We start from the raw sequence: 72,089 nt of genomic DNA on the forward strand, positions 1-72,089 counted from the left end.
AAAATACATTATCATTGGAGTGGATTTCAGAGATTAGCATATCTATGACTCACTTCCCACACTGATCAAAGGAAATGATTCAACAGAGCACTGGAATAAAAGTAGAAAAGATGGCTTTGACAACTAAATCAAGACAACACTACAAGAAACTATGAATGTAAGAAATACCTTCACATTGTTATGGGGAGCAAAGAAACCACACAAAGTTCACACTGTGGTTCCTTTTCTATGAAATTCCAGAAAGCCCAAGACTAATCTAGAATGACTAAAAGATCACCGGTGGATATTTTGAATCAAAGACAGATGGGGGTGAGGATCCAGAAAAAGACTGGAAAGAAGCACATGGATTTGTCCTCTGAACATGCATTGATTGAAAATGAATGCATGCTCTTGTAAGATACGTGTGATTATTTTGCCAAATATTGTCAAAAGCAGACTTCATTAGGGAATTATTGCAAATTGTGTCAAATTACTAAATTAAATTAATTACAGGTTGTATTAAATATTTGAAATTTCCTCAAATTAAGGTAACAATAATTTCTATATTTAATTTTATTTCATCCACTGCCTATCACTACTAGAATTCACTAACAAATATAAGTAATTAGATACAAGATCATCTAAAAGTACAATTCATCATGCTTACAAATAACTTGTCAATCATTATAATTCAGGAGAGGAAGGAGATGTTCCAACAAATCTCAGTTCCTTTATATATGTGACACTTCTTGTCACAACACCCTTGAATTTCATTTTCTTTTTTTCATTTTTAAAATTTTATTGTTAAGATGTTGCACAGAGGGGTTATAGTTACATGAGGAAGGCAATGAATACATTCCTTGTCCATCACTGTTACCCTTTCCCTTCCTTGTTGCTGTCCCATTATCCCTTCCCTCCCCCACCTCCCACACTCCTATCCTCTTCCCTCCCCCTCTCCACCCAAAATTTTTTTTATATTACATTAAAGTAAGTTGTTTTTATTTTTTTATTTTTATTGTGAACATACTGTACAGAGGGGTTACAATTAAATGGGCAAGATAATGAGTACATTTCTTATCAAGCATTGCAGCCTCCTCCTTTGTTTACCCTTCACATCCCTTCCCAGCCTCCCCCCCCACTCAATCCTCCCCCCCCACCAAAGTTGTAAAGTTCATTTTCGACATGACAACTTGTACTTCTCATTGTTGCAACTGGTGTACCTGTATCCTTAAACAACTTGTTTTTCCCCTTCTCCTCCACAAATTAATGAAAGCAGGGGTTATACTGTGGGGGAGGGACATACAAAGCAACAAAGAAATAATCTTATAAATGCGTTAGAAACACATGCATGAAAGAAAAAAAATTTAAATACATATCTAAGGGTTCATTTTCCTAACAACACATTATCTGACCTTTTCTGCTTGACTCATACATATACTAGATATTGCAAATAAGGGAAAACATGGGACCTATGTTTCTTTGGGCCTGGCTTACTTCACTTAATATAATTTTTCCAAGTCTTTCCATTTCTTAACAAATGGGGAAATGTCATTCTTTCTGATGGAGGCATAGAATTCCATTGTGTATATATACCACATTTTCTTGATCCATTCATCTACTGAGGGGCATCTGGGTTGGTTCCATATCTTAGCTATGGTAAATAATGCTGCAATAAACATAGTTGTGCTGGTAGCTTTAGTGTGGTCTTGTTTGTAAACATTTGGGTAAATGCCCAAAAGTTCACCACCCAAAATTGTAAAGATCAGTTCCAACATACTGTCCTGTGGGTATCTTTGTAGCAATGAGCCATGCTGTGTCTTTGTTTCAGTGTTTGGTTATTTCCCTTCCTCTCCCCCGATTAGACATATGTATATACAAGATGCAGGGTATCAAAATTAAGTACAGTGCAAAGAGGGGATATGCCATAGGGAAAAGAACATACAAAAGAAACAACAACAAAATAAATAAAATCACATTTAAAACAATAACAATAAACACAGACTTCCTGAATCCATATCTTGGGGTTCATTTCACTTAGCATCATTTTATATGGTCATTTGTACATGATTTTTGAGCTTTTCAGTTCACCTGATAAGACTATCCAATATGTAAACTAATTATTGCAAATAAGGGAAACTATGGGACCTAAATTTCTTTGGAACTGGGTAACTTCACTTAATATGATTTTTTCCAAGTCTTTCCATTTCCTAACAAATGGGGTGATGTTGTTCTTTCTAATGGAAGCATAGAATTCCATTGTATATATGTAACACATTTTCTTGATCCACTCATCTACTTTCATCTTTTGAAGTCATCATAAGTGATTCTTCCTCTTCCAAGAGTACGCTGAATATTAAAATTACTCGGATATTTGCTTGATGTCAAACACAAACATAATTATCTCGGATAAAAATGGCCGGGCCTGGTGGCTCATGCCTGTGATTCTAGCTACTAAGAAGGCTGAGATCTGAGGATCACCATTCAAAACCAGCCCAGGCAAAAGAGTCCATGAGACTCTTATCTCCAATAAACTACCAGAAAACTGGAAGTGGTGCTGTGCTCAAGTGGTAGAGTGCTAGCCTTGAGCTGAAGAGCTGAGTGACAGCACCCAGGCCCAGAGTTTAAGCCCCACAACCGACAAAAAAAAAAAAAAAAAAAGAAAGAAAGAAAGAAAAGAAAACTTTAAAAACCTGAAAGAGGAAATTAAAGCAGAACTAAGGAAGTGGGAAAACCTCCCATCCGGTATGCCAATAATGACATGAGCACAGACGAAATCAGGAAAGCAACACCTTTTGTAATAGCTCCACAAAAAATAAAATACCTAGGAGTTAACTAAAGAAACGATGAAAACTTTAAAAATCTGAAAAAGGAAATTAAAGCAGGATTAAGGAAGTGGAACAACCTCCCATGATCCTGGATTGGAAGGATTAACATCATAAAAATGGCAATATTGCCTAAGGCTATATAAAATTCAATGTGTTTCCTATCAATATCCCAACCTCATTCTTCAATGAAATAGAAGAAGCAACCCAAAAATTCATATGGAACAATAAAAGACCCTGAATAGCAAAAACAATCCTTAGCAGAAAGAACAGAGCTGGAGAAATATCAATACCAAACTTCAAACTCTACTACAAAGCCATAGTAATCAAAATAGCTTGGTACTGGCACAAGAACAGACCTCAGGACCAATGGATTAGAACTGAGGACCCAGAAATGAAACCACAGACCTATAGCCACCTAATCTTTGATAAGGGAGCCAAAAAAAATAGGATGGAAGAAAAACAGCTTCTTCATTAAATGGTACTGGCAAAACTGGTTAAACTCCTGTAGAAAGCTAGCGTTACATCATTATATATCACCCTGCACCAGAATCAACTCCAAATTGATCGAAGACCTCAGAGTAAAAACAGACACCTGAAAATATTACAGGAAGGAATAGGAGAAATTCTAGGACTTGCAGGCACAGGCCAAAGTTTTCTTAATAAAGACCCAGAAAAACAACAAATCAAAGAAAGGTTAGACAAATGGGATTGCATGAAACAGCAGAGCTTCTGCATGGCAAAGGCTATAGCTAGAAAGATCAACAGAAAAGCCACAGATTGGGAGATCTTCACTAGCCATACAACAACAGACAAGGGTCTCATATCTAAAATACACTTAGAACTCAAGAAATTAAAAGCTTCCAAAACAACTGCCCTACTAATAAGTGGGTTAAAGACTTAAAAAGAGACTTCTCTGAAGAAGAAATAAGAATGGCCAATAGACACATGAAGAAATGCTCAACTTCTCTGGCCATAAAAGAAATGCAAATCAAAATAACTAGTAAATGTCTAGGACAAGTAGAGAAGGTCAAAAGCTATGTACATATGATCATATAAGATGATGTTAAGTGAAATGAACCCCAAGATAGGGACACAAGTGCTTTTTTCTTTCTTGCTATTGTTTTTAATGTACTTATAATGTACTGTGCAATTTTGTGTTTCTTTTGTATGTTCTTCCCCCACAGTATAAACCACTGCATTTGATTTTGGTGCCCTGCATCTTGTATATACATTTTTGTAATTTGAGGAGGGGAAGGGAAATAACAAAATTCTGAAATAAGGATACAAGTTGACCCATTATAACAATGAGATGTACAAAACACTATGTTGAAAACAAACTTTACAATTTCAAGGGGTAGGGTGGAGGGAGGAGTTGGAGAGGTGGGGAAAGAAGGGATGGTAGGGGAAAAACAAAGGAGGAGGTAACAAAGCTCAATAGGAAATGTACTCATTACCTTACTCATGTAACTGTAACCCCTCTGTACAGTATTTTACAATAAAATAAAAATGAAAAATAAAATAAAAATAAAAACAACATTGAGATTCCACCTCACCCCGCTTAGAATGACAATAATCAAGAAATCTAATAATAACAGATGCTGGAAGGGATGTGGCAAAAGGGATCCCCACTGCATTGTTGGTGGGAGTATGAAGGCAGTATGGATGTTCCTCAAAAGACTCCACATAGAGCTCCCCTATGACCCAGCAATCCCACTTCTGGGCATTTTCCTGAACAATCACAAATAAGGTCATAGTAAAGCTACCAGCACAACTATGTTTATCGCAGCATTATTCACAATAACTAAGATATGGAATCAACCCAGATGCCCCTAAGTAGATGAATGGGTCAAGAAAATGTGATATATATACATATATATATATGTATGTACGTATATATGTATATATATATATATATATATATATATATAGAGAGAGAGAGAGAGAGAGAGAGAGAGAGAGAGAATTCCATTGTATACATATATACAATGGAATTCTCTACTTCTATCAGAAAGAATGACACTGCCCCATTTGGAAGGAAATGGAAAGACTTGGAAAAAATCATATTAAATGAAATAAGCCAGACCCTAAGAAACATAGGTTCTATGGTTTTCCTTATTTGCAATAATTAGTATACCTCTAGGATAAAATTAGCAGATGAGCAGAATAGCTCAAAAGGTATGTACATATGAGCATATCAGGAGATGCTAAGTGAAATGAACTCCAAGGCATGACATAAGAGTTTTTGCATTGTTGTTGCTGTTTTTAATGTATTATGCGATTTTTCATTTCTTTTGTATGTTCTTCCCCCTATGGTATATCCCCTGTTGTCACTGTATTTGAGTTTGGTGGAATATTATTCCTGGTGGAATAATACTAGGTGGAAAACCTGGTATCGTGTATACATTTAACTGAATTAGGGAAGGGAAGGAGAAGAACAGAATGTTGAGACAAAGAACCAATGCAAGAGCGATATATACAAGACAATATGTCGGAAATGATCTGCGCAACTCCTTACTTATGTAAGTAACTGTAACCCCTCTGTGCATCACTTTGACAATTAAAAAAATAAAATGAAATAAAAAATTACCATATCCCATGTTAATCTCTGACAATCTCAGCAATGCAGAATACTAATGGCAAATACAAAATTCCTAGCAACATGAACAGGTATTAACATAATTAAACAAGTATGTCTAAAATGGCTCACTTTGAGAGAATTTTCTACATAAATCTAGCACTTGTGCGAAGAGAGATTCCTCAATAAACATAGACTTTAATATTTTCATTTGCAGAAGGCAATTTTACCACAGAGAATAGAAAGATCTACTCAAGAAGAAGAATATAAAGTGTGTCAGTAAACTTTACATGACTTAAATACTGAGGAAAAAATAACATAGACATGAACTAATAAAACTGACAAGTACATTCCATTGTCACTTTCAAGCTCCAGCAGCATGTTGTTTCTGTCCAAATTTAGCCATGTTTTGAAAAGAACAAAACCTTTGAAGCACATGCTTGAAAGTGTCTTTCACCTGTTGGTTCCTCAGAGTGTAGATGAAAGTGTTCAGTAAAGGAGCCACAGATGTGTAAAGAACCACCACAGCCTTATTGAAAATCACCCTTTCCTTTGCTGAGGGCTTTATATACATAAAGATACAACTCTCCAGCTAGGTGTTGGTAGCCCACACCTGTAATTCTAGCTACTCAGGAGGCTGAGATCTGAGAATTATGGTTCAAAGCCAGCCCGGGCAGGAAAGTCCATGAGAATCTTATCTCCAATAGACCACTCAGAAAACCAGAAGTGGTGCAGTGGCTCAAATGGTAGAGCACTAGCCTTTAGCTGAAGAGCTGAGGGACAGCATTCAGGCCCAGAGTTCAAGCCCCATGACCGACAAAAAAAAAAAAAAAAAGATACAACTCCCCTAAGTAATGGAGACAACAGCCAAGTGTGAGGAACAGGTGAAAAGTCTTTTGTTCATTGTTGGACAGAAGAGAATTTTGCAGCAGGTTTGATAATGTATCTGTAGGAGAGAACCACAAAAAGCAGTGTGATGACAAGCATCAACAAAGCTAAGACAATACCCAACATTTCTGTGTATCTGTGCAAGAGATCTGCAGGACAGAAGAGGTGTCACAGAAGAAGAGGTCAATGGTTCTGGATGCACAGAAATCCAGCTGGAGTCCTAAGAGCAAAAGAGGAAGGATAATTAAGAATCCAGTTAGCCAGGAGCTGAAAACCAGCTGGTGGCACTCATTGCTATTCATAATGACTGGGTAATGCAGGGGTTTGCAGATGGCCGCTTAGCACTCATAGGACATGGCGGCCAGGAGGTAAAACTCAGTGAGGCCTAATAGGAAAAAAAGAAGAGTTGAGTTGCACAACCAATGTAGGAGATTGTTTTTGTATCTAGTGAGAGTGCTGGTCAAGAAGCAGGGGATGCTAACTGTGGTGAACGCAATTTCTAAGAAGGAGAAACTTTGAAGGAAGAAGTACATGGGAGTCTTGAGGTGGGGGTCCAGCAGTGTTAGCAGGATGATGACAAAGTTCCCCATCAGGCTCAGGATGAAATTGACCAAGAGAAACAGGAAAACCACAATCAGTAGCTGGGGGTCATTTGTCAGTCTCAGCAAGATGAACACAGTCTCCTTTGATTTGTTTTTTATTTTTCTCTTGTTTTAACAAAACTACAGAAAATTAAAAATAGTATCACGAGTAAGAAAAGACTTTCCTTCCCTTTAAGTCATGCAAACTATCCTGTCTAGAAGTCTATTGATGTCCAATATTTGCACAAATCAGAGTTCAGCATAGCAAACATATGTCCTGTTTCATCAGTATGTTTACACAAATGCAGAGATTTTTTTCACTTGTTCAGAATTGAACCAATCTTGCCACATTATAAGAGGCATATTGTTCATATGAAATGTAGGCCTTCAATTTGTTTAGTGGTAATCTCTGACCCACCTTTCAATTCTTTTCAACAGCTTAATTTTTTCTTATTTCATGAATTGAGCTGATATTTCAATTGTCACAGGCACATAATGGTTATAGGAAATGATTATGGTCCTAGCAAATGCAAAATATAGAAAATTAGGGATACTTGTGACAATACCAAAAACTTCACAGAAAGAAAAACATTTTTTAAATAAGTACGTGAGGTGACTAAGTGAGTGTCCCCTTCCATGACTTCCTTAGAAAACCATGGAGAAGCAAGAAGATAATCCAAATTTTTGTGGGAGTCTCTTTAGTCAGACTTTCTCTGATAAACACTGTCCCTCTTCTATGTTTTTTCCTAACCATACTATTGTCATCTGTCATGTCTGAAAGAAACATGCCACTATGGGAAAGTAATAGGAAAATATAATGTTTAAGGTACAGTTAGAAAAATGAAGTTTGGGGTGTTTGTGCAATGCTCATGCATATTTTATAGATAATTGCATTAATAAGACATGTACTTTGTGTTTCTAGTAACTTGGTTTTATTTTAAAGTTTTAGTTTATTTGTTCTAACAAAATTGTAATCCCTAAAGAGAAGTATTTAAACCTTTTTATGAATAATAGAAAAACCATAATACTTAAAAATGAATTTTAGAAAAAATACACAAGTTAAGAATCATATTGGATTCCACTTACCATTATAGTGTGTAAAAGAGAACCAAATTTATCCATGAATAACAGTTAGGCATTTAAAACACACATATAAAGCCAGGCACCAGTGTCTCAGACCTGTAATCCTTTCTACTCAGGAAGCTGAAATCTGAAGATCATAGTTCAAAGCCAAAAGAATCAATAAGACTTTTGTCTCCAATCAACTACCAAATGACAGAAGTGGAGGTCTAGTAGCTCAAGTGGTAGAGTGCTAACCTTGAGAAAATAAGCTCAGGGACAGCACCTAAGCCCTGGGATTAAACCCCAAGATTGTCAAATACAAAAGAAAGCAAAACAAAGAAACAAACAAACAAATAAACCCACTACATATGGAGAAAATATTAATAATCATTGAATCAAAGCTTAACAAGACTGATTCTTAATTGCTTTTATTTTATGAATAACCATATTGTTTTTCAGACTTTTTCATGTAACAGAAAATAGTTGATTTGCTTTTCTTGTGAAAGTTCTTAATACTTCATCTCTGATGACATTTATCCCTGGTACCATTTCCTTTCCCTAAAGAAGTTTGATTATAAACAATTTGAAAGGTTGATACAATGAGCAAAAGTAACATTTTTCTCTGAGTTATAGTTTTTCAATCAGATTGTCGTGACATGAAATGCAAATGAATTTGTCTCTGTCTAGAGACAAATGTTTATGTAGGTTTTATATGTGTTTAAACAATGAGAACACAAATGAGAAATGATCATAGTAGTAAATAAAACAATATGTATTTTTTAACCTATGAAAATTAGTTTGAGAAAAATGAAGAATTAAAACTGTTGGAGATAATTTTATTAAAAAAATAAGTGAATACATATTAAGGGGAAAACATTCAAGACAATAAGCCTCTATGTCTACCATATATAATTTTGCTCATTTTCTAAAAGTGCATTATAAAGAACATGGGAGATTGGAGATCAACTTGATCTGAAGAAAAAAATGTATAGAGTATAGCATAAATTTCAAACTCTCAATAAGTGGTAGGAATACAGTTCCATTAATTGTGGGCAGTACATTTAGGCCTATAAGAATATTGGTATTAAATGTCAGGCAAGCAAGCAATCAAATATCAACACCAATTGAGAAATACATATAGAGAAATATATATACAACAGTCACTACTCCCAAGGTTTACAAAGACAGTGTGAAAAAAAGTGTGAAGACTTGTAAAAATGTTTTGAATTCACAGCATTTTGTCATACTTGAGAGAATATTTGCAGAAGTCATGGCTTTAAAACGGCAGTGTTTTATAAAAATTCTCATGCAATGGGTCTGGGAGGTGGCTCAGTGGTAGAGCGCTTGCCTTGCATGCCAGAGGCCCTGGGTTCAATTCCTCAGTACCACATAAGCAAAAAGAAAGAAGCCGGAAGTGGCGCTGTGGCTCAAGTGGTAGAGCGCTAGCCTTGAGCTGAAGAGCTGAGGGACAGCGCCCAGACCCAGAGTTTAGGCCCCACGACCGAACCCCCCCCAAAAAAATTCTCATGCAAGTTATAAAACAAATTCCAAAGTACAGAACATTTCCCCTAAAGCTAATTATTGATTGCTCCAAGGAAACTTCCATGCTAGATGTTTTAATTATCACAATAAAACAATTAAGTCGATTTTTAAATGGAAGAGGTATAAGATTTCTAGGTACCCATGGCTCATATCTGTAATCCTACCTACTCAGGAGACTGAGATCTAAGGCTCATAGCTCAAAGCCAGCCCAAGCAGGAAAGTCCATGAGACTCTTATCTCCAATTAACCACCAAAAAGCTGTAAATGAAGCTGTCAAGTGGAATATGTTGAGCAAAAAAGCTCAAGGATAGTGCCCAGTGAAGTCAAACTCTAGAACCAGCACAAAAAAAGTGTAAGATTATATGTTTAGTATGAGGATATTAATATATTTCCAATATCTGAAGCAATGTCTCTTTGAAAAGAGTACATGCAAAGATAAACTTCCAAAGAACAAAAGACAGAATAGTAATTCAAAAAGTAAGATGTCTTCCTAATGTTACCTATAGGAATTTACAAGAGATATCTGAATATTTAAATTTTTATATTTTTTATTTTTATTTTTTTGGTTTGCTGATGCTGGGGCTCGAACTCTGGGCTTGGGCACTGTCTCTGGGCTCCTTTTTGCTCAAGGTTAACGCTCTATTATTTGAATCACAGCACTACTTCTGGCTTTTCCTATGATTAATTGGAGATAAGAATCTCCGGCCGGGCGCTGGTGGCTCACGCCTGTAATCCTAGCTACTCAGGAGGCTGAGATCTGAGGATCGCGGTTCAAAGCCAGCCCGGGCAGGAGAGACCGTGAGACTCCTATCTCCAATAAACCACCAGAAAACCGGAAGTGGTGCTGTAGCTCAAGTGGTAGAGCGCTCGCCTTGAGCTGAAGAGCTGAGGGACAGCACCCAGGCCCAGAGTTCAAGCCCCATGACCGACAAAAAAAAAAAAAAAAGAATCTCACAGACTTTCCTGCCCAGCCTGGCTTCAAACTGTAATCCTCAAATCTCAGCCTCCTGAGTAGCTAGAATTACAGGCATAAGCCACTGGCACCTGGCTTGAGTATTTGAATCTTTAGTTGGGCTCTATAAAGAGAGGAGACAGTACACTCATTAGGTAGAGCAGCCCAAGACAAAGGATTGTAACAGCTCAAATATGATTTTGTTTCAAATCTCTAATATTTAAAATTCTCTTAACCTCCGCATCTCTGCTAAAATAAAAAAAACAGTGTTTCAGTGCCTAGAATTCTATAGCACACATCATTGTAAAAACAACAAATTATAAAATGTTTTAATTTACAAAAATCAGCACCAACATTGACTTAACTGCATTTAAATTAGTATTTAAATTAGAATTTCCTCATGTAAAACTATTGATTTGTCTCATTTTATGGATCACATATAGTATGTATTTCTACAACACACCCTATAAGAGAAAACAGCACTAATCACAACAGGAGATTATCTGAGCATGGACAAATGAATGAAAGTTCTTTTCTTAACTATGATAAACATTAGAAAATGAAAAGGCTTCTCAGTTAAAATCATATTTTAATGATTTTTAAATCATTCTTTTTTTTCTTCGTATTATTATCGTTAAGTAGATTTTATCTTCATCTAATCTCTCAGTAGTATATGTCAGAAATTAAAAATCATTACCCTTCAATAGTTTACACACTGTCATTAATAAGTTGCATTGAGAGATTTGGGAAAATCCTCTATTGTTCAACACTTCACTCATCATCCCTGTAAAGAGAGAGCTCTAGTGATCCAGTCTTCTCCATCTGAATACTTTGTTCTAACCTAAAATACATGAGTGACTTCAATATTGGCATAGATATTATTATGGACCAATTTACTTCATGTCTTTTCAGTAACCTATCAAATTATCTCTATTGTGCACTTTATTGCGATGCATTTCATCATGAACTCTAGCAAATGTGACAGAGCAAAATATGAAAATATTTACTTACTCTTGACACAGGAAAGGATGTAAGCTTCTGTGTACTAGAGTAAATTATTTAATCAAAACAAAGAATTCTCTGGGTAACTAAATACTAGAATATCATATTGTCATTGATTTCCAATTCACCAGTGAGTAAAAGTATTACATACATACTTCACAACACAGATTCATAAAACATAATTGTTGTAATGTTGAGGGGAACCATGTTATATTATTAGGACAAAATTCTCAACTTAGAATTGCTGAATCGGGAGGAGTATGGGAAGGGATGGAAAGGGGAAACAACAAGGAGGCAACAATGCTTGATAAGAAATGTACTCCTTATCTTGCCCATGTAATTGTAACTCCTCTGTACAGTATTCTCACAATTAAAAAAAAAAAGAAAAAAAAAGAATTGCTGAATCAAAAGTAAACAGTAGAGTTTTGGTTAGCTATTGTTAAACTGTACTTTCCATGCATGTTAGTGATTAGCATCAACAAAATATTAGGTTCTTATTGCTCAACATTCTAGCAATAAAATAAGTTTTCTTCATGTATTCAAAATCTAAGTAGATATGGCTAAGAAATAAATATTCTGATTATTTTACATTAACTTTTTAATGTTTTAACACAATTGATTTCACTATGACTTTTTTGTACATGCATATATCCAGCCTATTAAATTAGTGTATGTTTTTATATTTTTTCTTTTTTGTATTATTTATTGTTTTTATATTTTTTATTGTAAAGATACTGTACAGAGGGGTTGCAGTTACCTGAGTAAAGTAATGAATACATTTCCTATCAAGCATTGTTACTCCGCCTTTATTTTTCCCCTAACATTCCTTCCCTCCACACCTCCTAACTCCTCCCACCCCCCAAGTTGTACAGTTCATTTTTAACATAGTGTTTGTACATCTCATTGTTACAATGGGTCAACCTGTATCCTTATTTCAGCATTTTGCTATTTCCCTTCCCCTCCCCAAATTAAAAAAATGTATATACAAGATGCAGAGCACCAGAATCAAATACAGTGACAACAGGGGTTATACTATGGGGGAAGAACATATAAAAGAAAAAAAAATCACATAGTAATTATAAGTACATTAAAAACAACAGTGTCCATATCTTAGGGTTCCTTTCGCTTAACATCCTCTTATATGGTCATATGTACATAGCTTTTGAACTTTTCTGCTTGTCCTAAACATATACTAGTTACTGCTTATAAGGGAAATGATGTGACCTATGTTTCTTTGGGCCTGGCTTACTTCACGTAATATAATTTTTTTTCCAAGTCTTTCCATTTCCTAACAAATGGGGTGGCATCATTCTTTCTGATAGAGGCATAGATTTCCACTGTATGTATGTATGTATGTATGTATGTATGTATGTATGTATGTATGTATGTATGTACACATATATGTATACACACATGTATACACACATACACACACACACATATATACTTTTTTTTTCTTGATCCATTAATCAACTGAGGGGCATCTGGGTTGGTTCCATATCCTAACTATGGTGAATAATGTTGCAATAAGCACAGTTGTGCCCGTAGCTTTACTATGGTCTTATTTGCGATCTTTGGGTAAATGCCCAAAAGTGGGATTGCTGGGTCATAGGGGAGCTCTATATGGAGTCTTTTGAGGAACTTCTATACTGCTTTCCAGAGTGGTTGAACAAGTTTACACTCCCACCAACAATGCTGTAGGGTTCCCCTTTGACAACATGCCCTCCAGCATCTGTTGTTAGTAGATTTCTTGATGATAGCCATTCTAACTGGGGTGAGGTAGAATCTCAATGTTGTTGTAGATTTGCATTTCTTTTTTTTTTTTTTTTTTTTTTTTTGCCAGTTGTGGGGCCTGAACTCTGGGCCTGGGCGCTGTCGCTCAGCTCTTCAGCTCAAGGCTAGTGCTCTACCACTTGAGCCACAGCGCCACTTCCAGCTTTTTCTGCTATGTGGTGCTGAGGAATCGAACCCAGGGCCTCATGCATGCAAGGCAAACACTTTACCACTGAGCCACCTTCTCAGCCCGATTTGCATTTCTTTTATGGTTAGTGAAGTTGAGCATTTCTTCATATGTCTATTGGACATTCTTATTTCCTCTTAAGAGAAGACTCTTTTAAGTCTTTAACCCACTTTTTAATCGGTGGCTGTTTCTTTGAGGATTTGTTGTTGGGGGATTTAATTTTTTGAGTTCTAAATATATTTAAGATATGAGGCCCTTGTCTGCTGTTGTCTGGCTAGTGAAGATCTTCTTTCAATCCATAGGCTTTCTTTTTTTTTTTTAATTGTGAAAATACCGTACACAGGGGTTACAATTACATGGGCAAGGTAATGAGTACATTTCTTATCAAGCATTGTTGCCTCCTACTTTGTTTCCCCTTCCCATCTCTTCCCATCCCCTCCCTCCATGTCCCCCAACCCCCACCTGACCAAAGTTGTAAAGTTCATTTTTTGACATAATATCTTGTACATCTCATTGTTGCAATGGGTCCACCTGTATCCCTATTTAAACAATTTGTTTTTTTCCTTCCACAAATTATGCTAACATCAAATACAGTGAAAGCAGTGGTTATACTGTGGGGGAGGGACATACAAAGCAACAAAGAAATCATCTTAAAAATATGTTAGAAACAATCGCAAGAAAGAAAAAAAAACATTTGGCCCAAGAAAGAAAAAAACATTTGAATCCTTATCTTGGGGTTCATTTCCCTAACAACAACTTATCTGACCATTTCTGCTTGTCTCACACATATACTAGTTATTGCAAATAAGGGAAACCATGGGACCTATGTTTCTTTGGGCCTGGCTTACTTCACTTAATATAATTTTTTCCAAGTCTTTCCATTTCCTAACAAATGGGGCAATGTCATTCTTTCTGATGGAGGCATAGAATGGAAGAAAGACAGCCTCTTCAGTAAATGGTGCTGGCAAATTTGGTTAATCACTTAGAAAACTAAAGCTAGATACTTATATATCACCCTGCAAAGATCTCCCACAGATCTCCCACAGATTGGGAGAAGATCTTCACTAGCCATACAATGGACAAGGGTCTCATCTCATATCTAAAATATACTTGGAACTCAAAAAATTAAATCTCCCAACAACAAATCTTCAAAGAAACAACTGCCCAATAAATAAGTGGGCTAAAGACTTAAAGAGAAACTTCTGTGAAGAGGAAAGAAGGATGGCCAATAGACACATGAAGAAATGCTCAACCTCCCTAGCCATAAAAGAAATGCAAATGAAAACAACATTGAGATACCACCTCATCCCAGTTAGAATGGCTATACTCAAGAACTCTAATAACAACAGATACTGGAGGGGATCTGGCCAGAAGGGAACCTTACTGCATTGTTTGTGGGAGTGTAAACTTGTTCAACCACTCTGGAAAGAAGTATGGAGGTTCCTCAAAAGACTAAACATAGATTTCCCTATGCCTCAGCAATCCTACCCCTGGGCATTCATCGACATGACCACAAACTAGCCCGCACTAAAGCCATCAGCACAATCATATTCACTACAGCATTTTTTTTTTACCATAGGTAAGATATAGAACCAACCCAGATGCCCCTCAGTAGATGAATGGATCAAGAAAATGTGGTATATATACACAATGGAATCCATGGGCTTTCTATTGATCTTGCTAGCTATGTCGTTTGTCATGCAGAAACTCTGCAGTTTTATGACATCCCATTTGTCTAACCTTTCTTTTATTTGTTGTGTTTCTGGGTCTTTGTTAAGAAAATTTTGGCCTGGGACAAGGAGACCTAGGGTTTCTCCTATTCCATTCTGTAATGTATTCAGGGTGTCTGCTTTGACTTCGAGGTCTTTGATCCACTTGGAGTTCATTCTGGTGCAGGGTGATATATAAGGAACTAGCTTTAGTTTTCTACATGTGTTTAACCAATTTTTCCAGCACCATTTACTGAAGAGGCTGTCTTTCTTCCATTCTATTTTTTTAGTTCCCTTATCAAAGATTAGGTGGCTATATGTCTATGAGTTCTTTTCTGGGTCCTCAGTTCTGATCCATTGGTCCTGAGGTCTGTTCTTGTGCCAGTACCAAGCTGTTTTGATTACTATGGCTTTGTAGTAGAGTTTGAAATTTGGTATTGATATTCCTCCAGCACTGTTCTTTCTGCTAAGGATTGTGTTTGTTATTCAGGATCTTTTATTGTTCCATATGAATTTTTGGGTTGCCTTTTCTATTTCATTGAAGAATGAGGTTGAGATATTGATAGGAAACACATTGAGTTTGTATATAGCCTTAGGCAATATTGCCATTTTTATGATGTTAATCCTTCCAATCCAGGAGCATGGGAGGTTTTTCCACTTCCTTAATTCTTCTTTAATTTCCTTTTTCAGGTTTTTAAAGTTTTCATCATAGAGGCCCTTCACTTCTTTAGTTAACTCCTAGGTATTTTATTTTTTTGTGGCACTATTATAAAAGGAGTTGCTTTCCTGATGTCAGGTACACTCTTCTTGTTATTGGCATACAAGAAAGCCATTTATTACTGAGGGTTAATTTTATACCTTGCTACTTTGCCAAAGTTTCAAATCAGCTTGAGTAACTTGGGAGTGAAATCCATGGGGTTCTTTAAATACAAGATCATGTCATCTGCAAAGAGGGAGATTTTTAGTTCATTGCTCTCTATGTGGATCCTCTTTATGTTTGCACCTTTTCCTATTGCTCTAGCTAGGCATTCTAATACTAAATTGAAGAGAAATGGAGAGTGGGCATCCTTGTCTTGTTTCTGAATTTAGAGGAAATAGCTTTAGCTTTTCACCATAAGTATAATGCTGGTTGTAGGTTTGTCACACACAGCCTTTATTATATTGAGGAATGTTCCATGGATTCCTAGTTTTTCCAGAGCTTTCAATTAGTGTGTATTAATAATACAGAATAATAAGTTTGTGACATTTTCATACATGCATATAGCATACTTTGATCTTCTTTATTATTCCCTCATCTCTTTCCTTGATCCTCTTCTTCCTTTTTTTTTGTTTTGTTAGCAATATTTGAGTTGGATTTCAGGGTCTTGTGCCTACTAGCTAGGGACTCTACCACTTGAGCCACATCTTTTTGTTTTAATTGCTTCTCAAGTACAGTTTCATGGCTTTTGTCTAGACCTGCCTAAGATTATGATCCTCTTATATATGGCCTTCATGAAAGCTGAGATCACAGACATATGCCTCCATATCTGGCTCATGGATTGAGAAAAGGCCACACTTACTTTTATGAAGTAAGCCTTCAACTGTGATTCTCCTGATATGCTCCTTCTGAATAGCTGGGATTATACCCAGCCCCAGCTTCCTCTTCAAGTCATCTATTATGTTTTCTATAATAATAATCCATATACTGTGTCTAAAAAATCCTGTGATCTTTCTCTTTTAAACTCTGGCTTATTTCACTCAGGTGGCCAATCTCCAATTCCAACAAAATTACTGCCAGAAATGGTATTTATTTATTCTTTATGGGTGACTAATAACTCATTTTGTGTGTGTGTGTGTGTGTGTGTGTGTGTGTGTGTGTGTGTGAAGTTGTATGTATTGGCAGGCACCTAGGCTGATGCCATAACTCAGCTATTATGAATAGTGCCATGATAAATATGAGTATTCAAGTTTCTCTGTACGATGCTGACTTTGTTCCCATGGTGTATGAATGGTGTACCTGGATTCTGTTACTCAGTTTTTGTTGTGTGTGTGAAAATACTTTTTTCCATAGAGGCTGCACAGATTTACATTCTCAGCAACAGCATATAAGTATTTGTATTGTTCATCAACACATGCTTGTCAGCATTTATCATGTTTTGTATCTTAATAATTGCCATTTAGGCTGGAATAGATGAAATCTTAAATATAGTTAAAATTTGCATTTCCCTCATGCAACAAATGTTGAATATTTCCATTTATTGGCCACTTGGGTTTCTTTATTAAAATTATTAAAAGATGTCCATTCAGTCATTTGTCATTTTATTGATTCAGTTGCTGGTTAATGTGGTGTTAATTTTTTTAATCTTATGCCTTTTGTGGATATTAATTCTCTGTCAAAAACAATGACTGACAAACATTCCCTCCTGCTCTGTAGGGTCTCTCCACCCTGGTTATTGTTTCTTTTGCTGTGCAGAAGCCTCTTATAATTAGTTGTTTGACAATTAATTGTTATTTAATCTATACAACAAATGATACATGTCACTAAACTCTCCATGAAACATGCCTTGGGTTATGTTCAAATTAGTATAAGTGCCATTTTTCTCTAATGCATAATTTTATTTGTAAAAGTATACATTCAGATGTCAAATTACTCACAGTAAATGAATGATGGAAACACAGATGCAAAGATCCTTAACAAAACTCTAGCTAACAGAATCCAGAAACACATAAAAAAATCATACACTACAACCAGGTAGGCTTCATTCCAGAGATGCAGGGATGGTTTAACATATGTAAGTCAATAAATGTAATCCAACACATCAACAGAGCCAAGGTCAAGAATCACATGATTATCGCCACAGATGCAGAAAAGGCCTTTGATAAAATTCAACATTCATTCATGCTAAAAGCTCTGGAGAAAATAGGAATAGAAGAAACATTTCTTAAAACAGAAAAGCCATTTATGACAGACCAATAGCCAATATTATATTTAATGAGGAAAACCTACAACCAATTCTCCTAAAATCAGGAACAAGTCAAGGATGCCCACTGTCTCCACTCCTCTTCAATATAGTCCTGGAACCCTTAGCCAGGACAATAAGGTAAGAAAAACACACTAAAGGGATCTGCATAGGGAAAGAAGAAGTTAAACTATCCCTTTTTGCAGATGACATGATACTATACCTTCACAATCCCAAAAACTCCATCCCCAAACTCTTAGATATCATAAATCACTTTGGCAAAGTAGCAGGATGCAAAATCAACCCACAAAAATCAGTCACCTTCCTGTACACTGACAATGTACAAGCAGAGAGGGAAATAAAGGAAGCAACCCCATTCACAATAACCTCTCAAAAACTAAAATATTTAGGAATTAACCTAACCAAATATGTAAAAGAACTATTTAATAAAAACTATAAAAAGTTAAAAAAAAAAGAAATTACAGAAGACACTAGGAAATGGAAAGACCTCCTATGCTTTTGGATAGGCAGACTTAATATAGTAAAAATGGCAATACTGTCAAAATTAATATACAAATTCAATGCAATTCCTATTAAAATCCCAATGATGTACATCTCTGAAATACAGAAAATAGTCCAAAAATTCATATGGAACAACAAAAGACCTAGAATAGCCAAAACAATTCTAGGGAATAAAGACAACATGGGAGGGCTATCCATGCCGAACTTCAACTCTACTATAGAGCCATAATAACAAAGACAGCATGGTACTGGCACAAAAACAGACCCAAAGACCAATGGAATAGAATAGAAGATCCAGAAATAAATCCACATGCCTACAATCAGCTGATATTTGACAAAGGAACCAAAGACATACAATGGAAGAAACACAGCCTCTTCAACCACTGGTGCTGGAAAAACCGGGTGGCCACATACAGAAGATTAAAAGTGGACCCCAGCCAATCACCATGCACCAACATCAACTTAAAATGGATTAAAGACCTTAACATTAAACTTGAATCTATGAAACTACTGCAGGACAGCGTAGGAGAGACACTTGAACTTATAGGCACAGGAAGGAACTTCCTGAACAGAGTCCCAGGGCCACAACAAATTGGAGAGAGACTCGACAAATGGGACTACCTTAAAATAAAAAGCTTCTGCCCAGCTAAAGCTATAGCAACCGAGCTAGAAAGACAACCAACTAATTGGGAAAAAATATTTACCAGCAATATATCAGACAAGGAGTTAATATCCAGTATATACAGGGAACTCAAGAAACTAATCCCTCCCAAATCCAACAAACCAATCACTAAATGGGCAAGGGAACTAAAGAGGGACTTCTCAGATGAAGAGATAAAAATAGCAAAGAAACACATGAGGAAATGTTCACCATCCCTAGTTGTGAAGGAAATGCAAATAAAGACAACCCTGAGATACCACCTTACCCCAGTCAGAATGTCCCACATCCTCGTCAGCCAATAACAAATGCTGGAGGGGATGCAGAGAAAAAGGAACTCTATTACACTGCTGGTGGGAATGTACACTTATACAACCACTTTGGAAAGCAGCCTGGAGGGTCCTCAGAGAGCTAAATATTGACCTCCTTTATGACCCAGTCATACCACTTCTAGACATCTATCCTGAACAACAGAACCAGTATACAAGGACACATGCATCTCCATGTTTATTGCAGCACCGTTCACAATAGCCAGGATATGGAAACAACCCAGATGTCCCACCACAGATGAATGGATCCAAAAATTGTGGTATCTATACACAATGGAATATTGTGCACCCATTAGAAAGGACAAAATAATGGCATTTGAGGGAAATGGATGGAGCTAGATCATTTTGAGTGAGGTAAGCCAAGAGTAAAGAGACAAATGGTACATGGTCTCCCTGATAAGTAGATGTTAAATCCAAAATGTTAGGTGATACAACAAAATGAACAGGACTTAAGAAACAAAAGACTTCCACTCAACTGGTTGAATCACTACAAAGAACCCCATGCTGCTGATCACATGTATGGTATATATGTGTACACCAGAGGGGAACCAGGAAGACCACACAGAACTAGAGGAAATCAGGGAAAAACATACAACAGCTTGACCCATCAGCTGCACTGGACATTGACCAAAATAAACTAAGCAACTCAATGGCAGCGATGGGAGGGAGGGAACAAGTGGGAAAGAGGGAACAGCTGATGCTATGCAAAACAAAAGAAATGCACATATCACCCAATGTGGAAGAAATAACGGTATCACAAAGCTCATAGAACTCATAAATGTTATAGACCATGATAAAAAATAAATAAATAAATGTGCTAAAGACTTAAAGAGAGACTTATCTGAAGAAGAAATAAGAATGGCCAATAGACACATGAAGAAATGCTCAACATCTCTGGCCATAAAAGGAATGCAAATCAAAACAACATTGAGATTCCACTTCACCCCAGTTAGAATGGCTATCATCAAGAAATCTAGTAACAACAGATGCTGGAGTGGATGTGGCCAAAAGGGAATCCTACTGCATTGTTCAACCACTTTGGAAAATAGTATGGAGGTTCCTCAAAAGACTCCACATAGAAGTCCCCTATGACCCAGCAATTCCATTTTTAGGCATTTACCCAAATGATCACAAACATGACTATACTAAAGCTACCAGTACAACTATGCTTATTGCAGCATTATTTACCATAGCTAAAATATGGAACCAACCCAGATGTCCCTCAGTAGATGAGTGGATCAAGAATGGATCAAGAAAATGTGGTATATTTTCCATATACAATGGAATTCTATGCTTCCATCAGAAAGAATGGCACCACCCTATTTGTTAGGAAATGGAAAGACTTGGAAATTTTATATTAAGTGAAGTAAGCCAGGCCCAAAGAAACATAGGTCCCATCATTTTCCTTATTTTCAATAACTAGTATATGTCTAGGACAAGCAGAAAAGGTCAAAAGCTATGTGCATAGGGCCATATATGATGATAATAAGTGAAATGAACCCCAAGATAGAGACACAAGTGGTTTTTTTTCCTTGCTATTGTTTTTAACATATTTAAAATGTACCGTATGATTTTTTTTGTTTCTCTTGTATGTTCTTTCCCCATGTATAAACCCTATTTTCACTGTATTTGATGTCAGTGTCCTGCATCTTGTATATACATTTTCTAATTTGGGGAGGGGAAGGGAAATAACAAAATGCTGATATAAGGATACAGGTTGACCTATTGTAACAATGAGATGTACAAGACACTATGTTGAAAACAATCTTTACAACATGGGGGGAGGAGGGCGTAGTTGGGGAGGTGGGGAGGGAAGACATGGTAGTGGAAAAATAAAGGAGGAGCTAACAATACTCGATAGGAAATGTACCCATTACCTTACTAGTGTAACTGTAACCCCTCTGTACAGTATTTTTACAATAAAAACCATATTGTAAAAAAAGAATTACAGTCTCTAACTACTTATTCTTTCTTGAAGAAAAATGTAGATTACCTTTGTTCTTTAATAGTAAAGAATGTTTTTACTCCAAGCTGGCCTTTGAGATTCTTGTGGGAAAAGGAACTAATTGACTATTTTTATAATCAACTATTTAAAAAACACAACAATGTTAATTAAAAGTATAGTTATGGTATTATAATTAAGTAGTGTATCTATAGGGAGCCTTGAAGTATTAATGTTGAAATAGAGTCTAATATTCTACAGAGATATTGCTGTAGTGGGATTCAGATGTTGTTTAAAATTTCAGACTTCTCAGAGTATCTGGGGAGCTGGAAAGGGTGCTCTTTCCCATGAGAGAAGACAGAAAAGAATATTGATCCATCCAATGCCTATAACCTTCCATTCATGACTATCAAAATTTGACACATAATACTTGTTTGAAGGGAGTCTAACATACTTATTTCTTATACTTCTTACACAACATAATATATGAATGTATGTTCATATTGGTATAATATACTATTATATGTTAGTATCTGGCCAGAAAACAATGGCATACTGAATTCTTAAAAAGTAACCAAAAAATAGAAATATGATCTTTTCTTTAAAACAATAAAGAAAGAAATCTACATTTTTATACACATGTACTCTAAAATCATCAAAATGAGTAAAAATGGATTAAAAATTTTGGCCTAGAAGAGACCAGAGAAAGATTTTCTGTAGAAATTGACATCCATAATTGATTAAGATCTCCATCATGCCATAATTGGTAAGGGATTTTCTCTATAGAAGATTAATTGCATCATGGAAAATATAATTTAATAAGAAGTTAACAAGAAAAAAAATTTCCTTTTCATGTAGTAATGTTCTCTCTTCACATGGGCTTTAAACACAGTAAAGAAAATTGAAAATACAGGTGGGATTCTATTAGGGATGGACCTCAAGAATTTTAGAGAAAATAGCTATGTTAGGTCATGAACAATTGTGAAACTGATAGAAAGATACAGGAACAGTACAACAGTAGTTGACCATATTCCATGTGGAACATGATCAAAATTTCTATTATACATGCAAATTTTATCCCAGAAGAAGAGAAGAAATCATAGTGCAAAACAATACAGTATTCAAAGTGTTTATAAATCTAATATAAGTCTAATATAAATCCAGGCACTGGTAGCTCATTCCTGTAATCTTAGCTACTCAGGAGGCTAGCTAAGATCTGAAGATCAAGGTTTGAAACCAGCCAGGACAGAAATGTCCATGAGATTCTTATCTTCATTCAACCACCAAAAGGCCAGAAATGAAGCTATGGCTCAAGTCATAGAGTGCTAGCCTTTAGCAAAATAAAAGTTCAGGGGTAGTACTCAGGCTCTGAGTTCAAACCCCAGGACCTGAACAACAGCAAAAAAAAAAAAAAAAGGTCATGAGACTATGTCTCAACTAATGGCTGGACATATTGAAATGCAGCTACAGAGGAAGCACAATGGTTAGCACAGTTGCAAGTACCTGTAATCCTCATCAGCACAGGGAAGTACAAGGAGGAGGGTCACAATTAAGGACAGCCTGGCATATGAGACCATACCATGAAAATAAGCAATGTATGTTGAAAGTGTAGCCAGAGTTGTAGAGCACTTGTCTAGTAAGCACAACATGATAAATTCAATCTCCAGTACATCCAAAAACAAAAGCAAAATAAGTCAATTTGTTTCTCTTTCCATTAGGTAAATGTACTTATAACAAATCCAGTTAAACACAAATACAATTTTCAGAACAAAAACAATTCAAATTCATAATCCACAACAAATGTCAAATGATTAAACAAGTCAATGGCTTTTAGTTATGGGTTCCAATGTAACAGACCAAAAACTGTCCACAGGGACTAATTAGACATAGTTAAACATAATATAGAGGGGCTCCAGTGGTCTCACACCTGTAATTCTAGCTACTCAGAAGGCTGAGATCTGAAGATCAAGATTCAAGGAAAGTCTATGAGACTCTTGTCTCCAATTAACTACTAAAAGGAAAAAACTAGGGCTGGGAAGGAGGCTCAGTAGTAGAGCGCTTGCCTTGAATGCATGAGGCCCTGGGTTCAATTCCTCAGCCCCACATAAGCAAAAAAGAAAAAAGCCAGAAGTAGTGCTGTGGCTCAAGTGGTAGAGCGCTAGCCTTGAGCTGAAGAGCTGAGGGACAGCACCCAAGCCCAGAGTTCAGGCCCCACAACCGGACCCAAAAAAAAAGGAAAAAACTAGACCCAGAGCTGTGACTTAAGTTGTATAATGCTACTTTTAGCACAAATGCTCAAGGACAGGTCCTGAGTTCAAGCCCCAGGACTTGTATTTTAAAAAGAAGAAGAGGAGGAGGAGGGGGAGGGGGGGAGGGGGAGGAGGGGGAGGAGGAGGGGGGGAGGAGGAGGAGGAGGAGGAGGAGGAGGAGGAGGAGGAGGAGGAGGAGGAGAAGGAGACAACGACAACATAATCTTTGCTTAAGTGCTTTCTAATGGGAATAAAATAATAAATCAGATATTTATTCAGATACCAACAATTAGGCTTATGCTTATAGTATAGTCTCTCAATTTTTGTATGTTGTTTTATTGTAAAATGCTGTATGTACAGAGTGTTACAGTTACATGAGCAAGGTAATGAACATTGTTGCCTCCTCCTTTGTTTTCCTCCTCCCACCTTCACATCTACCCCTCCCCCCCCCCCACCGAAGTTGTAAAGTTTGTTTTCAACATAGAGTCTGTACATCTCATTGCTACAATGGGTCAACCGGTATCCTTAGTTAAGCATTTTGTTTTTTCCCTTCCCCTCCCCTAATTAGAGGAGTATATATACAAGATGCAGGGCACCGACATCAAATACAGTGAAAACAGATGTTATACCATGGGGGAGGAACATACAAAGCAAAAAAAAAAAAAATGACGTGGTGCATTATAAATACGTTAGAAACAATAGCAAGAAAGAAAAAAGATATTTGTGTCCCTATCTTGGGGTTCGTTTTGCTTAACATCATGTACATATGACCATATAAGATGATGTCTCTCAATTTTTACTGTCTCTTAATTGTGTACCTGTCTAGTAACTAGACTTTACCTAAAATAATTACCCATTATTTTTAAATTATTTAATAAAGCACTTGAATGGCATATGTCATGTCCCTGTGGATCTTTTTCTCTTGCTATTTTCTGCTTTTTTTTAACCTATTTCTACAGATGATTATTTTGTCAGAAATTTGTTTCAAATTAAGATAAAATAATAAATGTTTTTAAAACACAGAACTATTATTTCCTTACTGTTGAAATTATGTAGTTTTTACATTTAAAGTGTTCAAAATCATTTCTGAAATATACCTAATTAAAAATATTCAGCGTTGTGTTGAAGCCTCATTATGAACACCTCTAGAGAGACATTTTAATTCTGCCTTCCTGAAAAAATCCCCTGTGCCTGTTTTAAGAAGTGTTTAAGAAAAAAACCAGATAAAACTAGTATGTCACTTTGTGGAAAGAATATTTTAAAAATCAAATTTCCCTAACAGGAAGCTTCATAATGTAAGTTTTATATACATTTTAACTACAATCTCCCTTCCTTTCACAAGTTACTGTAGGCTAAGTAAAATATATTTAGTGAGTGTTCCTACTATCATGAGAACTTTCTTCTTTTAATGGTATTTTGGGGGGAAAGAAATAGAAGGATCCAAGTATGTAGTCTTAAATCAGATTGAAAGCCATTTCCTGTCTATTTTTAAATATGGTTTGTCTCCACAAATTTCATTCATATGTAATGCTCATTTACTTCCATAGCTATTGACAACTGAGTCTTGCTCAACGTTTTCTCCCTTTCCTTCTGTCAACTAAGAGCTTTGCTCATTGCTACTCTCCATTACACTGTAAGTATTGCTTCAAAAATCTGACAAGGAGCCCATCTTTTTAAGTGCGTCTTTGTTTTCCTCTCTCTCCTTGTATCTCATTTTCTTTCTTTCTTCTTTCTTATTCCTTCATTCTTTCCTTTCTTGCTTTCCCTCCCTCCCTCTGCCGCTGTCCCCACTTTCCTCCTATCTTTTTGCTTTTTTCCTCTTTCTTTCTTGTCTTACCCACATTACCAAAAAAAAAAAAAAAAAAAACAAGAAAACCAGGATCTCAAATTCTGAATTCCTGTGTTATATAACCAGTTATAAGTTGTCCATTTAGCTACTGGCCTGCTTCACTACCATAACTTTTGACTTATACTCCTAAATAATAAGTACATTTTTTCCCAATGAAAATGTTTGTAATTCTGAGTTTCTGGTTTTCAAATTTAATGTGAATCTACAGCTTAGAGCTACCTATAGAGATTTTGTCTGCATATTTCCTTCCATTCCTTTTCCCTTGACTTTACCAAAACCCTTTCAAAGAGCTTTTGATACAGATTTCTCATCATAAATTGCAGAACTTCTTAGATGCCCTGCGTAGGTCTGCTTGTAACACCTTCTATCATACCTGAGAGTCGCCAGCCTACCTACCAGTGGCTCCATGCTCACACTACATTTCATCTCATGTATATGGCCAGAACCATCTTGCCCAATTCTACCTGGAAATGAGAGGTACACACATATGGAGAAGCACACATGCTCCAAAATTAAAGCATAAAGCATTGACAATGTGATCAGTCCAACTGCTATGCTGTGAGATTATATAATTGTAAGTATATTTTTATTTCTTATCTTATTTTCCCATTTTATACTCTCTGTATGTGTATATATGTCACTTAATTTGGATAGAAGAGTCTTGTAAATAAAGTGATAAGTTGTCCTTTATTTTTAATATACTTAAAAATGTTTCACTCTCAGAAAATAAGAACATGCAGTCATTGCGCGTGTTTTTGATTGTTTGTTTTTTGTTTTTTGTTGTTGTTTTGTTTTTTGGGGTTTTTTGGTCAGTGGCGGAGTCTGAACTCTGGGCCTGGGCGCTGTCCCTCAGCTCTTCAGCTCAAGGCTAGCACTCTACCACTTGAGCCATAGCACCACTTCCAGCCTTCTCTGCTTATATGCTGCTAAGAATCCAACGCAGGGCCTCATGCATGCAAGGCCAGCACTCTACCACTGAACCACCTTCCCAGCCCAACACTAGTATTTTTAAAATAAAATCAACATTTTTAAGCACTACTATCTAGTTTATGTGTGTGTGTGTGTGTTTATTGTAAAAATACTGTACAAAGGGGTTATAGTTACATGAGTAAGGTAATGAATACATTTCCTATTGAGCACTTTTTCCTCCTCCTTTGTTTTTCCCCTATCATCCCTTCCCTCCCCACCTCCTCAATTCCTCCCTCCCCCACCCAAGTTGTAAAGTTTGTTTTCAACACAGCGTCTTGTTCATCTCATTGTTACAATAGGCTAATTTTTATTCGCATAAAATGTTTTTAATTTTAAGCATTGCTGATTCAATTTCTTTAAACATTACTCTTTTTGTTGTTTTATTTTGTTTTGTTGTGGTGATTTGCCTATCCTGTGGCTTGAACTCAGGGCTGGCACACCGTCTTGAGACATATTGTGCTGAAGGCTAGAGTTTTATGACCTAAGCCAGACTGCCACTTCTAGCTTTTTCTGAGTAGTTTATTGGAGATAAGTCTCACGAGCTTTTCTGCCTTGGCTTCCTTCGAACCACATGAGCCATCAGCACCCAGCTCTATCTAGTCTTTATTCACATAAAAAGAAGGTTTTTTAGTCTGCTGCTAATGGCTCACATATATAATTCTACTCAGGAGGCTGAGATCTGAGGATCACAGTTCAAAGCCAGATTGTCCAAGAAAGTTTGTGAGACTCTTACCTCCAATAAAACAACAACAAAAGCCAAGAGTGGAGCTGTGACTCAAATGATAGAGTGCAAGCCTTGAGTGAAAAGCACAGTGACAGTACCCAGGCCCTAGTTCAAGCCCCAGGATCAGCACACAAAGAGTTTTTTAATAAAAGTAAAATGTATTTGGTAGATATATTTTTGTGTACTGATGCATTTAGTAGTCTCATCAAATGATGATTTAAGTAGCTAGTTATATCAGGCCAATAACAGACATTTTGTAGGGAGTATGTATTTTCAAAGCTCAGTATAACTTGGTCACTGATTTATTGTTTCATTATAGGCCTTGCATGTTACCTAACCTAGTAGATATGTGGGTGGGGGGTGGAGAAGTTACCCTGTTTTCTCTAAATTGTCTCCTCTTTTCATTTTCAGAGCTGACTGAAATCAACACCAAAAAAATGAAAAATCAAACATCTGTGAAAGAATTCATTCTTCTGGGATTAACAGATGACCCCATACTAAATATTTTGCTTTTTCTATTTCTCTTTCTCGCTTATATGCTGAGTATTACTGGAAATCTGACCATTATAACCCTCACACTTATAGACTCACGCCTCAAAACACCCATGTATTTCTTCCTTAGGAACTTCTCCTTCCTAGAGATCTCATTCACAACAGTTTGTATTCCTAGATTCCTAGTCAGCATTGTCACTGGGGATTTGACCATTTCCTATAACTCTTGTATGACTCAGGTGTTCTTCTTTATTCTCCTTGGCTCAACAGAATTCTTCCTTTTGACAGCCATGTCCTATGATCGTTACGTAGCCATCTGTAAGCCCTTGCACTATACAACAATAATGAGCAGCAAGGTCTGCATCCAGCTTGTAATTAGCTCCTGGCTTGCTGGGTTTCTCATTATTTTTCCACCAGTCATCATGGGACTTCAGTTGGATTTCTGTGACTCCAACATCATTGACCACTTCACCTGTGACTCTTCTCCTATGCTGCTCATTGCCTGCACAGATACAACCGTCCTGGAACTCCTGGCATTCTTCCTGGCAGTATTCACCCTCATGATGACCTTAATACTAGTGGTCCTTTCCTATGCGTTCATCCTCAGGACAATTCTGAGAATCCCTTCTGCTGAGCAGAGGAAAAAGGCCTTTTCCACTTGTTCCTCACACATGATCGTCGTCTCCATTTCTTATGGAAGCTGTATTTTCATGTATGTCAAAACGTCAGCAAAGGAAGGAGTGGCTTTGAGCAAGGGCATCGCAGTGCTCAATACCTCTGTTGCCCCAATGCTAAATCCTTTCATTTACTCCCTGAGGAACCAGCAGGTAAAGCAATCCTTTAGGTACTTGGTCAAAAAAGTGCTTGCCAAATAAATTTGAATGGTAAAGAAATGCATTGCCTCATCTTTAAATGGAGCATTTTATATAATACAATATTAGCAATGTATCCTTTATATAATGCACTATTAGCAATGTGTCTTCTACCTGCAGTAGATGCTTTTACTAAAAAATGCCTTTCACTAAAAAATAACAATAATAAAAAGCTCCTCACTTGAACTCATAAATTAGCTAAAAGCAGGAGAAAAGCTTAGCATATCTGTAATCACTTTATATCTGTCCTCGACCTAACTTTACAGCCACCTTGGAATCCAGGAAGGACCAGACTACTGCTCGAAAGTCAGGGTTTCTGGAGCAGATCTGTTGCAAGAGTGAGGTGGCCTTTGAAGTTCTTTCCAAGCTGTTAGGTTTCATGAGGCCTGATAATATAAGATCTCTGGTTACCAGAATCAACACACCCAGACCCACAAATGCTCCCTGTGGTTCAAAGGACCAGGTCCTATTGTCACTTGGATAGTCATGGTAGAGTGTGGATCAAATGGTCTACCATTGCCATGATTCTCCATTTGAAGCCTGGAATACATTATGCTACTGATTTTCTTGGAATTAAACTTTAAATCATACAACCAGCTATCTTTTCCAAATCTTCAAGCACTATCCATTCATGTTAAGACATCAGTTAAGATTTGCTAAGTTGTTCAACACAGCATGCATGTCCTGCCCCCAAAGAATTTCAGCTCTACCCAGAAAATGATTTCCTCCTCTTTATTTGCACTATGGAACCTCTGATTGGGATTTATTTTAGGCCATGATTCAACTCTGGAAAACATCTTTAAAATGTTAAGTATCTGCCCATTGGAACTCTAACAATTTCATTACCTAAAATTCCTGTTTTACTGTTATACACAACTAATAATATTGATGTTAGTCAGAACTAACAAATTCATATTTATCCATGTTGAAGCCAATCTGAGAAAATGGGAATCAAGGCAAAGACTCTGAATACAAAAAAATAACAATGTAAACAACTAGCAAAAAGCTATTGTATATGTGTAGAGTGTCTAGAACCCAGACAAAGTTCTGGTAAGCATAACTAATGAGTATTCATGTTCTAAATGTTCTGTTTGTACCATAAGATAAAACACAAACCCAGAAGCAGAAACAGGACAATGACCTTTAAGTCATCAAGTTAGTCATGAGTAATGTTTAAGTGACCAGAATACTTTGTCTGTCTTATTTAGCTATGTACATCATAGAACATACTGCCTGCTCAATAAATATGGAGACTGAGATTGGTTCAGGAGTGGCAAGGTCTTTTTGGGCCTGTTCCTTCTCAGATCTCTTAACTTCATTTCGTCTTGAGTAATAATTTTTCCATCAGCACCATATCTACTGGACAGATATGGCAAATGAATATATAAATGGGAATCCCTGAATTCTGAGGCCGTTAGTCAACGTATTATCTAATTATTACTTCATTCTTTCACACACCAAGTTAAATTTAACCTTGGTCTTTGTAAAATACTGGAAATGGTGGGGTAGAAAATAAACATGGATGTTGTTTTATCAGTGTATATATGCTATGGTACTTTGGACAAATAAAATATATATCTGTATATTGATCACTCATCTACAAAAGAGGATCTTAATAGATTAGTCTTCTACTAGGAAGATTGTTTGATATAGTGTAAAATTTACATAGATCTTTTCTATAAAAAGAAGGTAGAGGAGAAAAAAGTAAAATTTATATCATCGTTATTGTTGCTGCTATTGTTATTGTTAGGAAACAACTCCTGAAATAATTTTTTAATCTTAATGAAATTAACCTGATTTTTTGCTTATATGATTGACCACACTTAAGTCAAATTGAAATTGAAATTTTTATAGTATGTTATTGGTTCGTTAAGAAAAGAATGACAAGAGGTTTTTCTTTGTTGTTTTTATTATACTATGTGATTTTTTTTGTTTCTTTTGTATGTTCTTCCCCCTATGGTATATCCCCTATTGTCACTGTATTTGAATTTGGTACCCTTGTATTGCATATACATTTATCATGAATTAGGGAAGAGAAGGGGAACAACAGAATGGTGAGACAAAGGACAAGGGGGAAACCAATGCAACAGCGATATTCACAAGACAATATGTTGGAAATGATCTGTAAAACTTGTGGGGGGAGGGAAAGTAGGAGAAAAATGAGGGAAGGGTAACAAGTTTGACAAGAAATGTTCTTATTACCTTACTAATATAACTATAACCCCTCTGTACATCACCTTCACAATAATACAAAACTATTTCACACCAAAAAATAAATAAATAAAAAAAGACATTATATTTGTATAATATCTGCTCACACCTATAGCCCTAGTTACTCAGGCAGCTGAGATCTTGAAGGATCGTGGCTCAAACCCATCCAACCAAGCCGGGTGCCGGCTCATGCCTGTAATTCTAGCTACTCAGGAGGCTAAGATCTGAGGATCACAGTTCAAAGCCAGCCCGGGCAGGAAAGACAGTGAGACTATTATCTCCAGCAAACCACTATAAACCCAGAAGTGGCACTGTAGCTCAAGTGGTAGAGCTCTCACCTTGAGCTGAATTGCTGAGGGACAGCGCCCAGGCCCAGAGTTCAAGCCCCATGACTGACAAAAAAAAAAAAAAAATCCAGCCAGGAAGACAAATCCAAGAGACTATTATCTCCAATTAACCAGCAAAGCATTGGAGGTATGGATCAAGTTGTAAAACAATGACTAGATAAACAAAGTGTGCAGAGCTTGCTGGCTGCCAATGGCTTGCACCTGTAATTTTAGCTATTCATAGGGTTGAGATCTAAGGGTTCTGGTGCAAAGCCAGCCTGGACAGAGAAGTCCATGAAACCCTTATCTCTAGTCAACCACACAAAAATCCAGTAATAAAGGTAACACTCATAAAGGTAGAGCACTAGCCTTCAGCAAAAAGGACAGGGCCCAGTCACTAAGTTCAAACACAGGACCCTTATTTTATATATGTATATAGAATATATATTGACATATGAATGAGTCCCAAAACTCAAAGCATAATAATTAAATAAATACCTTCTGTGAAAACTATTTCAAGTTATCAGGGTTACTATTTTAACAACTCTACTCCATCAGAAATATGTGTCCCTCATCTTTTCGTATCATACTCCTCCTACTTATCCAAGAAAGAAGAGCCAGGAGAAGAGCTGGGAGATGCTGGAGCATTTGGAGAGGATGATCCTCCCCAGCAAAGTAATATAGTTGGTTACAAGAAATCACTACTATATATAATCAACTAACAGCTACAGTCAACTAAACTTGGATAAGGCCAACACATGTTGGCCTTATCATGGGGACAGCAAAGTCTCTTCAACAAATGGTGCTTGGGAAACTGGATCTCAATAGGCAAAAGAGATATGAAATAGATTAAAGACTTAAACTTAAGACCTGAAAGTCTTTTAAGAAAGCACATGGAAAATAATATCCTTCATATCAATCTTGAGAATGATGTTTTTTATACCAAAAAAAAACAGGTTATGCCTGCTTTCACTATATTTGATGTCAGTATAACTGGTGGAGGAGATGGGGAAAAACCAGTTGTTTAAGGATACAGGTGGACCTGTTGCAACAATGAGAAGTACAAGTTGTCATGTCCAAAACGAGCTTTACAATGTCGGTGCGGGGGGGGGGGGAGGGGGAAAGGGGGGAAGGAGAAGGATTGGGATTGGGGGGGAGGGGGGAGGCTGGGAAGGGATGTGAAGGGTAAACAAAGGAGGAGGCTGCAATGCTTGGTAAGAAATGTACGCATTATCCTGCCCATGTAATTGTAACCCCTCTGTACAGTATGTTCACAAATAAAATTAAATTAAATTAAAAAAAACAGGTTATGAAAACAAAAATAGTCTGGCATTAGAAGCTCATGCCTGTAATTGTAGCTACTCAAGAAAGAGATTGAAATCTGAAGATCACAATTAGAAGCCAGCCTGAGCAGCAGACAATCCATGAGACTCAACTCCAAATAATCACCAAAAAGCCAGAAGTGGAACTGTGGTTCAAGAGCTCAGGGACAGCACCCAGGCCCTGAGTTCAAGCCCCAGGACCAGCACAATAAATAGATAGATAGATAGATAGATAGATAGATAGATAGATAGATAGATAGATAGATAGATAGATAGATAGATAGATGAGTTAATAAATGGGACCATGTAAACTGAAAAGTTTCTGCACAGTTAACAAATTAATCAACAGAATGGAAAGATAATATACAGAATATGAGAAAAATACATGAGTTAACATCTAATGTGTGTGTGTGAGTGTGTGTGTGTGTGTGTGTGTGTGTGTGTGTGTGTGTAAGAAACTGTTGCAATTCAATAGAAAATTAATCACCTTTTAAATAGGCAAAGGACTGTAGAGACATTTTTCAAAACAAGACGTACAAATGTCCAAAAACATATAGGATATTTCTCAATATCATCAACATCATCATGGAAATGCAATTTAAAAGCACAGTGGTTATCACTTCATATCACCTAGAATGAATGAAGAAATAGCAAGTGTGGGCGAGATTTGGGGGTGGTGGGAGAGAACTTACTGAAGCTTTGGGTTCTAATGAGAAATTAGGTGATTGATTTTTTGAGGATTCTTTGAAACTCCTCTCTCTGACACTTTCAAGAGTCTCTTTTTGGCTTTAACTTTCCGAATTTTATGTGTTTGTCATTTGTCTCCTGAGGTCCTCTCTGAGTTCTGCTTGGAGTTTGTTTATCTCTGAGGTTTATCTTGAACTAAAGTACCATGTTTTCAGCCCCTATGTCTTCAAATATAATTTCTCTCCCATTCATTCTTAGCTCTATGTATGAGAGCCACACAAAGCTCATGTTGATCTGCTTGGAAACCCTAAGAAATGTAAAGGTGAAATTTACTTGAAGCTTGAATGAGGATGCACTGATGAAAGCAAAGGTACTTCCACTGTGAAAGTGTATCTCAGACATTTACACTGATTTCAACATTGTTTCATGGGTGATTTTTTTACTTTTATTTTTATCTTGAAATACTTGTACAAAGGAGTTCTATTCAACAAAGAATCTTGACCTATTTCACCCTTTCATTATTCTCTCTTATTCGTGCCAACCCTACCACTTCCCTTGATTTTCTTAATTTTGTAGAATATGCAGTGAATTTTATGACTATATTTTCCTCCATTCCTCTCTTCATTTGTCTTCTCCTTCTCCCCTTGCTCCCAATCCTCCCCCCACTTCTGAGTATCCAATTTCTGGTGTTTATCTTGTCGGACTGTGAGTTAGCCTATCTAAGGAATTGCACTGCTTATGTGTTTCATGAGTTTATTAGAATCTTTTTCTTCAGCAGACCTCCGCCTTATTTTGACTTTTATATTCTAAACTCATTTTGCCTTTTATCTTAAGGATATATATGTACCTTATGAAAATGAAAATCAAAGACCTCAACCCTCCTCAAATACATTTGCTGGATAAATTTCAGATTTCTCCTGGGATGCAGGTCATATTATTAACCAATGAAAATATGGTTGTAGAAATTAATTTTCTACAATTCACTAGTGAATTGTAGAATGATTCTCCAGTGCCCTATTATTACTTATCCCAAAAGTCATTACGAATTTGTCATGAAAAAATATTGCTGAAATTATCAGTAGCACAAAAAGAAAACAGGGTTATGTTTACTTTTCTCCCAGAGGAAATTAATATAAACAGGTCTCTGGAAAATATCATCTCAAGAATACAAATAATTGTAAAAATAGCAGCAAAACTTTCAACTAAAGATACAATGTTATTATGGTAAGTAGAGTATGTCAGATTGCTGATGTTGAACCAAGTTAGGGGAAAACATGAAGAAAATGTTATGGGGTGTTTTGAGATGAAATATTTAAGGGCTTTGGTAGGAAATTTACAGTTTCGTGGAAGAGGAGGAAAAAAACACATTTTTCCATGTACCTACCACACACTTTTAATTTGAGTGAACATATAATTCTAAGTTCTACATTCAAGTTTCATCCTGAATATTTTGAAAATAGATAGGTATTTTCAAGGTAATATCACAAAATCTTTCTCTTCTGTTTACTCTTGTCTGGTGCCGTTCACTTTATCTCTGTGTGTGTTTCTTACATCTATGAAGAGAGGGAGTAATTAGCACAATAAATGGAAATGTGAAAGTATTTTAAATAACTATTTCTAACAACTGAAATATTTGAAACATGGGATACTTTCCTTAATATTTGTACACCTATAACTTATAAATAGGGGTTGCATGTTGCTTGCATGCATTTCTAAAATATCTCTAAATAACAAAAGAAATACTTGTATATTTCAAAGCTACCAATGTCACATCTGAAGCATTAGTGAATTGCACTATTTTCTGAAAATGCTGTCTGATGTCTACCTAGAGTTTTTAAAGTACTTTTATCAATTTTGTTAATGAGCAACTAAACTTCAGAGACATTAATTAAATTTTACTGTAAAGACTTTTTTTAAAAATCAAAGATGAAGATAGAGGGATCAATGTCTCCAAAAATATATGGAAATAAAATTATAGTAGGTTAAGATAAAATGGGATACAATACATATGTGTGTTGGTACTCAGGCTTGAACTGAGGGCCTAGATGCTGCCTGAGCTGTTTCACTCAAGGCTGGCACTCTACCCTATGAACCATAGCTCCACTTCCAGCAATTTTCTAGTTATCTGAAGATAAGAATCTCACATACTTTCCCTTCCTGAGCTAACTTCAAATGCAATTCTTAGATCTCAGCCTCCTGAGTAGTTAGCAGTACTGTTGTGAACCACAGACACCCATACATATATGCAAAGAGACAGGAGAAAAACTATTCCTTTCTCAAGAAGGACATTGAGAAGTTTTTTCTCATTGATTCTTATAAGTGAGTAAGTTTAGTGGCAGAAAAGATGACATAATAAAAACCTAATTTTCCCAAATATTTTAGTTAAGTAATGAAGCATTAAAGGAATTTATGTTCAATTACTTCATTTCCCAGTAATAAGTAGAATAGTCAGAGGCAGAACAAAAACATAACAGGTACTAGAATTACCATAATACATGTGTCTCAAAAAGTATAAATCAAAGGACATGCACACACCAAAACACAAGCCCCAAGTATATCATGTCAAAATAGATGCCAAAATACAATGGTACTTGAAAAATATAGGGGTGTTTATTCTTCTCTTCTGACTCACACTTTATTGTCCTCTGGCTCTCCTTTATCAGCAAGATCTACCATAAACAAGCCATCAGCGATGAGAAACAGGTCAGTGACTGACTTCATCCTCCTGGGTCTGACAGATGACCCAGAGCTTCAGGTTGTGATTTTCTTCTTTCTATTCCTCATGTACATACTGAGCGTCACCGGAAATCTAACCATCATTGCCCTTACCCTGCTGGATTCCCACCTGAAGACCCCCATGTATTTCTTTCTCAGGAATTTCTCCTTCTTGGAAATTTCATTTACTTCTGTCTGTAACCCTAGGTTTCTGATCAGCATTTTAACTGGGGACAAGTCTATCTCCTATAATGCTTGTGTTGCTCAGCTATTTTTCTTTATCTTCCTTGGCTCGACAGAGTTTTTTCTCCTGGCCTGTATGTCTTATGATCGTTATGTGGCTATCTGTAAGCCCCTGCATTATACAATTATCATGAGAAACAAGATTTGTTACCAGCTCATCATCAGCTCGTGGCTGGCTGGTTTCTTGGTCATTTTTCCACCCCTAGCCATGGGCTTGAAGCTAGACTTCTGTGACTCCAATGTCATCGACCATTTTACCTGTGACTCTGCTCCTTTGCTGCAAATCTCTTGCACAGACACAAGCACGTTAGAGCTCATGAGCTTTGTTTTAGCTTTGTTCACTCTGATGACCACCCTGACACTAATCCTTCTGTCCTACGCTTACATCCTCAGAACAATTCTGAAAATCCCCTCAGCTCAACAAAGGAAAAAGGCTTTTTCAACCTGTTCCTCACACATGATTGTTGTCTCCATCTCCTATGGAAGCTGCATCTTCATGTACGTGAAAACATCTCCCAAAGAAGGAGTGTCTTTGACAAAAGGGGTAGCCATGCTTAATACCTCAGTGGCACCTATGTTGAACCCATTTATTTACACTTTGAGAAACCAGCAGGTGAAACAAGCATTAAAGGACATTGTGAGAAAGGTACTTGCCTCAAAAACTTAATCTGAATGTGATTTTATATCTGACATGGGCAGACAATTTTAACTTGAATCCAGTAAACATCCTCTTCTAGTCTTTCTCTCTCTTCATACTTTTATCTCCTCAGAAATACAACAGTTTACACTATTTTGTATTTATTTCCTATACTTACATGAAAGTCTTTTTATGAGTTCATGTACATCATTATTTTATTCAATTGTTTAATTTGTTCAATTATTCAATTCAATCATGATTTTATTCAATTTATCTCATATAATTGAAGATAGGAAGTAACAATGCTCAATAGGAAATTTTCTCATTACCTTATTCATGTAACTGTAGACCCTCTGTACAGTATCTTCACAATAAAAAATATATACTAAAAAAATAATTGAAGATAGGACTAAGGTCATTTTGAACCCTAAGGTATGTATTCAAATGTTTTTTTCTTTCATGCAATTGTTTCTAACATATTTATAAGATGATTTCTTTGTTGCTTTGTATGTCCCTCCCCCACAGTATAATCCCTGCTTTCACTGTATTTGATGTCGGTATAATTTGTGGAGGGGAAGAGAAAAAGCAAATCGTTTAAATAGGGATTCAGGTGGACCCATTGCAACAATGAGATGTACAAGTCGTTATGTCAAAAATGAACTTTACAACTTTGGTGGGGGATGGGGAAGATTGAGTGGGGAGGCGGTGGGGGGGGGGGAAACAAAGGAGGAGGCTACAATGCTTGATAAGAAATGTACTCATTATCTTGCCCATGTAATTGTAACCCCTTTGTACAATATTTTCACAATAAAAAAAAGAACTAAGGTCATTTTATATTTTATGTACTTCTGAACAGAACAGAACATTGGCTTACTTATGTTTGTGTTTAAGCAAACAAATATATATATAATTTTATATATGTGTGCATATACATGTTTTTATACATAAATTGACCCTGTTTACTTTTAGTAGTGCTAGAGGTTTATACTCTATTTTAAATGTTTGTTGTTTTGTTATTTTAATGATACATAGGAGACATAAGGGGTACAGGAATCACTAATTTACAAACAGTAAATTGAATGTTTAAGAAGAGAAAGAAATGTTCATTGTTCTACTGAACAAGAACTTTACTTTTAGCTAATTTTTAACTCCAATAATATTTTAGAATTTGAATTATATCAGTAAGAAAATAATATTTTATGGTACTCTCACTAGAACAATTTCTTCTATGTAGTAATTATTTTAATCATAATTATTGTTGCTTATTTATGAGGTCTTAAATAAAAAGAATTATAATGTAACTATGATTTTAATAGCAAAAGTGTAGATTTTTTTCTAATTACAGTTATTATAGAAATAGCATTGGCAAGTAATCTTTTTTTTTTTGGGGGGGGGTCAGTAATGAGGTTTGAACTCAGGGCCTGGGCACTGTCCTTGAGCAATTTTGCTAAAGGTTAACACTCTACCACTTTGAGCCACAGCTTACTTCTAGTTTTCTGATGGTTAGCTGGAGATTAAGAGTCTGGACTTTACTGGCTTTGATCCTCAGATCTCAGCCTCCTGAGTGGCTCAATTACAGATATGAGCCACCAGCACCCAGTGTAGTAATCCCATTTTTATTAAGGTCCTAGAGCTGACATCTGGCATGAAACAGAAGCCAAAGGGCTTTATCCCCTGGCCAGAGCTTGCAATTTGAGACAGTAGACCTACTCTACTAGCAGATAGGAGTTCTGCCTCCCATTAGGATAGATGTATTTTCCTTCATTATTGCCACTGTTGGAGTCAAACGATTCCTTCCTGAGATGGCACAAGTCTCTGTCACCATAAACCTTAGGTACAACCCCACTTAGCATCAGCCTTAGTGGCTAAATGACTGTCCCTGCCACAATCCTCCCTCTTAACTCAGGCCTCCCGGGTATCTGCAGGCCAGTGGGCACACATGGAACCTCAAAGATCTATCTGCACCAGACAGAAGCCTATGCATTCATATTTTAAGCTTCCATCACTGCCAAATGTGGCATCGGCCTGGGAGCACCCCCAAGGTTGTACAAGTCTTTATGATGATGAGACATCTGTGTCACCAATTTAGCATCAGCTTTGGTGTTTATGGCAGTGCCTTCAACTCTATGACCTTGAACTTGAGCAGTACTGTTTAGTGCAAGACTCCATTCACTGGAGGCAGAACAGGTAAATAAGCACAGGATTTTGATTTGGAATTCATGGCTCGAAAAGTGAACCCTAACATTGGGCAGATCCTAATGGATTCTGTCCCCAGGTCAGGCTGTGCCTGTGGACAGTGGTAAGAAGCAACTCTGGTGCCAGGTAAACACAGGTGGCCTCTGTCTATTGCAGTTCTACAGCAGCCAACATCACCTGTGGCTATTTGTAGCTGCCTTGGTCCAGGAAGCCACTTTAGTAATTGACAGCAGTGCAGGCCCTTGTCCTTCCCAGGACAGCACCATTCTTGGCAGGTTGTATGGCCTTCAGAATGGACACTGTGAGCCTGTGACTCATGCCTGTAATCCTAGCTACTCAGGAGCTGAGATCTGAGGATCGTGGTCCAAAGCCAGCCCAGGCAGGAAAGTCCAAGAGACTCTTATCTCCAATAAACCACTAGAAAACCAGAAGTGGCACTGTGGCTCAAGCAGTAGAGTTCTCACCTTGAGGTGAAGAGCACAGGGACAGTGCCCAAGCCCAGAGTTCAAGCCCCATGACCAACAACAAAAAAAAAAAGAATGGACACTGGGTTGTGGTGCTGGTAACTGTGGAAGAAATGAAGTGTGACTGGAGAGCTGTTGTGTGTGTGTGCTGGTACCAGCGCTTGAACCCAGGGCCTAACATTCTGACTTAGCTTTTTATCTCAAAGCTAGAATTCCATCACTTGAGCCATGGGGAGAGTTGTTATTAGACATTTCCTCTTTCTTTCGGAGACCTGGGCTCTGTCTCTTCACTTTTTCACTTAAGACTGACATTCTCCCACTTGAGCCACAGCTCTACTTCTAACATTTTGGTGGTTAATAAGAGAAAGGGTCTCACAAAACTTTCCTGCCCAGGCTGGCTTTGAACCATGATCTTCAGATCTCAGACTACTAAGTAGTTAGAATTACAGTCATGAGCCACTGGCATCCAGCATACACTTATTTTAAAAGCTATTATTTATAGACTTGAAACTGCAAGCAAAAAAAAGTAATATGAAAACTATGATAATAAAAATACTGCATGCCAAACTCAAGTAATATAACTTAAATTTGTACTTACAGTCAGGCTACTGGCTCACACCTGTAGTCTTACCTACCCAGGAGGCTGAGATCTGAAGATCACACATGGTTCAAAGCAAGCATGGGCACAAATAGTCTGTGACTTAAGTGGTAGAACACCAGCCATACATTTACCCAAATAATCACAAACAAGGCTATACTAAAGCTACCAGCACAACTATGTTTATTGCAGCATTATTTACCATAGCTAAGATATGGAACAACTCCAGATACCCCTCAGTAGATGAATGGATCAAGAAAATGTGGTATATATATACAATGGAATTCTATGCCTCCATCAAAAAGAATGACACCACCCCATTTGTTAGGAAAGATTTGGAAAAAATTACATAAAGTGAAATAATTCAGGCCCAAAGAAACATAGGTCCCATCATTTCCCTTATTTGCAATAACTAATATATGTCTAGAACAAGTAGAAAAGGTCAAAAGCTGTGTGTGTGTGTGTGTGTGTGTGTGTGTGTGTGTGTGTGTGTGTGTGTGTAGAAAGGCTCAAGAATCCACTTGTCTTCATCCTAAGAGGTTAATTATCAAATATATTCTATCCAGCCCACTCAGATTTCATAATGTTTAGGTGCCACCTAAACTTTCTTCAGCTTTCTCACAATCATAATCCAACCTTCTGAAAACTTTGGATGAAACTGTAACTACTGAAGTAATATCCTAAATAATAAAAATATTTGATAAAAATAAAAAAGACAAAAATTCATCACCAATCACAAGTCTACAGCTTACACTCATTTTTCCTCTTTCTTATCCACTTCCTACATCTAGTATCTACCCAGCATTTTACATGTGGCCAGCATGACTCAGAAATTTCATAATTGTCAGTCTTACTGGTACCTTTTATGGCTTTTCTAATCATGTATTCTCAAAAATATTTACTGTGCATAACCTTTATAATTTGTTAGAGTCCCAATCCCTGCTCAATCCCTGCTCTTATTTACTATGTGAACTAGTAAATCCCTATCCAGAAAGTTATTCAGTCAGAATAAGGCACTGTGTTTAATAAGTGACAATAATAACAACAATCCTTACCAATGACCAAAAACAAAAAGTTCATACACACAGGTCTGTAAGCCAGCAGGTTTTAAACAACTGAAGGCAGCAATTATCTTTCTTGATTTCCTTTATAGTCCCTTACTCTAAATATGGAACTTGTACTCTCAGACTAAGGCACTGGAACAGCAAAATAATAGACCTAAATACTTTCAGGTCATAAGAATTACTTTCTGAGTGTTTACCATTCTAAACATGTTTTAAATTTTTTAATTGAGTTCATTGAGTATCTAGTAGGAATTGTATTGATCCACATAAAAACTATTGCAAAGATAATCTTTGAACACAGACTGTGAGATACAGATTTGTAAAAATATTTATTGGAGGAGTCCGGAGGAACATGGTGAAGGAGAAGCTGGAGGCTAAACAAGCTCTTGCATAGAAAGCAGTTTTAATGTTCCAGTGAACAGTCCTGGGCTAGAGAATCACATCAAGTACGCCTTCACAGTACAGAGAGTTTAACCAGAGAGGAAAAAATCCAGGCAGCTTGGTCAAGGAGACAGGTCTGAGCACTTGCTGCTGTCCATGGTGGTGGTGGAGACAACAGCTGCCAAGGCTGCCATATCAACAGAGAGAGCCTGGGACAAAGGTACCAGATGCAGTGTGCAAGCATATTCTACTTATCACCAGCAAGAACTGACAAGGACCAGAAATCTTCATCCTGCTGATTGCAGACCATGGACAACCCAGAAACCAAGAGGCTGGCAAGAGTACCCCCAAGACATCCTCATTCCTTCTCAAGGAGCAGCCATGGGAAGGTGGCCCCTCCCCCACCACAGGAGAAGAACTCCATATTTGATACTGACAAAGGCCCAATCTGAGCATATAGCTCCAACTCAGGCCTTGGAAGAAAATAATAGGAGCCATTCAGGTCACAGTAACCTGACCTGACCTACTGGGTTCAGCTCCACCCACGGGAAAGTCACCCTTCCCAGGCAGAGAAAGCTCCACCCCCGGAGGAGTGACTTTCTTCACTGGGTAAACAGAGCCAGAGGCTGCCCCTCCCCACTGCAGCCTAGAGACCAGGAGGGGTAAAAGACAAATAATTGAAGCTCAGTAAACATAAATCCTGAGAATGGCTCCAGGCTGGGCTCTGTGAGTGAGTGGCTCAGGAGCTAACTCCTCAGGGAAAAGCTACTGATTGCTGATAGGTCTCAACCCTACCCAGAACGTAGCCTCATCACAGCAACTCCAAGCTAGAGGAAACAGCCATCTCCCACTTATACTATACTCAAAGCAGATCTCTTTCCCACTGAACTAGCCTGGGAGGAGGATCACAAACTCCTGAGTAAGGCAGAGCATTTTTCTGCCTGCTCAAAAACTGACTTAAACCAATCAAACCACAGGAAAACCAAACACCACAAGCAAACTAGAGACTCCACCAAGAGACTGGTTATGGACACAGGGGAGATACAAGATCTTCCCCCCCCTCCCCCACCCCTGCAAAAAAAGTCAAATAGCTCATTTTTCTACCTAATTTTTTTTTAATTTTTTAAAAAATTGTTTTTTTTCTTCCATAATTTTTAGGGGTGTGTGTGTGTGTGTGTGTGTGTGTGTGTGTGTGTGTGTGTGTAAATATCTTTTAACCTTTTGGTCTTTTTTTTATTGTGTGTGATTTAATTGCTGTTCTGCTCATCCCCAGATATATACCCGTCATCCATTATTAGACCTTATGCTTCATTGTGTACATTCTTAATTCAGAAATTGATTACTCAATTCACAACCTTTTAGGCTTAACTTCTTAAATAATAGTATTATTTCTTTATACCTATATAATTTTTAAGTATTCCATTTTTAAATTTATTTTTTATTTTTTCATTTTTCACCTTTATCTCTCTCCTCTCATTCTATCCTTTTCTTCTATCCATATTACTTCTTACATAATTTGTAAGTGTTTCACTTTTCAAATTTAAATTTTTGGGTTTTTTTTTTCATTTTTTTCTGTTTCTTTATCTCTTTCCTTTCATTCTGTTCTATCCATTTCCTCTCTGAGATTAGGACTTGGTTAAATTCACTCTTTCCTTTTACTTATCCAAATCCCTCTAATCCTATTTTTCCCCACAATTCTCCCTAAACCAATTAATTTCTGGTCTGCTGAATCCCTCTTTGGTGTTCTTAGCCCATTAATCCATAGTTGTTTGATGTTGAATAGATTGTATCTGTTGAATTAGATTGTATCTGTAGCCATTTTAACTATGCAACTACAGGGCTCTGGTTGATGCTTGCCTTAAAATAGTGTTCTAGCACAAAATTGGTGTTACTTTCATACCAAATGGGCAGAACAAGCCAGAGAAACACAAGAAAAATGGCAAGTCCAGGTATCTCAGCTCCCATATAAGATAATCAGGTGACAGAACAGTTAATGAATAATCCAGAGAAGAGCTCCCCAAAAGCTCTACAAACACAACTGGTAAACATGGTGAATGAAAAGATTGAAAGCCTGCAAAGGACTCAGTGTGAGCGGGATAGGGAGCAGGACAAGGTTAACCGTGATTAATACAGGAACTCCATGAGCATGATGAGGCTAACCAAAAATTACTACAGGAATCTCATGAGCATGAGGAAGCTACTCTAAGACTAATACAGGAATGCCTTGAGCAGGCTAAGAACCATCAAAAAGTAATACAGGAATTGCCTGAGCATGAGGAAGCTAATCAAAGAGCAATATAGGAATTGCGAGAGCAGGATGAGAATAGACAAAGATCAATAGAGGCATTCATGGAACCCATAAACAGACAGCAGAATGAATCCAGGGAGATCACAAAGGGAATGCTGAATGGAGCCCATCAGAAGGAAAGGGAGTCCAATGAAACCATAACCAATCAACTAAGGAATTTGAGAATAAACACTGAACACCAAATTTCAGAGCCTGTTTTTTCTAGAAGAATTTTTTTTGTCAGTCATGGGGCCTGAACTCTGGGCCTGGGCGTGTCCCTCAGCTCTTCAGCTCAAGGCTAACACCTTACCACTTGAGCCACAGCACCACTTGCAGCTTTTTCTGCTTATGTGGTGCTGAGGAATTGAACCCAGGGCCTCATGCATGCAAGACAAGCACTCAACCACTGAGCCACCTTCCCAGCCCCTCCTAGCAGAATCTAAAAGAGGAAAGACAATGCTCCCTGTGACTGAGTTGATGAACTGAAAATCATCTACTTCGTTTCCTGTAGTGGGGTGATTGTGTCCCCACATCATTCATAGGTGAAAAGCTGAATCTCTAGTGTGAAGGACTCTGGGGAGGGAACAAGGGTTACATTAGGTGATAAATGCAGAGTTTCTATGATAGAATTGAAGCTCTTATGAAAAGAAGAAGAGGCTCTCTCTTTGAGTGCATATTCTTAGGAGATGCCGCATAAGAACATAAAGGATAGGGAAGTTCCTCAAAAGATCAAAGTATATCTCCTTTAAGACACTACCATACTTGTCTTGGGCATGTGTGTGAAGGAACAGTATATAAGCAAGATAGGTGCATTCACAGCTCTATTCACAATAGCCACAGTGGAGGATCAGCTGAGGTACCCAACAATAGTGAATGGATAAAGAAAACACAGGACACATAGTATCATGGAATATTACTTGGTCACAAAGAAAAATGAAAACATTCCCTTTTTCTAGGAAATGGATGCATTTAGAAATCATCTTATTAAGATAAGCAAAGCTCACAAAGACAAATACATTAGCCAAGCTACACAGGTGACTAAGATCTGGAGGATTGAAGTGCAAGGCCAGCCCAGGGAGAAAAGTCCATGAAACTTCATCCCTAAAATAGCCAGCAAGAAACCAGGCTAGAATATGACTCCAGTGATAGAATGCCAGCTAAGCAAGCAAGCCAAGCAAACATCAAATTCTGAGTTCAAACCCTGGTGCTGGCAAAAAAAAAAAAGCTAAAAATCACATGTTCTTATTCATTTATGGAACCTAGAACTGAAAAGATGATGATGATAATTAATATTCTTAATAGTAATGATAAATGATATGAATGTAAAAGGGGTACTGTCTTAGCGATGGGATCCATGGGAAAAGGGAAAAGGAAAGGATACTGAGGAACAGACAGTATGGAAATATGAGCTAGACAGACAGACAGACAGGTAGATAGATAGATAGATAGATAGATAGATAGATAGATAGATAGATAGATAGATAGATAGATAGATAGATAGATAGATAGATATAGATAGAGCATAATGAAATCATCAAACCTCATCATTCAAACATTGTTGGAGGAAAGGGTGGAAGGGAAGAGATAAGAGAGGAGGTAAAATTGTTCAAAGTACAATAAGTACATATTTAGAAGCTTCACACTAAAACTCTCATGTTGTTAGTATTCAAATTCAAAATACAGCAACAAAATAAAAGGAATATAAAGGAGAGAGAGAGAGAGTAGCAGGAGCAAAGGCTCACCTGATAGTAGGCACTTAATTTTTGTTGGGCTTCCCAGCATCTGGAGCTATGAGAAATAAATGCTTGTTATCTAAGCCACATAGTCTGATGCATGATGCTGCTGCAGCTCCAACTAACACACAGTACCTTTCCCGGTCTTCCTCATTTTATCTGTTCTAGGTGACTTATTTGGAAAGAAATCCCAGTGTCTAAAAGCAATTAACTTCTCCAGACACTTCTACTACACTGCTCTATTTTCAAAATTGAGCAAAGGAATATAAGAAAATCTGTGTGATAAGGTGGGTAGTATTTTCTTCCCTGTCCCTACTAACAGGGAATCCAACTCCTTTAAATGGTCACCTGCCCTCGTTCAGTGCAATGCTGTGTCGGATCAGCCATTTGGTAAAGATTCAAATAGTGGTAATAGCTCAGAGCCTTAATAATTCAGATCCTTAGCTGTCACGGTAAATCCATACAAACTAATATTTATTACTGCCAATTAAGATCAATGTCTGATACACATAAGGAGGAAAGCAACCTATGTAACCAACTTTTTACCAAGTGACTGGAGTAAATGAGTCATTTCCTTAACAAACTGCACCATATTAGGCACTCAGTGTTGAAGCTCCTCACTTTAACTTAAATAGCAACAGTGGAAAAACAGACTTGAATAGGAACCCTTCTGTTGGAGCCACACATAACCTCCATCACCATTATCATGTTGGTATATATACACAATGGAATTCTATGCCTCCATCATCATGACAAAATCCTTACGTAACTATTTGCTATAAATTGAAGCTGTCGATGTGAGTTGAAAGTGTCAGTCTAACAGTAGTAGCTAACAACATGTGGGCCTGGCTCACCTGTTCTCTAAGCTTAGTGTGTCTTCTGACCTTGCTGATGCCTAAAGGGATTTACAGTTTTAAGGGCCTCAGCTCCCACTTGGCTTTTTCACTCAAGGCTGGCGCTCTACCACTTGAACCACAGCTCCACATCTGGCTTTTTGCTGGTTAATTGTAGATAAGAGTCTGATGGACTTTCCTGTTCTGGTTAGCTTTGGACTGTGATCCACAGATCTCAGCCTCCTGAGTAGCTAGGATTGCAGGCATGAGCAACTAGTACCCAGAAATTTCATGTTTAGTGAAATTCCACCAGAGGCAGACTGCCTGATGATAGAATTCTGCTATATATAGCCAGCTGCACAGCTAAGTAGACTAAATATCTAGTTAAAAATTTGGCAATTGAGTCACACAGTAACTTGGTGAAACATTCACTCTGTACCTTAGTCCCAAACACTGTCCACACATATTGCATATTCAAAGAAAAAATACTATTAAACTTTTTAATATTTTCCAGTTTGGAAACTCAAATGCAACATGCATGTAATTTTGACTATAATTTGTTACTATTTTTGTTTTTCACACATTATGTATCAATTTGTAGTACAAAGTGGTTTCTCTTCACACGTCCATGTGTGCCTAAAATGTAACTTGACCAAACACACCTCTTCCACCGCTCTGTGTGACCTTGCTGCCCACCATTCTCAAGCCAAATGCATCAGGCTTCATTGTTCTATGTCACATAAGTACATAAAATATGTGGATCATATTCATTTTATTACCTACTCTATGCACCCTCTCCCCTTTTACTAGTACCCATACCCCAGACAGACATGAGATTGGAGTGGTCAAATACAATTAAAGTACAATATATTCATGTGAAAAATATGGTGAAATCCCTGTAAAAGATTTATACATACTCACTTATTACTTTCAGACACACTAAAAGAACCTAGTAAATGGAGATTTCAGGTTCATAGAATGCCATGCTAATTTAACTTTCCTGCCAATTTTCTTACTGACTAACTTGCTTGAGGTAAAAGTCTGAGATAGGTTTGCTTTTTTTGTTATTAATGTGGTGGTTGTATATATTAAAAAGGGTTGTTGGTACTATTTCAGTGCATATATACAGCATGTGCTGAACATGCTACTCTCAATTTTTTCATGACATGTTCACATGTATTCATGCACTTATGTGCCTTAAAAAAAAAAGTAATCCCTACCTTGGCACCAGTGTATCACACCTGTAACCCTATTTATTCAAGAGGCTGAGATCTCAAACTTGCAATTCAAAGCCAGCCCAGGCAGAAAAGTCCATGAGACTCTTATCTCCAATTAATCACTAAAAGCCAAAATTGGAGTTATGTCTCAAGTGGTAGAGCACTAGCCCTTAGCAAAGCAACTAAGAGACAGCACCCAGATTCTGAGCTTAAACCCCAGAACTAGCATATACACAAAAGAAGTGAGATATAAATAGATTAAAAATAGCAACAAAAGATTAGCAAACACACATACACACATACACATCTCAATATTTTTGAAAAGTAAAATGGGAAAACAATGTAAAAAGTAGTTTTACGTCATTGGTGTAAAAACAAGAATACCAACTATAAAATTCAGAAAACATATTTAAATTACAAAACTGGGAAACTACAGTCTTCTAGACATTTATTATTTTAACGATGAGCTTCACATGGTCTTCACTTTTTTGTAAAAATGATCTTACTGATCATGTCTCTGAAGGCTGTTTTCACTTGCTTGTTTCGCAGCGAGTAGATGAATGGGTTCAACAGAGGGGCAAGGGAGGTGTTTAAAACTGCCACTCTCTTATTAAAATTGGTTGCCTCTTTCACAGAAGGATTTATGTACATGAAGATACAGCTGCCATAAGAAAGTGAGACCACAATCATGTGAGAGGAACATGTAGAGAAAGCTTTCTTTCTCTGCTGAGCAGAAGGGAATTTCAGGATGGTCCTGACAATGTATGCGTAGGAAAGAATCACCAGCACCAAGGTGAGAATCAAGGTCACGGCGGCGAGGACAAACTGAAGCACTTCGATGGCATGTGTGTCTGAACAGGATAAGTGCAGCAGAATGGTATAGTCACAGCAGTAGTGATTGATGACGTTCGAGGCACAGAATGGCAGCTGAAGAGTCATCGTATGCGGCACAATGACGACCACAAAACCAGAGAACCAGGAACTTAGGACAAGGACTTGGCAAAGTCCCCTGCGCATGATTGCTGTGTAATGCAAGGGTTTGCAAATGGCAACGTAGCGGTCATAGGACATGGCAGCTAAGAGGTAAAATTCCGTCGCTCCCAGAAGGATTGCAAAAAAGTACTGGGTGAAACAAGCAGCGAAGGAGATAGTCTTGTCTCCAGTTCCAATGTTGACTAGCATTTTGGGAACAAAGACAGAGGTAAAAGATACTTCCAAAAATGCGAAATGACGGAGGAAGAAATACATAGGAGTCTGGAGGCGATAATCCAGCAGGGTCAAAGTGATGATGACCAAGTTGCCCGTGATACTGAAGATATAAGTGAGGAACAGAAAAAGGAAAAGTGGGGCTTGAAGCTTGACATCATTTGTTAGTCCAAGAAGAATGAACTCTGTCACTGAGGTTTGGTTTCCCATCATTAACTTCAGGCAAGTCAAGGTAGAAAATAACAGCAGTGTCATTGTAACAAGACTGGAGGTTCATGATTCTTACTGAAATACAATACTAGGGCGAAGGAGCAATCAAAAGCTAAAATTTTTAAACTCTGAATTGTTTTCTACACTTGCTGTGGGAAAAAAATTCTATCTAGCAAAAAAAGTCACCTATACCTATTTTATTTTTTAAATAACAAAAGTCCTGTTTCTTTGGAACAGGTTGAATTATTTTAAGTTATATGAGTAATTATCTTCACACTTGTTTATATTTTCCTTTCTTATTCTTTCTGTTCTGATTTTTCTCTCTCAAGTTACTGGATGCTGCCACATTTGCAAAGAACTAATCTGGGTTTGTTATTTTCTTTTGTTATTGTTGCTGTTGTTGTTTTGTATTCTTTCTTTTGTGTGGTATTTTGGATTATGATAACTGTGTGCACCTGCAACAGCTCAAGACCTGCATAGTTTTCTCTAACACTTGAGTCATACCTCTAGCCTGGCTTCTTGCCAGTTATTTTGGAAATGGAGTCTCACAGAATTTTGCACAGGTTGATCTTGAACCTCAATCCTTTGGGTCTCAGCATCCTGAGGAGCTAGGATGATACATGTGAGCCACCAGCACCCAGTTGAATTCTTTTTAAAAAGTAATTTTACTTTTATTAGTAAGGCATTATACAGAGGGGTTGCTATTTCATAATGAGTACACTTCTTCCAGCCAAATTCTTTCCTTTTTTTTTTCTTTTTAAAAAAAAATCAGTTATGGGGCTTGAACTCAGGGCCTAGCCTCTGCTCCTGAGCTCTTTTGCTCTAGGCTAGTGATCTATCACTTTGAGCCACTGCATCACTTCCAGTTTTCTGATGCTTATTTGGAGTTAAGAGTCTCACGAACTTTCCTACCCAGGCTGGCTTTGAACCACAGTCCTCATATCTCAGCCTCCTAAGTAGCTAGGAATACAGGTGTAAGCCCACCAGCTCCCAGCTCTGAATTCTTAATAGTGTTCAATATTCTTGTCAACTACTATTGCTAGCTGATGGCAAGGACTCATTAAATGCCCTAAGAACTCATTTAATGTAGATGTGAAGAAATATTAACAAGATAATGCTTCATCCTACCCAAAATAAAGATTCTTTTTCATTTTAGCAAGTGTTTTACTACATATATTGGTATATTCTCATATTCTAATGTGTAATTTGTTTACAATAGTCACAAATATTTTATATTTTGCAAGCTAAAATTCCAAATGCATTTAACATAGACAAAGGGGCAGCTTATACCAAGTTAGAAATTTTATTAAATAGTAGAATTTATATTACAAAAGTTTCAGTGCACCTAATATTATAATGTGAACAATTTCTACTTTTGGAGAAGACAGTCTTTTGTTACAAACTTCACAAGCTAATTGTAAGAATCAAAGACATTAGCATTGCTGGGCACCAGTGGTTGTATCTGTAATCATAGTTACTCAGGAGGCTGAGATCTGGGGACCACGATTTGACGCCAGACCAGGCAGGAAAATCTGTGAGACTCTAATCTCCAATTGCTCACTAAAAAACCCAGAAGTAGAGCTGTTGCTCAAGTAGTAGAGTGTTAGCCTTGAGCAAAAAGGTTCAGGGACAGCACTCCAACCCTGAGTTCAAGTTGCAGGTCAGGCACACAAAAACTTAATACCATAAAGATATTAAATGCTGTGCAGTTATCCAGTATTAGCTTAAAAATTCTGTTATATTAGTGAATAATCTGAATCTTTGTGCCAAATATATAATTTAACTGTTACTTGAAATTATGAGTATCTACATCTGAGTACATTATCTAATAGAATGTATACTTACTACAGAAAAATAAAATGAATGGAAATGACAATTTTTTGTTCTTGATGTGGTTTTTGTTGTCTTTTCCTTTTGTTTTGTTTGTTAGCTTACATGTTTTGGGGAAGGTAAGGGGAGGCACAGAAATAGAGGGACAAAAGGTGAACAAATGCAGCAGTGGTGCTCACTAGACACCCTGTGGAAAATGAACTTTACAACTTGTGGGTGGGGATCCAGGAGGGAAAATCTAGGAGAGAGCAAGGGAAGGAGGCAACATCGCTCAAGAAGAAATGTACTCATTACCTGACTAATGTAACTGTAAGCCCTCTGTACATCACCTCTACAACAACACAAAATATATTTTTAGAAAAAGAAAATGGAAAAGTAAAGAAATGTATAAATAACACATCTTACAAAAAAAAGATTTTATATTCAAAATCTTGTGCTATGACATTGTTAAAGCTTTGAGTCTTGTGATTTAATCAATTAGAAATTATTTTTAACTTTCTACATGAAAATAGAATAGGGCTGGGAAGGTGGCTCAGTGGTAGAGCACTTGCCTTGCATACATAAGGCCCTGGGTTCGATTCCTCAGCACCACATAAGCAGATAAAAAAAGGCCGGAAATAGGCCTGTGGCTCAAGTGGTAGAGCACTCGCCTTGAGCTGAAGAGCTGAGGGACAGCGCCCAGGCCCAGAGTTCAGGGCACAGGACCGGACACCCCCCAAAAAAAAAAACGAAAATAGCTAGAATATCTCAAATAATTTGAAGCTACCAATCTTAATCTTGTGGCCTAAGGCCCAGAGTTCAGGCCCCACGACCAGACCCCCCCCCCAAAAAAAAACTTTTATGTTCTGAATTTTCCATTTCTTACATAATTCCTTTCTGACATAATAAAAATTATAAATTATTCTTGAGTTGATTGTGAAAATATCAATGAGAGATCAACAATGAGAGCAAAACAATTTTTTATATTAGTAGAAATCTTACCTAGAGGAGCACTGGTGGCTCATGCCTGTAATCCCAGTTACTTGGGACACTCAGATCCAAAGATCAAGGTTCAAAGCTGGCCCTGGGCAGGAAAGCCCATGAGACTCTTATCTTCAATTAACCATCAAAGAAAAAAGAAAAAAAAACAGAAGTGGAGCTGTGGCTCAAGTGGTAGAGCTCTAACCTTGAGAACAAAAGTCCAGAACCAGCACCCAGGTTCTAAATTCAAGCCCCAGGACCAGAAGCAATAACCAAAAAAAAAAAAAAAAAACTACTAAATAAATTATTAAAATGGTAACTTTTTTCATAAGAAAAATTCATATCAAACATTTCAAATGTTTTAAAGGATAATAATCTTTTATAATAATGACTATTGCATGCAATGACTCATATAAAATTTTATCAAGTAATAAATACCTGACTCAAATTTATTTGGCAAAAAAAGATTTACATTCTAGAAGATAATTTTGAAAAGGCAAGTTTTATTTGTGCTTAAAAGAAATTTCCAAGAGAAGGTGTTTCCCAAACTTTTCCATATTCATTCAGTTACAGATCATTTTTTCCAAAGTAAAATCATGCCTAGAATTAATTAATTATATGACTGCCACATTTACCCTATCTCCTTCTGTTGATGCCCTCTCATATTCAAGTACTCCTTACAAAGGAATTGTTCCAGGTTACCTTGAGGACAAAAATAACAAAACAGCATCCATCGGAAGTGAGAAGAAGTATAGGATGAAAATGGCATTCGATGTATTTTGACCCTCTAAGCTCTACATTGCAAAAGAATGGTATAACATTTTTATTCTAAAAAGTACATTTATACAATAAAATCCTATGTGTTGGATTGTATCTGTTTTTGTGGAAATCAATGCAAATTTATTCCACAAAAAAAAGAATGTGTGTGAAGCTAGATCAATAAAGATGAACTTAGACCATGCAGTAAAGCAAAGAGTGCACTGTGATCCTCTAGTTAAACACAAGCATCACCAGCCCTCTCCTACCTTATGGAGGGAGTCAGTCCTACTGTAGATCCCTCTGTGATGAGCTCGAGAATATAAAAGTGAGGACCCATTGGGAAATGATCCCTGGGCCATAAGACAGTAAAAATGGAAGGAAGCTATTTATAGCAAGATGAAGATGAACATAAAAATTATATAAATATGTTCATTCATTCACTTCATCTCTATAGGTAATACCTCTTGCACAAAGACTACATATTCTTTCCTGACTATCATGATTTTACTAAACTCCTTATCAATTCAAAATATATATGCATACTGTAAAAAAATACAAGTTCAACTGAAAGCTACATTAGTAGTGCTACAAGGAATTGTCTGTTGTTTTAATTTTTTTATCTTTAAGTAGTTGCACTAAAGAGTTTCCATTTTGGCTGTGAAGCATACCCCCCTCCTGAAGATCTCATGCTCAGAAAGATGGCTCTTAAAGCAGATGCTTATAGTTTATGCTGTGTTAATCTTTGTCATGACCTAATATGTGTGCTTCTATCTTACATATACATCATTAAGACCACTCAACAATTCCCTCTGCCAAGCAAAGGAAAAAGGCCTTTTCCACCTGCTCTTCCCACATGATCATGATTTCCATCACCTATGGCAGCTGCATCTTCATCTATGTGAAGCCTTCAGCCAAGGATTCAATGGCTTGTCAACAAGGGTGTGACCATCCTCACCACCTTCATCGCTCCTATGCTGAACCCCTTCATTTACACCTTGAGACACAAGCAGATAAAATAGGTCTTCAGTAACACAATCAAAAGAATTTCATTGTTGTGAAAGAAAGGAAATTCTCCATTGTAAAATAATAGCTTTAGATACATTTTGATGGAAAGAACATTGGTTTTTCTGCATATGTCTTTGCATTTGGACCTCATCCTTTCCTAACAATTTCAAAATAACTCAGAAGGGAGAAAAGAAAAAGAAAAAAACCCACAGTACACATACACAAGGAAACAACCTAGTGTATAAATAATGATTTAGTGTATCAATAATCCTTGGTAAAACCACAAATAAAGTGAAACAAAACCAATAAATGCATCATGTATTTTCATTTGGGTAATTATGCATATTGGAGAATATTCTTACTACTGAACTACACTTCAGGCACTGAGGATAGAATAGAAAACCCAAAAATCTCTGTTCTTCCACACCTCACTTTTTTCATCTTATAAAGATTATGTATAGAATGATAAAATTACATAAGTCAGGTAATGCGTACATTTCCTTTTGAACAGTGTCACCCTCTCCTTCATTCTCTCCCAGTTTTCCCCCTCCCAAATCCCCCCAATCCAAGTTGTATAGTTCATTTCCAACATGGTCCCTATGGGTTTCACTCCTGAATAGGTTCAACCTTTGTCCCACCATTTGTGTGCTTCCTCTTCCCCTCCCCAAATCAAATAAATTTATACACAAGACAAAGGATACAGAAATCAAAAACAGCGACAGAAGGGAATAAACCAAGTAAAAAGTAAACGAAAAGGGGCCAAAAATAATGAAAAGGGGACAAAAATAAAGAAGTGCGAACAATGCAATAACAAACCTCTTGATTTCATTCTTGGAGTTCATTTCAATAAATATCAATTTATATATAGCCATTGAGCTCTGTGTTCCTCTCCCAAGAATACCCTCCTTTGCTCAAACTAAGTGAATCTTTAGACTGACATTTAATTAATCATGTCCAAGGGTCATAATTTGTCTTTTCCTATCCATTGAGTTTATTAATAGATTTATAGGCACATTCTAATTACTAAAATGAGGGAAAACATGGAGCCTCTGTTTCTTTGGGTCTGGCTTACTTCACCTAGTATAATTTTTTCTTAACTCTTTCCATTTCCTTACAAATGGAGCAATGTCATTCTGATGGAAGCATAGAATTCCATTGTGTATATATACCATATTTTTTGATCCATTCATCTCCTGAGGGGCATCTGTGTTGATTCCATATCTTGGCTATGGTAAACAATGTTGCAATGAGCATGGTTGTGCTGGTGGCATTAGTGCAGCCTAATTTGCGGTCAAATGGATAGATGCCAGGAGTAGGATTGCTGGATCATAGGGAAATACTATGTTTAGTCTTTTGAGGCACCTCCATACCGCTTTCCAGGGTGGTTGAACAAGTTTACATTTCTATCAACAGTGTATTAGTGTTCCCGTTAGGCCACATCCATGCCAGCATTTGTTATTAATAGTTTTCTTGATAATTGCCATTGTAACCAGAATGAGGTAGAATCTCAATGTTGTTTTGATTTCTTTTATGGCCAGAGATGTTGAACATCTCTTCATGTGTCTTCTTCAGAGAAGTCACTCTTTAAGTCTTTAGCCAATTTTTAATTGGGTTGCTTGGGAGGTTTGACTTTTTAAGCTCTGAGTATATTTATATATAAGGCCCTTGATTGATGCATTGCTACTAAAGATCTTCTCCCATTCTGTGGGCTTTCTATTTATCTTGCTAGTTACATCATTTGCCATACAGAAATTTTTTGGTTTGATGCAATCTCATTTATCCAGTCTTTCTTTTTTTAATGTTTTTTATTGCAAAAATACTGTACAGAGGGGTTCCAGTCTTTCTTTGATTTGTTGTGATTCTGGATCTTTACTTAGGAAGTTTCAACCTGTGCCTAGGAGCTTTAATGTTTCCCCTATCCTTTCCTGTAATATTTACAGGCTATCTGATCTTACATTGAGATCTTTGACACATTTGGAATGGATTCTGGTGCAAGGATCTACCTTCAGTTTTCTGCACTTGTATAGCCAGCTCTGCCAGCACCATTTGTTGAAGAGACTGTCTTTCTTCCATCATCTGTTTTTGAATCCCTTATCAAATATTAGGTGGCTATAGTTCTATAGGTTCATTTCTAGGTTTTCCATTCTATTCCATTGGTCCTCAGGCTTGTTCATATGCCAGTACCAATCTGTTTTTATTACTACAACTTTGTAATAGAGTTTGAAGCTTGGTTGGTATTGATATTTCTCCAGCACTATTCTTCTTGGTAAGGATTCATTTTGCTATTCAGGGACTTCTGTTGTTTCCATATGGATTGTTTCTTCTATATCATTAAAGAATGTTGTTGGGATTTTGACGCATATTGCATTGAATTTTTAGATAGCTTTGGGCAGTTTTGTCATTGTCATGATATTAATCCTTCCAATCCAGAAGCATGGGAGATTTCCCACTTCCTAAAATCTGCTTTAATTTCCTTTTTCGGGTTGTTAAAGTTTTCATCATATATGTCCTTTAATGTTTGGTTACGTTAATTTCTAGGTATTTTTGAGGCTATTACAAATGGAGTTGTTGTCCTGACTTCACTCTCGCTCTTTCCACTATTGACATACAGAGATGCTACAGGATTTTGAGAGTTAAATTTATACCCTTCTACTTGCCAAAGTTTCAGATCAGCTCATGTAACTTGCATCCCCCACATTTTAGTAAGATTTCATCTTGCCCGAGTTAGATTGACAAGCATAATAAAACTGAACAACAAATGATGTTGGCAGGGATGTGGGGGAAAGGAACCATATTTCACTGCTGGCAGAATGTAATCTAGTACAATCACTCTGGATGTCAGTCTGGAGGTTTCTCAAAGAAATAAGCAAAGATCTTCCTTTGATCAGCCTTACCACTCCTGGGCATCCACCCAGAACATCACAAGCCAGGCTATCATAAAGACACATGCACATCCATGTTCATCGCTATACTATTCACAATAGTCAAGTTGTAGGAACAGCTCAGATGCCATACAGTAGATGAGTGGTTCTAAATATGGTGCCTACACACAATGGAATTTTACATGATCTTTAGAAAAAGCAAAATTTGTCATTTTCAGGGGAATGAATGGTCCTAGAACCAAACAGATAAGCCAAGCAAAGAGAGACAAACAGTGTGTGTTTTCTTTCATATGCAGACACTAGATCAAAAACAAACTGGAACATCATAAATTATACAATACTCTATATATTCATACACAGACCAAAAGTGGACACTTTTAGGAGAAGAATACAATGGCACAATGTCTATGTGCACCATACCATACAAAATAATATTTATCAAAATGAACTCTAGGAAAAGAAAACAAGAGGTGGTTTCTCCTTTTTGTCTTTTGTGATTTTTTTCTTTTATCTTGTTTGTTCCTTTATAGGCTTTGGGAGGATACGGAGTAACACAGAAATGGAGGCACAAAGGCAAACAAAGATAGTAGTAGTATTCAGTGGACATTGTTGAAAATGAACACCACAATTTGTGGGTAGGATGGGAGAGAAAAACTGGAAGAGAGAGAGCATTTCTAAAAAGAAATGCTCTTTTTACTGACTTATGTAACTCTAATCTCTCTCTGCATCAGGTTTTAATAACAATTAAATAATTGTATTGCAATATTATAAACTTTGCAAGGGGCAAAGATTCTGTTTCAAATGCCCTTGAGCTTTGAGATCTTGTCACAATAATTTGTATATTGTTAGCATATTTTCCATCTTAAAAATAGGCAATAAAAACTTAAATAGCAAAACACTTTTATTAATATGTAATTTATAGGCCACACAGTAGAAGTATAAATTATAATTGTTCAATTACATAATTTTTACTAGTACTCACAAAATTGTGTGCATCACCATAATCTAAAGTTAGAACATTTTTATCACTCCCAAAAGGAACCTTTTACCCAATAACAATTACTCATTAATCTATTTCTACATTTCTTCACAGCCATTAATACCCTTTTTGTTGTCGCTCAAAGGATACAGAGTTTCAATTGGACAAGAGCAATAAGTTTTGACACCTACTGAATAGCAGTTTGACTGCACTCAGAAACAATATCTTGCACATTATAAAGCACCTCAGACAGTAAATTCAAATCTATAATCCAAAATAAGGAAAGAAAAGGTAAGCTGGTTAATTTAATCATTCCACATAATATGCATATACTACTTGTAAGATAAATTTATTTAACACATGATAATTTCATATAGTAGAATCTACTGTTTTTTTGCTCTAGGAGAAATTATATGTCAAAATTTGAAATCCAAAAAGATTGATTTTAAATCATATGGACCTCTAAGAAGTCGGAGAAATTCCTGAGTATTAAACTTTAAATATCAAAAATGTGAATGCATGAAAAAATGCATTTCACAGCATTATTCACCATAACTAACATATGGAACCAATCCAGATGCCCCTCAGTAGATGAATGGATCAAGAAAATGTGTGTGTGTGTGTGTGTGTGTGTGTGTGTGTGTGTGTGTGTGTGAATTCTATGCCTCCATCAGAAAGAATGACATCACCCCATTTGTCAGGACATGGAAAGACGTGGAAAAAAAATCATATTAAGTGAAGTAAGCCAGGCCCAAAGAAACGTAGGTCCCATGGTTTCCCTTATTTGCATTAATTAGTATATGTCTAGGACAAGCAGAAAAGGTCAAAAGCTATGCACATGGTAAGCAAAATGAACCCCAAGATAGAGACACAAGAGGTTTTATCTTTGTTGCTGTTGTTTTTAATGTACTTATAATGTACTACGTGATTTTTTTTTTGTTTCTGTTGTAGGTTCTTCCCCCATGGTATAACCTCTGTTTTCACTGTATTTTATTCTGGTGTCCTGCATTTTGTATATACATTTTTCTAATTTGGGAAGGGGAAGGGAAATAACAAAATGCTGAAAAAAGGATACAGGTTTGCCCATTGTAACAATGAGATGTACAAAATACTATGTTGAAAACGAACTTTACAGTTTGTGGGACAGGGGAGGAGCGAGTTGGAGAAGTGGGGAGGGAAGGGATGGTAGGGGAAAAACAAAGGAGGAGGTAACAATGTTCTATAGGAAATGTACTCATGACTTTACTCATGTAACTGTAACCCCTTTGTACAGTATCTTTTAAAAAAAATTATTTTTGTTGGTCCTGGGGCTTGAACTCTGGGCCTGGGCGCTGTCCCTCAGCTCTTCAACTCAAGGCTAGCGCTCTACCACTTGAGCCACAGTGCTACTTTCGGCTTTCTGGTGGTTTATTGAAGATAAGAGTCCCATGGTCTTTCCTGCCCCAGTTAGCTTTTTTTTTTTTTTAATTTTATTTTTGTGTGTGTGTGTGAACATACTGTACAGAGGGGTTACAATTACATGGACAGGATAATGCGTACATTTCTTATCAAGCATTGCAGCCTCCTCCTTTGTTTACCCTTCACATCCCTTCCCAGCCTCCCCCCCACCCAATCTTCCCCCATCCTCCCCCCCCCACCAATGTTGTAAAGCTCGTTTTCGACATGACAACTTGTACTTCTCATTGTTGCAACAGGCCCCGGTTAGCTTTGAACCGTGATCCTCAGATCTCAGTCTCCTGAGTAGCTAGGATTATAGGTGTGAGCCACCAGTGCCCGGCCTTTGTACAGTATCTTTACAATAAAAAAAATATATTAATATTTAAAAAAAGAAAAATGTGTTTCAGCTCTCTTAGAGAATGTTTACTTTCTAAACTTAGGAACCTGGACTGGGAAGGTGGTTCAGTGGTAGAGCGCTTGCCTTGCATGCATGAGGCCCTGGGTTCGATTCCTCAGCACCATATAAGCAAAAAGAAAAAAGCCGGAAGTGGTGCTGTGGCTCAAGTGGTAGAGTGCTAGCCTTGTGCTGAAGAGCTGAGGGACAGTACCCAGGCCCAGAGTTCAGGCCCCACGACCGGGCCCCCCAAAAAATAAATAAATAAATAAATAAACTTAGGAACCTATGCTGGAATTATTAATTTTGACTGAAAAGTTTTTATATTTGGCCTGAGGAGAACATAATGAAATTAGAACTGAATGATAGTTTGGGGATACTAACATGGAATTTGTTTAATGTTAAACAAACTGATAAAGCAGGAAAAGAGATCCACATAAATAAGCTGTCTTACAACACAGGAATGAATGAAAAGAAACTGGACGAAATTTATTTGGTTCCTAATGTTTTCCTAACAATCTGTTGGCAATGTTCCTAGTGCTTTCTCTGGTCTCTACAGGCCATGTTCCCATGGCTACTAAGGCAGATTGGGTTTTTTCCCCCAAGTTCATTAAGTGGTTTTCCAATGTGAGTTATCATGGACTCCTGTGTTTATCAACTTGGTTACATATTGGGCAAATAATATAAATATAGAAATTAAAATTGGAAAATCTTCCCCCAAACAAGTAAGCAAAACTAAGCAAAAGAAATCACTATACCCACCATTCAAAGATACCCAGAGATCTGTGGACCCACTTTCAATGATTAAAAAAGAAATGAAGCCGTTTCCTCACCTGATGGATGACAGCTCTACATGGATGGAGAGAAACTTGAAGCAATCAACTACAGAGAGAAATCTCAAGTAAAGGGTCTATTTCTAGGCTACTGGAAATCATATCAGGTTAAGCTTCAACATAATATTTATTTTAAAATATTTTTCTCTAAGAATAATTGTAAACCACTAATAAAAAGATACAATTAACTCCCAGAAATGTAAGTATACTAACTTCTGTCATTTGTGACATTTTTTGAGACCTAAATAAATGTCTTGAATGAGTACATCTTACTGGGTTGTTACAATTTAGAAAAGGAATTCCTAAGATGATATCATTTTCAAACATTATTTGTAGACTTTTTATGTTGGATAGTAAATAGGCATTGATACAACTAGATTACACAAAGGATGACTAAGAAGTTGTTAAAAGTAACATAATTTGAGTGCAGTGAAACTTCAGGAAATTAGAAATTCGAAACCAATGGCTAAGTATGTATTTGTTTTGTTTTGTTTTGTTTGCTGGACGTGGGACCTGAACTCTGGGCCTGGGCACTGTCCCTCAGCTCTTCAGCTCAAGGCTAGCGCTCTACCACTTGAGCCACAGCGCCACTTCCATCTTTTTCTGCTTATGTGGTGCTGAGGAATGGAACCCAGGACCTCATGCATGCAAGGCAAGCACTCTGCCACTGAACCACCTTCCCAGCCCAGTATGTAGATTTGTAATGGAATTAGAAACTGAAGCATGAGAATGGACAACAGAAGCACAGAGCATTGGAGGGAATAGTTCTGACGACACATAATTGACATAAAGTGCTTATTTCTGTATCTAGCACAAACTTCCTGTTATCTAACTACATTGTATTAGTTTATAAAGAACATATTGGAGATACAAAATACAGTGTGATGAACAAAAGCTTCTAACATGCTTAGGGTACATTTGGTTCTATAATTCACATTACCAGGATATTTGGGAATTTGGAAATCATATTTGGAGTTCAAGAAAACACTACTCAAAGCAAGTGCATGTGTTAAGGAATAAATGAATTCAAACAGCTATCAACACAAGAGACACCTGCAAGAAAGTAAGTGTCTCGATATTACAAATTGGAAAGATGACAGGTAAAACATGTATGGAGCAATAAGGTACATTATGGGAGAATTATATTAATATTGCATAGTTTAAAATGTGCATGTACACAGACATGATGGCTTACACCTGTAATCTCAGGTGTTTCAGAAGGCTGAGATCAAGAGGATTGTAGTTTAAGCCAGAGCCCTTCTCAAAAACTAAACCGGTCTAATGGTGAATGTCTCTTATTTCAAGCTATGTAGAAAACATAGCACCCAGGAGAAAATACAAGACCTCCTCAGGCAGGGGGATGAAAAACTAACACAAAATAGTGCTGATAGTCATGTGTCAAGTGTTGTTTCAATTGGGGTGGTACCTGCTTACCAAGTACAACCTCTCAAACACCAATGCTGAGCACCAGTGGCTCCCACCTGCAAAAATCCTAGCTACTCAGGAGGCCACAATCTGAGAATCTTGGTTCAAAGCCAGAGTAAACAGGAAATGTATGAGACTCTTAAATCCAATGAACCACAAAAATGTTACAAGAGGAGGTTTGATTTCAGCCAAAGCTCCTCTTCCAGCTTTCTCCTGATTAATTGGAAATAAGAGTTTCACAAATTTACCTGCCCTAGTTGTCTTTGAACTGCAATCAATAAGATTGCAACCCCTTTCCTTGAGATGGAAAGAGAACCTCATAATCCTAGTCTAACACAGCCATTTCACAGAGGAAGAAACCAAAGGTCAGAACACAAAATAAACTTGCCCATTGATAAGGTCCTTTTGTGCAGGAGCTTTGAAGCCCAGGTTTCCCCAAGTCCTCTTAATTCCTGCACACTAGGCTACACCTTGATTCTTCAGTTTCTCCACTAATTCTCACAGAAACAATGGCCTGACTTGAATCATTTTAGAGATTCAGAAGAAAGAGAAGAAAAAAAAAAGATTGCAACCTCCTGATTTTCTAGGATTGTAAGCATTAGCCTAGACCCCAAGATCCTAACCAATAGATCAAGAGTTTGTAGAATGAAACTCAAATTATTTGTAATATACTTGTATTTTATTGATGATTAAAAAAAAGGGAAACTCAAAGAGGCTAAAGAAAGTTCAAGATTCAGCTTAAGCATTCAGTCTGTGTCTTACAAAGAATACTTCACAGTTCAAAGCTAACCCAAGCAGGAAACTCACTGAGACTCTTATCTCCAGTAAACCACTAAAACACTGAAAGTAGAGCTGTGACTCAGTAGAGAGCACCACCCTAACACAAAAAGCTCATGACAACTGCTCTGGCCCTGAGTTCAAGCCCCAGGACCCACTCAAAAGAAAAAACTAGCAGTCAGTTTTGTTTGGGGAAAACACAACTTGAGGAGCAAAATATGTCTTCAGTGGCACTGTCCTTAGCATGCACACAAACTTGGGGACAGTCCCTAGCACCACAAGAAAAGAAAACCCAGAAACAAAGTATTTTGGAGCAACAGTAATAGGAAATAAATGTAAAAGGTGACTATATAGAAGGTGATCACCAGGAGAAGAGGAAAAATGGGGATTCTGAGAAGAAAAGAGAACTGTGGTGGCTTACATATGAAGATGAATCCCACCAAATACTTTGAAAAAAGATGAGAAAGCACAACTAAGTTTATTGCAGCATTATTTACCATAGCTAAGATATGGAACCAACCCAGATGCCCCTCAGTAGATGAATGGATCAAGAAAATGTGGTATATATACACAATGGAATACTATGCCTCCATCAGAAAGAATGACATTGCCCCATTTGTTAGGAAATGGAAAGATTTGGAAAAAATTATATTAAGTGAAATAAGCCAGGCCCAAAGAAACATAGGTCTCATGGTTTCCCTTATTTGCAATAACTAGTATATGTCTGAGATAAGCAGAAACGGTCAGATAAGTTGATGTTAGGCAAAATGAATTCCAAGATAAGGACTCTAATGTTTTTTTCTTTCTTGCTATTGTTTCTAACACATTTATAAGATGATTTCCTTGTTCCTTTGTATGTCCCTCCCCCACGGTATAACCCCTGTTTTCATTGTATTTGATGTTGGTATAATTTGTGGAGGGGAAGAGAAAAAACAAATTTTTTAAATAGGGACACAGGTGGACCCATTGCAACAATGAGAAGTACAAGATATTATGTCATAAAATGAATTTTACAACTTTGGCATGGGGGGGTGGTGGAGGGGGTCTGGTGGAGGGAGAGATGGGAAGGGATGGGAAGGAGAAACAAAAGAGGAAGCAACAAAACTTGATAAGAAATGTACTCATTACCTTGCTCATATAATTGTAACCCCTCTATATGGTATTTTCACAATAAAAAAAAAAGATGGGAAAGGAAGGGAAGAAATAGGAATACAAACAATGGAGTAGGTGAATTTGTTTAAAATGTATTGTGTACATGTACATTCTCATATTATTAACATAGGCTAATTCAAAAACACAACTATATGTATTGTACAATATAAAACTTATGTATACTATATATTACAAATAAATATAATATGTCAATATTACATAATAAATATATAACACATATTGTATAATATAAATGTAATATAATGTATTTGTGTAATGATATAGTACATATATATTACTGTGTTACAAAATAAAAATATAAGGCATATGTAAAAGGTTATATGCTATAATATTTATTATAACAGAATATATGTTATTACATATTTAAATTGTGGAATATGGTGTGGATGCTTGAATTGGCAACTATGAATTATAAAACCTAAACTTCTACTATAATTGATAATATGTGTAGGTATGATATTTTAATGCATCTGATGCTATTTTCACAGTTTTCTTGATCTGTTAATTACCACTCCACTCAAATACCTGAATTTGAAGTGCAGATTGAATAGAAATCAGGAGTGGATGATGAGAAATCACACCATCACAACGTTCCTCCTCCAGGGCTTGACTGATGACCCACAACTGAAGGCTGTGCTTTTCATCTTCTTGTGTCTCACCTACATGGTGAGTCTAATTGGAAACCTCACGATCATCTCTCTCACCACTGTGGATCCACAACTCAAAACTGCAATGTACTATTTCCTACAAAATTTCTCCCTCTTAGAAATCACATTTACTACTGCTTGTATGCCCAGATACTTGTACAGCCTATCAACAGGGTACAACACAATCACATATAATAGTTGTATCACTCAATTCTTTTTTGTTGATCTTTTTGCTGTAACTGAATTCTTTCTGCTGGCCACCATGTCCTATGACCGCTATGTGGCCATCTGCAAACCCCTGCATTATGTGACCATCATGAACAGCAGAGTCTGTAGGAGACTTGTCCTTTGTTGCTGGGCAGCTGGCTTGTTGATCATGCTCCCACCACTTACCCTAGTTCTTCAACTGGAATTCTGTGACTCTAATGTCATTGACCATTTTGGTTGTGATGCATACCCCCTCTTGAAGATCTCATGCTCACAAACATGGCTTTTAGAGCAGACACTTATAGTTTGTGCTGTATTAACTTTTGTCATGACCTTATTATGTGTAGTTCTATCTTATATATCCATCATTAAGACCATTTTACAATTCTCTTCTGCCAAGCAACGGAAAAAGGCCTTTTCCACCTGTTCTTCCCACATGATTGTCATATCCCTCAGCTATGGAAGCTGCATCTTCATCTATGTGAAGCCTTCAGCCAAGGATTCAATGGCAATCAACAAGGGTGTGTCAGTCCTGACCACCTCCATTGCCCCTATGCTAAACCCCTTCATTTACACTTTGAGAAACAAGCAGGTAAGACAGGCTTTCAGAAGCACAGTCAAAAGAATTTCATTGTTATTAAGAAAGTAAGAGACAATGTCATTCTTTCTGATGGAGGCATAGAATTCCATGTGTATATATACCACATTTTCTTGATCCATTCATATACTGAGGGGTATCTGGCTTGGTTCCATATCTTAGCTATGGTAAATAATGCTGCAATAAATATAGTTGTGCTAGTAGCTTTACTTTGGTCTTGCTTGTGATCATTTGGGTAAATGCCCAAAAGTGGGATTTAAAAAAAAGAAAAAAAGAAAGTAAGGGAATTCTCCAATGTAAGAAAAAAGTTATGATAAGTTTTGATTAAAAAGGGAATTGTTTACTATGTATGTATCTTTGGATTTTTACCTCATCCTTTCCTAACAATTTCAAGATGACTCAGGAAAACACACAGACACACAGACACACACACACACACACACACACACACACACACACACACACACACACCCTACACCACAATCAAACAGGATTCATTTCAGGGATGCAAAGCTGGTTCAATATATGCAAATCAATTAATATAATTCATCACATCAACATGAGCAAGGATAAGAACCACATGGTTACCTCAATAGATGTAGAAAAAACATTTGACAAGATCCAACACCCCTTTATGATAAACACTCTGGAAAAACTAGGGAGCCATAAAACATTCCTCAATATAATAAAGGCTGTGTATGACAAACCTACAACCATCATTATACTTAATGGCTAAAGCTAAGCCATTTCCTTTAAACTCTCTCCACTCTCCCCTTTCTCCACTCCTCTTCAATTTAGTATAAGATGCCTACCTACAGCAGTAAGACATGATGCAAACATAAAGGGGATCAAAATAGGGAATGATGAAGTAAAACTCTCCCTCTTTGCAGATGACATGATCTTGTATTTAAAGCACCGCATGGATTCCACTCTCAAGTTACTCCAGCTGATTTGAAACTTTGGCAATATAGCTGGGTATAAAATTAACCCTCAAAAATCAATGGCTTTTTTAAATGTGAAAATACTGTAAAGAGGGGTTACAATTACATGAGCAAGGTAATGAGTACATTTCTTATCAAGCATTGTTGCCTCCTCCTTAATTTCCCCTTACTATCCCTTCCCATCTCCCCTGGCCCTCGGCCAAGGTGGTAAAGTTCGTTTTTCAACATAATGTCTTGTACATCTCATTGTTGCAATGGGTCCACCTATCGATGGCTCTTCTGCATGCCAACAATGAGAAGAGCATGGCTGAAATCAGAAAAGCAATAGCTCACAAAATATAAAATACCCATGAGTTAACGAAAGAAGTGAAGGACCTCTATGATGAAAACTTTACAAACCTGAAAAACGAAATTAAAGCAGAACTTATGCAGTTGAAAAACCTGCCATGCTCCTGGACTGGAAGGATCAGCATCGTGAAAATGACAATACTTCCAAAGGCTATCTACAAATTCAATGTGATTCCTGTCAATATCTCAACCTCATTCTTCAATGAAATAGAAAAAGCAAACCAAAAATTCATATGGAACAATAAAAGACCCTGAATAGCAGAAAGAACAGTGCTGGGGAAATAACAATACCAAATTTCAAACTCTACTACAAAGCCATAGTAATCAAAACAGCTTGGTACTGGCACAAGAACAGACCTCAGGACCAATGGATTAGAACTGAGGACCCAGAAAGGAACCCACAGACCTATAGCAACCTAATCTTTGATAAGGAAGCCAAAAAAAATTGAATGGAAGAAAGACAACCTCTTCAATAAATGGTGCTGGAAAATTGGTTTAACAACTATAGAAAACTAAAGAGAGGTCCTTAAATATCACCCTGCACCAGAATGAACTGCAAGTGGATCAAAGACCCTGAAGTAAAAGCAAACACCCTGAAAACATTACAAGAAGGAATAAGAGAAACCTTAGGTCTCCTTGGCTCCTTGGCACAGCTGGAAAATTTTTTTGGGGGGGGGTCCAGTTGTGGGGCCTGAACTCTGGGCCTGGGCACTGTCCCTCAGCTTTTCAGCTCAAGGCTAAGCGCTCTACCACTTGAGCCACAGTGCCACTTCCGGCTTTTTTCTTTTTGCTAATGTGGTGCTGAGGAATCGAACCCAGGGACTTATGCATGCAAGGCAAGCGCTCTACCATTGAGTCACCTTCTCAGCCCCGGGAATTTTCTTTAAAAAAAAAACCCAGAAACACAACAAATGAAAGAAAGGCTGGACAAATGGGATGTCATGAAACTGCAGAGCTTCTGCATGGCAAAGGACATAGCTAGCAAGATCATTAGAAAGCCCAAAGATTGGGAGAAGATCTTCACTAGCCATACAACAGACAACGGTCTCATATCTAAAATATACCTGGAACTCAAAAAATTAAATCTCCCAACAACAAATCTTCAAGAAACAACTGCCCAATAAATAAGTGGGCTAAAGACTTAGAGAAACTTCTCTAAAGAGGAAAGAAGGATGGCCAATAGACACATGAAGAAATGCTCAACCTCCCTAGCCATAAAAGAAATGCAAATCAAAACCCAGTTAGAATGGCTATAATCAAGAACTCTAATAACAACAGATGCTGGAGGGGATGTGGACAGAAGGGAATCTTACTGCATTGTTGGTGGGAGTGTAAACTTGTTCAACCACTTTGGAAAGTAGTATGGAGGTTCCTCAAAAGACTCCACATAGAGTTTCCCTATGACCCAGCAATCCCACTTTTGGGCATTTACCCAAATGATCACAAACAAGACCACACTAAAGCTACCAGCACAACTATGTTTATTGCAGCATTATTTACCATAGCTAAGATATGGAACCAAGCCAGATGCCCCTCAGTAGATGAATGGATCAAGAAAATGTGGTATATATACACAATGGAATTCTATGCCTCCATCAGAAAGAATGACATTGCCCCATTTGTTAGGAAATGAAAAGGCTTGGAAAAAATTATATTAAGTGAAGTAAGCCAGGCCCAAAGAAACATAGGTCCCATGGTTTCCCTTATTTGCAATATCTAGTATATGTCTGAGTCAAGCAGAAAAGTTTAGATAAGTTGATGTTAGGGAAATGAACCCTAAGATATGTACTCAAATATTTTTTCTTTCATGCAATTGTTTCTAACACATTTATAAGATTATTTCTTTGTTGCTTTGTGTGTCCCTCCCCCACAGTATAACCCCTGCTTTCACTGTATTTGATATCAGTATAATTTGTAGAGGGGAAGAGAAAAAAACAAACCGTTTAAATAGAGATACAGGTGGATCTATTGCATCAATGAGATGTACAAGTCGTTATGTCTAAAATGAACTTTACAACTTTGGTGGAAAGGGGGAGGAGGATTGAGTGGCGTGTTGGGGGGGAGGATGGGAAGGGATGGGATGGGGAAAAAAAGGAAGAGGCAACAGTGCTTGATAAGAAATGTACTCATTATCTTGCCCATGTAATTGTAACCCCTCTGTACAGTATTTTCACAATTAAAAAATAAATAAATCCCCCAACAGCAAATCCTCAGAGAAACAACTGCCCAATTAATAAGTGGCCTAAACACTTAAAGAGAGACTTATATGAAGAGGAAATAAGAATGGCCAATAGACACATGAAGAAATGCTCAACTTTGCTAGCCATAAAAGAAATGCAAATCAAAACAACATTGAGATTTCACCTCACCCTAGTTAAAATGGCTATCATTAAGAAATCTAATAACAACAGATACTGGAGGGAATGTGGACAGAAGGGAACCCGACTGCATTGTTGGTGGGAATGTAAACTTGTTCAACCACTTTGGAAAGCAGTATGAAGGTTCCTCAAAAGACTCAACATAGAGTTTCCCTATGACCCAACAATCCCACTTTTGGGCATTTACCCAAAAGATCACAAACAAGACCATACTAAAGCTACCAGCACAACTATGTTTATTGCAGCAGTATTTACCATAGCTAAGATATGGAACCAACCCAGACACTCTCAGTAGAAGATTGGATCAAGAAAATGTGGTATATATACACAATGGAATTCTATGCCTCTGTCAGAAAGAATGACATCACTCCATTTCTTAGGAAATGGAAAGACTTGGAAAAAATTATATTAAGTGAAGTAAGCCAGGCCCAAAGAAACATAGTTCCCATGGTTTCCCTTATTTACAAATAACTAGTATATATCTGAGACAAGCAGAAAAAGTCAGATAAGGTGATGTTAAGCGAAATGAACCCCAAGATAGAGACACAAGTGGTTTTTTTTCTTCCTTGCTACTGTTTCTAACGTATTTATAAGGTACCATGTGATCTTTTTGTTGCTTTGTATGTCCCTCCCCCATAGTATAACCCCTGTTTTCACTGTATTTGATATTGGTATAATTTGGGGAGGGAAGGGAAAAAACAAATTGTTTAAATAGGGATACAGGTTGACCCATCGCAACAATGAGATGTATAAAACTCTATGTTGGAAAACAAACTTTACAATTGAGGAGGGGAAGGAAGGGGTGGGAGGGGGAAATGTAGTTATGGAGATGGGAGGAAAGGAAGGGAGGGGAAAAACAAAGGAGGAGGCAACATGCTGAATAGGAAATGTACACATTACCTTGCTCACCTGATTGTAACCCCTCTATACAGTATTTTCACAATAAAAAAAACCTTATTTAAAAAAAAGAAATCTAGTAACAACAGATGCTGGAGGAAATGTGGCCAAAAGGGAACCCTACTGCATTGTTGGGAGTGTAAACTTGTTCAACCACTTTGGAAAGCAGTATGGAGGTTCCTCAAAAGACTCCACATAGAGCTCCCCTATGACCCAGCAATCCCACTTTTGGTCATTTACCCAAATGATCACAAAGAAGGTTATGCTCAAGCTACCAGCACAAGGATGTTTATCACAGAATGATTTACCATAGCTAAGATATGGAACCAACTCAGGAGCCCCTCAGTAGATGAATGGGTCAAGAAAATGATGTTGAGGATGTCCATTTATCCACCACAGTCCAAGATTGTACTTATTAATAAGATTAGCTCCAGACCAGTCCATTAATTGAGAATTAGTTCGAGAAATATTGGTAACAAATGGCTGCACATGCCTGTGCCTTATTGGATGAGGCTGTCCTGTAGATTCTACTACTAGTGAAGAATTAATGCAACGGGGTATCCTATAGGATGGAGTAGAATTTGTATAAACTAAGTGCCCAGTTGGCAAAGATGTCATCTGTATATTGTACATTTGATTTTTGTCTGGAAATCAAATTTTATGAGTCATGGATTATATAAAAGTATAGCCTGAAAAACCAGTTGTTTAAGGATACAGGTGGACCTGTTGCAACAATGAGAAGTACAAGTTGTCCAAAACGAGCTTTACAACATCGGTGCGGGGGGGGGGGGGGTGAGGGGAGGGGGGAGAAGGAGAAGGATTGGGATTGGGGGGAGGGGGAGGCTGGGAAGGGATGTGAAGGGTAAACAAAGGAGGAGGCTGCAATGCTTGGTAAGAAATGTATGCATTATCCTGCCCATGTAATTGTAACTCCTCTGTACAGTATGTTCACAAATAAAATAAAATTAAATTTAAAAAATAAAATAAAATAAAAGTATAGCCTGGAATATAGCTTTTAAAATTGGTGGTAAAGCATAAAGGAGTTCCAAATGTTTGAAGCTAAGGTATCTTCCATCTTGGTGTGCTGGATGAAGGGATCGGGGGCTGTATTGAATGCTGATCTATTGACGTGAATGATTACTTCAACTCCCTCCCAAGTTGTAGGGTGTACAATCAGGGGATCCGGCACTCAAGCCCAATGTGTCAGCACTTGTGTCATCTGAATGAGCCTCCACAATCCTAACACTATGCTTAGGAGACTAGCAGGATTTATTTTCTTTCTGCAAAAAAATACAAACATGTCCTCGACCCCAAGTTAAAACCAGATAGGGTCCATGCCAATCACCTGTTAAAGGATCCTTCCACTTAACTTGGGCAAAAGCTCTTTGCTCTCTCTCTCTTTTTTTTTTCAAAACCGCTGTGCTGTGGAAAGGCCATTATAATCTAAACTTAAAAATTTAGTACAAATAAAGCATAAGAAGAATATTAACAGGAGAGAAGGGGTATAATTCCCCCCTTTTAATTTAAAAATTTGGTGTTTTAACAGCCTGTTGGCTTGTTTAACAATTTTTTGTCCTCGAGGAATATAGGGAATACCTGTAGAGTGAAAAATCTGGTAAGATTTACAAAAAGTTTCAAAAGCTTGTCCAACATATCCCAGACCATCATCAGTTTTACTATGTTTAGGAAGTCCCATAGTGGCAAAGCAGTGTAGGGAATGAGCAATACAATGTTTGTTAGTCTCCCCGGAAAGAGGAGTAGCCATAATAAAATTAGGTATATGGTAACATGGACAAAGCAAAGCCATCCAAAAGATGGAATCAGGCAGGAGTTTAGTCTACTTTTTTTTACGGTGGAGGTGGCCAGGGTAACGATGTAGATTTTTTTTAGGTAACTGTCAGGTTGTAGCAGCAGCAGCAGCAGGGTCTCTCAGTGGCTCATGTTGGGCTGTAAATTTCTATACAGACTGGTTAAGGATACAAGTAATACATAGGCTTGGCAGGCTGTGGCCCCACTAGTTTTTAAGACTATTTAGACAATAGCCCAGGACAACTTATCAAGATGACAACTTTTTTAATTAGATAGTTCTTTTAATGGAAGTGGCGCTGTAGCTCAAGTGGTAGAGCGCTCACCTTGAGCTGAAGAGCTGAGGGCCAGCGCCCAGGCCCAGAGTTCAAGCCCCACGACCGACCAAAAAAAAAAAAAAAAAAGATAGTTCTTTTAATAAGGCTGATTTTTTAGATAGATATAGAGGGCTCAGGCCTGTACTACTATTTTCCATGTCTTTTTTTTTTTTTGTCTATTTTGTCACATTTTTTTTATGACTCTGGTCCCTTGTTTTAAAAAAGGGAATGATGGGCGAAGATTTATCTTTTGTAACTTTTTTTTTTTTTTTTGTCGGTCGTGGGACTTGAACTCTGGGCCTGAGCGCTGTCCATCAGCTCTTCAGCTCAAGGTGAGCGCTCTACCACTTGAGCTACAGCGCCACTTCCGGTTTTCTGGTGGTTTATTGGAGATAGGAGTCTCAGGGTCTCTCCTGCCCGGGCTGGCTTTGAACTGCAATCCTCAGATCTCAGCCTCCTAAGTAGCTAGGATTACAGGCGTGAGCCACCAGCACCCGGCTTTTGTAACTTTTTTAAGCTGACTCAGGTGTGTTGATCCTACCTAGC

The 72,089-nt window shown here is 37.3% G+C and overlaps 4 protein-coding genes and 1 pseudogene across 4 annotated transcripts; 3 read left to right on the plus strand and 2 right to left on the minus strand.

Moving 5' to 3' along the window:
• Positions 1 to 6,279: 6,279 nt before the first annotated feature.
• LOC138838305 (olfactory receptor 6C6-like) lies at positions 6,280 to 7,970 on the minus strand (annotated as a pseudogene).
• A 19,723-nt stretch (positions 7,971 to 27,693) lies between these two features.
• LOC138837450 (olfactory receptor 6C76-like) lies at positions 27,694 to 28,623 on the plus strand. Its single transcript, XM_070036269.1, has one exon. It carries the CDS (start codon positions 27,694 to 27,696, stop codon positions 28,621 to 28,623), a length of 930 nt encoding a protein of 309 aa, XP_069892370.1.
• Positions 28,624 to 35,858: 7,235 nt separating this feature from the next.
• On the plus strand, positions 35,859 to 36,791 carry LOC138841581 (olfactory receptor 6C76). The gene has a single exon (XM_070042354.1). The coding sequence runs from the start codon at positions 35,859 to 35,861 to the stop codon at positions 36,789 to 36,791; it is 933 nt and encodes a 310-aa protein (XP_069898455.1).
• Positions 36,792 to 48,014: 11,223 nt separating this feature from the next.
• Positions 48,015 to 48,950, minus strand: LOC138841577 (olfactory receptor 2AP1-like). Its single transcript, XM_070042340.1, has one exon. The coding sequence runs from the start codon at positions 48,948 to 48,950 to the stop codon at positions 48,015 to 48,017; it is 936 nt and encodes a 311-aa protein (XP_069898441.1).
• Positions 48,951 to 63,971: 15,021 nt separating this feature from the next.
• LOC138837454 (olfactory receptor 6C2-like) lies at positions 63,972 to 64,907 on the plus strand. Its single transcript, XM_070036283.1, has one exon. It carries the CDS (start codon positions 63,972 to 63,974, stop codon positions 64,905 to 64,907), a length of 936 nt encoding a protein of 311 aa, XP_069892384.1.
• The last annotated feature ends 7,182 nt before the right edge of the window (positions 64,908 to 72,089 follow it).

This window comes from Dipodomys merriami, unplaced genomic scaffold, assembly GCF_024711535.1.
Source record: "Dipodomys merriami isolate MVZ:Mamm:240054 unplaced genomic scaffold, mDipMer1.0.p SCAF_10, whole genome shotgun sequence".
Lineage (NCBI taxonomy): Eukaryota > Metazoa > Chordata > Mammalia > Rodentia > Heteromyidae > Dipodomys > Dipodomys merriami.

Coding starts and splice junctions, on each gene's coding strand:
- LOC138837450 (XM_070036269.1), top strand. CDS start 27,694: ATGAAAAATCAAACATCTGTGAAAGAATTCATTCTTCTGGGATTAACA.
- LOC138841581 (XM_070042354.1), top strand. CDS start 35,859: ATGAGAAACAGGTCAGTGACTGACTTCATCCTCCTGGGTCTGACAGAT.
- LOC138841577 (XM_070042340.1), bottom strand. CDS start 48,950: ATGGGAAACCAAACCTCAGTGACAGAGTTCATTCTTCTTGGACTAACA.
- LOC138837454 (XM_070036283.1), top strand. CDS start 63,972: ATGAGAAATCACACCATCACAACGTTCCTCCTCCAGGGCTTGACTGAT.